Source organism: Mesocricetus auratus, unplaced genomic scaffold (assembly GCF_017639785.1).
Source record: "Mesocricetus auratus isolate SY011 unplaced genomic scaffold, BCM_Maur_2.0 Super-Scaffold_100019, whole genome shotgun sequence".
In the NCBI taxonomy this organism is placed as follows: Eukaryota; Metazoa; Chordata; class Mammalia; order Rodentia; family Cricetidae; genus Mesocricetus; species Mesocricetus auratus.
Window position 1 is genome coordinate 14,849,769 of NW_024429200.1, and position 72,089 is coordinate 14,921,857.

Genomic DNA, 72,089 nt, shown 5'->3' on the forward strand with positions numbered 1-72,089 from the left:
ACCTTGGGGTAATGCTAACCAAACTAGTGAAAGACCTGTATTGCAAGAACTTTGAATCATTAAAGAAAGAAATTAAAGAAGCCCTCAGAAAATGGAAAGATCTCCCCTGCTCTTGGATAGGTAGGATCAATGTAGTAAAAATGGCAATCCTGTCAAAAGTAATCTACAGATTCAATGCAATCCCCATTAAAATCCCAGCACAATTCTTCACAGACCTTGAAAGAACAATAATCAATTTTGTATAGAAAAACAAAAGACCTAGGATAGCCAAAACAACCCTCTACAACAAGGCAATGTCCAGAGGCATCACCATCCCTGACTTCAAGCTCTATTATAGTGCTATAGTCCTGAAAACAGCTTGGTATTGGCACAAAAATTGACAGGTAGACCAACGGAATCGAATTAAAAACCCTGATATTAACGCACACATGTATGAACATCTGGTCTTTGACAAAGAAGCTAAAAATATACAATGGAAAAAAGAAAGCCTCTTCAACAAATGGTGCTGGCATAACTGGATGCTAGCATGTAGAAGAATGCAGATCTATCCATGTCTATCACCATGCACAAAACTTAAGTCCAAATGGATCAAAGACCTCAACATAAATCCAGCCACACTGAACCTCTTAAAAGAGAAAGTTGGTGGTAACCTTGAATGAATTGGTACAGGAGACAGCTTCCTGAACATAACACCAGTAGCACAGACAGTGAGATTAACAATTAATAAATGGGACCTCCTGAAATTGAGAAGCTTCTATAAGGCAAAGTACACAGTCAGCAAGACAAAAAGGCAGCCCACAGAATGGGAAAGACATTCACTAACCCCACATCTGGCAGAGAGCTGATCTCCAAAATTTACAAAGAATTCAAGAAGCAAGTCTTGAAAACACCAAAGGATCCAATTAAAAAGTGGGCTACAGAACTAAATAGAGAATTTTCAATAGAGGAGTCTAAAATGGCTGAGAGGCACTGGAGAATGTGCTCAACATCCTTAGCCATCTGGGAAATGGAAATCAAAACAACTTTGAGATACCATCTTACTCCTGTCAGAATGGCAAAAATAAGAAACACCAAACACAATTTATGCTGGAGAGGATGTGGTGAATGGAGAACACTCCTCCACTGCTGGTGGGAGTGCCAACTTGTTCAGCCACTTTGGAAATCAGTATGGAGATTCCTCAGAAAAATGGGAATAAACATACCACAAGACCCAGCAACTCCACTCTTAGGCATATATCCAAAAATGCCCATTCATACAACAAGGATGTCTGTTCCACTATGTTCATAGCAGCATTATTTGTAATAGCCAGAACTTGGAGGCAACCTCTATGCCCCTCAACCGAAGAATGGATAGAGAAAATGTGGTACATTTACACTTGGAGTACTATTCAGCAGAAAAAACAATGGAATCCTGAAATTTGCAGGCAAATGGATGGCACTAGAAGAAACCATCCTGAGCGAGGTAACCCAGTCATAAAAAGAGAAACGTGGCATGTACTCTCTCATATATGGATTTTAGACATAGATCTGGGGAGTTCCATTCTACAATGCCATGGCCAGAGAGTCTGGGAAACAGAACCTTCATTCAGTGGCTGATGGAAGAAGAGGTAGACTCCCATGACTAAGTACTGAACTGAACTCGAGAAAGCCAGTGACAGAGAGGGAGGACAGATGACCAAAGGCATTAAGACTGGCCTGGTTTAACCCCCTGCAACAGCTGACCTGACAAGGGTTACGTCTTGAATCCCAGGCTAATGCCTTGGATTCCAGCATGGGACTGATCAAGATACCCTGAATGTGGGTGTCAGTGAGGAGGCCTAGGCAATCTATTGAGCCTTGGGAAATAGATCAGTATTTATTCTGGGTATATAAATTGACTTTGGACTCCCATCTAACAATGAGAGATGCACTCTCACCCTGAACTCTTGGGGGAGGGTCCAGGCCCTGCCCTGGTTGAAATGACAGACTATGGACACCCCCATGGAGGGCCTCCCCCTCCCTGGGGAAATAAGGGGATATTGGGAGGGCTGGTGGGAGGGCATGGGAGGAAGGGAGGGAAACGGAGAGGGACCTGGAATTGACATGTGAAGCAACCTTTTTCTAATTTAAATTTAAAAATAGAAAGAAAGAAAGAAAGAAAGAAAGAAAGAAAGAAAGAAAGAAAGAAAGAAAGAAAGACATATACTTCCAGGGCTTGCTTCTGGCAATTAATTTCCTTCAACTAGCTCATGCTTTCAAGTTGATCACTAACAATGAATCCATAGATTTATTTTTCTATTCATGAGGGGTTTGATCCCTCATGATGAAATGATCACCTGAGTTATCTAATTCTGAGGAGTTGGGACAGGAACTTTTGGAAGACATTTACGATAGAGTCCATTACACATCATATGTGTAGCATATGAGATGAGAATGCTGCTAATCTGCTAAATATCTATAAAGCCATATTTTATAATAACATTTATAATTAAAGATGTATAGTTTTATTGAATACTAACGTGATTTTTCATATTAGTTAACAATCCACTGTGTATTAAAACATCTAGGAAAGATGATTTTTAGTGTTTCAACATGAAGAATTTTGAGATGATTAATATATGTATTCAAACACATACAATTTTATTTTGCCCCACAATTTTTATCGTTACTATGCCAATTAAAAAATTAATGTTTTGAGGAAAGAGATCAGCTCCTCCAAGACCCCAACCCAGCGAGCCCAGCTTCAGGTGAGATTGGGTCCCCGGCTGGGACCACCCGCCCATCACCCATCCCCCTCCATCTTCGGGGCCGCTCCCGGCTTCCAGAAGAGCCGCCCACACAGGAAAGAGATCAGCTCCTCCAAGACCCCAACCCAGCAAGCCCAGCTTCAGGTGAGATTGGGTCCCCGGCTGGGACCACCCGCCCATCACCCATCCCCCTCCATCTTCGGGGCCGCTCCGGGCTTCCAGAAGAGCCGCCCACACAGGAAAGAGATCAGCTCCCCAAGACCCCAACCCAGCGAGTCCAGCTTCAGGTGAGATTGGGTCTCTGGCTGGGACCACCCGCCCACCACCCATCCCCCTCCATCTTCGGGGCCGCTCCCGGCTTCCAGAAGAGCCGCCCACACAGGAAAGAGATCAGCTCCTCCAAGACCCCAACCCAGCGAGCCCAGCTTCAGGTGAGATTGGGTCCCCGGCTGGGACCACCCGCCCATCACCCATCCCCCTCCATCTTCGGGGCCGCTCCCGGCTTCCAGAAGAGCCGCCCACACAGGAAAGAGATCAGCTCCTCCAAGACCCCAACCCAGCGAGCCCAGCTTCAGGTGAGATTGGGTCTCTGGCTGGGACCACCCGCCCATCACCCATCCCCCTCCATCTTCGGGGCCGCTCCCGGCTTCCAGAAGAGCCGCCCACACAGGAAAGAGATCAGCTCCTCCAAGACCCCAACCCAGCGAGCCCAGCTTCAGGTGAGATTGGGTCTCTGGCTGGGACCACCCGCCCATCACCCATCCCCCTCCATCTTCGGGGCCGCTCCCGGCTTCCAGAAGAGCCGCCCACACAGGAAAGAGATCAGCTCCTCCAAGACCCCAACCCAGCGAGCCCAGCTTCAGAAGAGCCACCCACACAGGAAAGAGATCAGCCCCTCCAAGACCCCAACCCCAGCGAGGCCAGCTTCAGCTTCAGCTGCAGTAAAGAAGGAGACCAGTGGAGACAGAAAGCCCCCACCAGCACCCACTGGAAGAAGAGATGGGAAGAAGACAGAATAAGAGATCACTCAGCAATAGAAACACCAACACGACCCCACCAGAATCCAGGGATCCAACACCAGCAAGACCTGAAAAGCACTACATAGATGAAGAAGAGGAGACAGACCTTAAAAATTATTTCATGAAGATGATGGAGAGCCTCAAGGAAGAAACGAGGAAATCCCTTAAAGAAATAGAAGAAAAAACAAACAAAAAAATCCATGAAATGGGGGGAAAAATTCAAGAAATAAACAAATCTCTCAAAGAATCTAAAGAGCACCAAGAAAAAACAACCAAGAAAATTAAGGAAACAGCTCAAACAGTTGAAGGATTGAAAGCTGAAATAGAAACGATAAAGAAAACACAGAATGAAGGGATGCTGGAAATAGAAAAGCTCGGTAAACGGTCTGGAATCACAGATGCAAGCATCACCAATAGAATACAAGAGATAGAAGAGAGAATCTCAGGTGTTGAAGACTCATTAGAGGACATAGCATCGTCAACCAAAGAAAATCTCAAAACCAACAAATCCTTAACACAAAATATCCAGGAAATATGGGACACCGTGAAGAAGCCAAACCTGAGAATAATAGGTATAGAAGAAGGTGAAGAACTTCAACTTAAAGGTACAGAAAACATATTCAACAAAATCATAGAAGAAAACTTCCCTAACCTAAAGAAAGATATGCCTATGAAAGTACAAGAATCTTACAGAACACCAAATAGGCTTGACCAGAAAAAGAAGTCACCTCGCCATATAATAATCAAAACATCAAACCTACAGAGCAAAGAGAAAATATTAAGAGCAGCTAAAGAAAAAGGCCAAGTAACATACAAAGGCAGACCTATCCGAATTACACCTGACTTCTCAATGGAAACGATGAAAGCCAGAAGATCCTGGTCAGATGTCCTACAAACGCTAAGGGAACAAGGATGCCAGCCCAGACTACTATATCCAGCAAAGCTCTCAATTACCATAGATGGAGAAAACAAAATATTCCATGACAAAGCCAGATTTAAACAATACGTATCCATGAATCCAGCTCTACAGAAAATGCTAGAAGGAAAACCTAGAGCCAAGGAAGATAACTACATTCACAAAGACACAGGCAATATAGAATCATACTTTACAAAACACTAAAAGAAAAAGGGAGGAGAAACTACACAAAATAACTTCACTAACAATAAATCAAGCGCAAACAAGGATCACCAATCAATGGTCATTAATATCCCTCAATGTCAATGGCCTCAACTTACCTATAAAAAGACACAGACTAGCAGAATGGATACGAAGACAGAACCCTTCCTTCTGCTGCATACAAGAAACACATCTCAACACCAAAGACAGACGTTATCTCAGAGTAAAGGGCTGGGAAAAGATCTTCCAATCAAACGGCCCCAAGAAACAAGCGGGCGTAGCAATCCTAATATCTAACAAATTAGACTTCAAATTAAAATCAATCAAAAGAGATGAAGAAGGGCACTTCATATTCATCAAAGGAAAAATACATCAAGACGAAGTCTCGATTTTAAATATCTACGCCCCAAATACAAAGGCACCTACATTCGTGAAAGAAACATTACTAAAGCTCAAAATGCACATAAAATCTCACACACTAATAGTAGGAGACTTCAACACTCCGCTCTCACCGCTAGATAGGACCTCCAGACAGAAACTTAACAAAGAAACAAAAGAATTAATAGAAGTTATGACCCAACTGGGTTTAACAGACATCTATAGAACATTCCACCCAAATACAAAGGGATATACCTTCTTCTCGGCACCACATGGAACCTTCTCTAAAATTGACCACATAATAGGAAACATAGCAAATCTCCACAGATACAAAAAAATTGGAATAACCCCCTGCATCTTATCAGACCACCATGCATTAACATTAGAATTCAACAATAACACAAATCGCAGAAACCCTACAAACTCATGGAGATTGAACAATGCACAATTGCACCATCCCTGGGTAAAGGAACAAATAAAAAAAGAAATTAAAGACTTCCTCGATTTCAATGAGAATGAAGACACAACATACACAAACTTATGGGACACTTTGAAAGCAGTGCTGAGAGGAAAGTTTATAGCACTAAGTGCCCACATGAAAAAACTGGAGAACAGTCATACTAGAGAATTAATAGCACAGCTGAATGTTCTAGAACAAAAAGAAGCAAACTCCCCCAGGAGGAGCAGACGCCAGGAAATAATCAAATTGAGGGCTGAAATCAATCAAGTAGAAACCAGGAAAACATTGAGAAGAATCAATGAAACAAAGAGTTGGTTCTTTGAGAAAATCAACAAAATAGACAAACCTCTGTCCAAACTAACCAAAAGACAGAGAGAGAACATGCTAATTAACAAAATCAGGGATGAGAAAGGGGACATAACAACGGACTCTGAGGAAATCAAGAGAATCATCAGGGCATACTTTGAAAATCTGTACTCCACAAAATTTGAAAATTTAAAGGAAATGGACAATTTCCTGGATAGATATCACTTGCCAAAACTAAATCAAGAACAGATAAATAATCTAAACAGACCTATAACCCCTAATGAAATAGAAGCAGTCATCAAAAGTCTCCCAAACAAAAAAAGCCCAGGCCCAGATGGCTTCAGTGCAGAATTCTACCAGAAATTCAAAGAAGAGCTCATTCCAATACTCGTCAAAGTATTCCACACTATAGAAGCAGGAGGCTCACTGCCAAACTCTTTCTATGAGGCTACAATTACCTTGATACCCAAGCCACACAAAGACACAACTAAGAAAGAGAACTATAGACCAATTTCCCTCATGAACATTGATGCAAAAATACTCAATAAAATACTTGCAAACCGGATTCAAGAACACATCAGAAAAATCATCCACCATGATCAAGTAGGCTTCATTCCAGGAATGCAGGGATGGTTCAACATTAGAAAATCTATCAATGTAATCCACCATATTAACAATCTGCGAAAGAAAAACCACATGATTATCTCACTAGATGCTGAAAAAGCCTTTGACAAAATCCAGCACCCCTTCATGATAAAGGTCCTAGAGAGATCAGGGATAACAGGAACGTACCTGAACATAATAAAAGCAATATACAGTAAACCAACAGCTAACATCAAACTAAATGGAGAGAAACTCAAAGCAATTCCTCTAAAATCAGGAACAAGACAAGGCTGTCCACTCTCTCCATATCTCTTCAATATTGTACTTGAAGTTCTAGCTACAGCAATAAGACAACAAAAGGAGATAAAGGGGATACAAATAGGAAAAGAAGAAGTCAAGCTTTCATTATTTGCAGATGATATGATAGTTTACATATGTGACCCAAAAAACTCCGCAAGGTTACTCCTAGAGCTGATAAACAGCTTCAGCAAAGTGGCAGGATACAAGGTAAACTCAAAAAAATCAGTGGCCCTATTATATACAGATGATGAAGTGACTGAGAAAGAAATCAGAGAAACATCACCTTTTACAATAGCCAAAAACAGCATCAAATATCTGGGGATAATGTTAACCAAGGAAGTGAAAGACCTGTATATCAAAAACTTTGTGTCTTTGAAGAAAGAAATCAAAGAAGATACCAGAAAATGGAAAGATCTCCCATGCTCTTGGATTGGTAGGATCAACATAATAAAAATGGCAATCTTGCCAAAAGCAGTCTATAGATTCAATGCAATCCCTATCAAAATTCCATCACAATTCTTCAAGGACCTGGAAAGATCATTAATCAACTTTATATGGAAAAACAAAAGGCCCAGGATAGCCAAAACATCCCTATACAATAAAGGAACTTCAGGAGGCATCACCATACCTGATTTCAAGCTCTATTATAGAGCTATAGTCCTGAAAACAGCTTGGTATTGGCACAAAAATAGGCAGGTAGACCAATGGAACCGAATCGAAAGCCCTAATTTTAACCCACACACCTATGAACACCTGATTTTTGACAAAGAAGCTAAAACTGTACAGTGGAAAAAGAAAGCATCTTCAACAAATGGTGCTGGCATAACTGGGTAATGGTATGCAGAAGACTGCAGATAGATCCATGTTTATCGCCTTGTACAAAACTTAAGTCCAAATGGATCAAAGATCTCAACATACATCCAGCCACACTGAAACTTTTAGAAGAGAAAGTGGGAGATACTCTTCAACGAGTTGGTACAGGAGACCACTTCCTAAACATAACACCAGTGGCACAGGCACTGAGATCAACAATTAACAAATGGGACCTTCTGAAACTAAAAAGCTTTTGTAAGGCAAAGGACACAATCAAAAAGACAAAAAGGCAGGCCACAGAATGGGAAAAGATATTCACTAACCCTACATCTGACAGAGGGCTAATCTCCAAAATTTACAAAGAACTCAAGAAACAAGTCTCCAAAACACCAAAGGATCCACTTGAAAGGTGGGGTACAGAGCTAAATAGAGAATTCTCAGTAGAGGAGGCTAAAATGGCCAAGAGACACTTAAGAAAGTGCTCAACATCCTTAGCCATCAGGGAAATGCAAATCAAAACAACTCTGAGATACCATCTTACTCCTGTCAGAATGGCTAGAATCAAAAACACCGAAGACAATTTATGCTGGAGAGGATGTGGAGAGAGAGGATCACTCCTCCATTGCTGGTGGGAATGCCGACTCATACAGCCTCTTTGGAAATCAGTATGGAGATTCCTCAGGAAAATGGGAATCAATCTACCACTAGACCCAGCAATTCCACTCTTAGGCATTTATCCAAATGAGGCAGGTTCATACAACAAGGGCATCTGCTCCACTATGTTCATAGCAGCATTGTTTGTAATAGCCAGAACCTGGAAGCAACCTAGATGCCCCTCAACTGAAGAGTGGATAGAGAAAATGTGGTACATTTACACAATGGAGTATTACTCAGCAGAAAAAAACAATGGAATCTTGAAATTCGCAGGGAAATGGATAGCACTGGAAGAAACCATCCTGAGTGAGGTAACCCAGTCGCAAAAAGACAAACATGGTATGTACTCACTCATATATGGATTTTAAATATGGATCAGGATAGTGCCAGTCTGCACTTCCACAGATAGAGAGTCTGGGAAACAGGAAAGAACCTAAAAGATATGCATATATGCATAGTACCCAAGAGAAGAGGATGGAGACAAGATCCTCTGAATGGATGGGGAACAGGGCGAGGGGGGTAGTGGGACCTGGGAAGAGTAGAGGGGGTAAAGAGGAAGGGAGTTGGTCATGGGGGAACAGGAAGTTGAGGGGGTGGGGGTAAAATAGGGGGAAGAGGGAATCATAGGATCGAAGACAGATCAGGCACCAGAGTGACCTCGAGTGATCTAAAGGTATAACATCAATTGGCAAGCTAAGCAATAGTGGAAGGACCACCTCGAATGCCCATTCCTGATAATGAACTTGATGTCTATAACTATCCGGGAGCCTTCATCCTGGGACTGATGGAAGCAGAGGCAAACACACAACTAAGCACTGAACTGAACCCAAGGAACCCAGTGACAGAGAGAGAGGAGTGATGAGCAAATTGGCAAGGAATGGGCTGGCAAAACCAGCAGAGACGGCTGATCTGAACAGGGGAGTGCTCTTGGACCCCAGACCGACAGTGGGGAGGCCAGAATGGGACTGATCTGGACCCCCCAAATGTGAGTGTCAGTGAGAAGGCCTGGGCAACCTATGGGGCTCTGAGCTGTGGATCAGTGTCTATCCCTGGTATACAATCTGTCTTCATGTGCCTATGGCACAAAGAGAGATGCTCTCTCAGCCTGGACTCTTAGGGGAGTGCCTTGACCCTACCAAGAGTGAAATGATAGACTCTAGACATCCCCTATGTGGAGGGATTTGGCAATAGGGTGGGAGGGAGGGTGGAAGGGGAGTGCGGGAGGAGGGGAGGGAGAGGGAACTGGGATTGACATGTGAAACAAGCTATTTAAAATTAAAATAAAAAATGATTAAAAAAAAAAAAAAAAAAAAAAAAAAAAAAAACAAAAAAAAAATTAATGTTTTATGTTGTATTATACTTTATATAATTTTAAATCATAGTTAGTAAGATTATGAATAACATACTTGTATATATTATAATTAATACTATAATCTACAAATATTTTGAAGTAAAGTAGGTGAATATGTATGAAAGAAAAATATACATAACATATCACCATCCATGTTCCTTTTACTTTCAATAAAAAACAATTTTGTCACTATTTTTATTAAAATCATCAAAGTCTTCAAATCTCCATAAAGTTAGAAACCAAACATCACACCTTGGTATAAATAACAACTTTTTAATATGGCAAAGCAATTTATCTTGACTCCAATTTGGAGGCAAATCTTCCTTGACTTTGTTAAGTCAGAAAAATGATTGACTGTTCAAAGGTCATTTCATGTGCAATGCTTCTTAACATTGATGGTATCTCCTGTGACCTTCTAAACTTCTTCCATTTCATTGTTTTATAACAGCAGCTAATATTCATTCAAGATTTAAGATAAATATTCCCTAATCTGTAAAACAATTTTCCCCTAGTACACAAAGGAAGCACATGTTTCAAAAATGTTTGGTTTAGGGTATCACACTGTTTGGGAGAGGTAGTAGAATCTTTGGAATTTGGTGTACCACTAAATCACATAGAGGGATCCATCACAGGTCTCCTTTCTTTCTTTTCTGATCCTAACTTTGATATGAATGCAGTTACTTCACCATCTGCCCTTACCATGACTTGCAGCCAGAATCCCATAACAATGAGCCAACCGATTTTTGGGAGTGAGGATTAACTTTTCTCTTTATAAGCTAATTGTAGGTGTTTGTTACAATGATGAGATGATTAATAATGATGCGAAACCCAGCTGTGGCATGTCCTACCTACAGAATGATAAGAGGACTGTTTTTAACTGTAGTAGCTAATGAAAGAATGAGTGGAAAATGTCTGTTTATTTATTAGTCTCTTAGAAGTTGGAAACTAATTTTAAATGAAGATATTGCATCTAATTATACATCAACCCTGTTAATGACAGGATATTCCACATCATAGACCTCAGTTAAATTTTAGGCAAAAACAGAAATATAGTAATAGTATTTCTTTCTTGAAATTAACAATTATCAGGAATTTAAGTGAATTAAAATGACCATAAATGAATAGGTTTCTCAAACCTATGACTGGGTACATTTCAAACCAGAATATCCTATTCTTCAAACTTCTGAGTATAAGGAACATTTTGTTGTCCTTGGATAGGACATTCTTGCTGCATATGCATGTACTTTAACATCTGTGCAATTTTATTTTTGAATGTTTGACAGAGAAATTATTCAACAGGTTCCAGGGCTGTCAAAGCCTATCATTTGTGATGCTTCACTAGGCAGCACAGACCATGTTGCACCTGACTATAGAGAACTTCAGCTGGAAACTGATGCCTTGACTGTTTCAAAGCATGTACAGGACACTTACACTTTTCAAGGTGAGGTCATCTACCCTTTTTTCCAAAACTGGTCTCCATGACAGCAACATGATTGATGCTGTTTACCAGTTTCCCAGCAGGGCTTTAAGTACTCTCTTGTCCATGATATCTTACTTATCTCTGGTGCTTTACTTGTTTCATACCCCAAGTGTTAATTGCTCCTGATTTAATCGTAACCTTCTTTTGAGGACCAAACACTTGACATATTTTTCCAATATTGTGGAAATAGCTTAATAGATAGGAGAGAATATTTGACACTGTTTTGAAGCAAACTAAAACTACCTTTGGGAAATATCCTTCACATCCTTGCTTAAGGACACTGCTTTGTATAAGGCATCTCATATATTATTTTGTTAAAATACCACTGAAAATTGTTGCACCATTTAAGATAACTGACAAGGAAGCAGAACTTATTTTCTAATTTTCCAAACTCATTGTTCCCTAGAGAGCTAGCTTACTTGTCTGTCGATGAGTACTTATACTCCTCCAGACCATAACAACAACAACAAAAAACCCTCAAGATCACCTTCTTATGTCTGCACATTCATCAAATCCTACAGAATTCATTGTATTTACTCATTCAGACAATGCTTATTAATCCCTAAGCACAATCTACAGACGTTGATATATGGTGAGATGGAAGGATAAGCTGAATCTGCATAATCCCAGGCATTACAGATCTAATGGACTATTAGAGAGCCAATAATTAATCAAATAATCTCATCAGCAACTGCAGTAATGTTACAGTAGTAGAACAGTGAGATCCCTGGTATTCCTGGCGTATATAATAAAATTTGCTTAGGAAATACAGCATGTTAATTACTTTGAAAAAATTAATATAAACTGAGCCATTTCATAAAGCATGCATAGATAAATTCTCACCTTGTACCTTAAATTTTTAATTTTCAGTTTTTTAAATAAAAAAGAACAGAGCTTGCAAAAACAAATACCAGTATTAGAAGGTTTAACGCACATAGAATAATATCTGTAGTGGATTTGCTGTCAAAGATGAGTGATGCACTTAGGACACTAACAGGAGGCAGAGTGGTAGAGGTATGAATGGAAAGATTAAAAACTGCAGCAAAATGAGTCTGCATTAGTAGGCACAGGCGTGTCAAACCTTATAAGAGATGAGAGAATCTGATTCCTGGTATAGAACCTATTTGAAGCTAATGATATATTTAAAGCCAAAGATGGAAAATGAAGTATTGATTTGATCGGGTTTGTAGTTTGAAAGTTTATTAGTCAAGTGTGTGGAAGACCGGTTGCAGACAACAGTGGTAGCTGTATTTTAGATGCTACTAAGGAAAACTAACTTATATACAGCATAATCACACAAATGGAGTAGTGCTAAAGTAGCATTTTAATGTCTGTGAAGAAAGCCCATTTGGTAGAATGTTTGCCTTATATATATGAGGACTTGAATTCAGTCACCAGAAGCCATGCCCATAAGCAAGCTGTAGTGACACACCCTTGTAACTCCAATCTGGAGGGAAAGGTGGAGACAGGATGAAATTTGGGGCTACATGGTCAGCCATTCTAAATGAATCTGTAAGTTTCTAGGACAATGTTAGACCCTGTTTCAAAAAAATAAAGGTAGACAGCACACGAGGAATGAAATCCAAGGTTACCTCTGGCCTCAGTATGCATATAATATGTATATATGTATTTGCACATATAGATACACCTGCACACATGAACATATACATGTATACTTATATAGGTGCTCAAAAATAGGTACTCTAAATTTTTATACCATGAAGAAGCATGGGAAATAATTTTGCTGAAAGGGGTGCTGAAAGTTGAGTTTTCTAGACATGTTTAGAAGATGCCTAGGAAAGAGCCAGTAAGTATTTTAAGTGGATGGTGAGATATCCGTGTTTCATTCTAGACTGCAGACATACCACTAATTATCACAGATGTAATAACCAAACGGGGTAAAGATGCAATACTTATGTGAACGCACAAGACATAATATCAGGATGTGATGAAGATAAGGACATAGACTCTAAAGAAAGAATGATGATAATGCAAAAAGTTCAAAAAGAGAAAAACTGGAAGACAGGGAGAGACAGAGAGAGACTATGGAGACTGACATCATACAAGGCAAAGATTATTGATTGCTAAACACTTCTGGCTCACTAAAAATAATGAAAGAGTTCAAAGAAACCCAACTCTAAAGTATTATTGTAGGAGTTAAGATTATGCTGCTAAGTGCTACGATAATTTTTCATTCTGTCTTGAGCTTTCATTACACCTCTTTTGTGTTTTTGTGAATACTTAAAACTGTCAAGAGTGGGCTATTGACAGACATTTCCTGTGTGCTTGGTGGCCTTGACTATGGAACTTTAAAAGAGTAATCACTTTGCTGGCTACCAGCTTACTGTTCTTGTGGCCACCCAGCTGTATGTTATACTTCATGATCACCCTAAGGACGCCCTAATGCCTACAGAGGACACCTCTGATATTGCTAAAGATATGACAAAATTATGATCACTTCAGCTATCTGAAAACAGTATTGGAAAGCAGTAATCTAAGAAAGACCATCATTAGTGGTCTTTTGACAACATTGCGTTCACAATAGAAGGACTTCTGGGAGCCCAGCACAGGGCTTATGATTAGAGTAAACACAAATCTTCATAGTTGATACAATTATATCTGCTAAAATTTCTTCCCTTGCTATATAAACAGGCTATCCAGATCACTTTTTGAGTCAGTTTGCAGAACTCCCATGTGTTACTTCATAGTTAAAAGATTTCCCTAAAGCAGAGTTTGACTACCAATTTTTTATCAGTAGAGTAAGCTGAGCTGGTGACATAACCAGGAGATGTTGGGATTAGCAGTGAAGCAAGTGCAAAAAGGGAGTAGTTAAGGATTTCCTGAATGGCTGTGAAAGAAATGAGAAGGAGCAGAGGATTACTAGAACTTCAGATTCCAAAGCCAAAAGAGCTATGATTCTAACCTATCAAGTGCTAAGAGTCCTACTACCCTATGGTTGATGGTCAATGTATAAGCATTACACCAGTGCAAGCAACTATCTCCATAAGTCTCTAGCTTCTAAGTTCTGGGACAACAGTCCCTTGTTCTTACAGTTGAGGCTGACTGCTTCTAGAACTGCCATTTCTCCCCCTAGGTTTTGGACACAGAACTTGGGAATGCCAAGACTAGAAGAGCTTTTCCTTGATTTCTCACGGTTTTTGTTTCTCAGCCATCTGTTTCGTAACAAAATTCCTGCCAACTGTTGCATTATTAAACACATTATGTCACATTATTAAGCAATGAGAACTGGTTGATTCATAATACATGCAGCAGTGTGGTTAAAATAGCACCCTTTTACAAATGAGAGGTAAAATATAGAGTTTGTTTTTTATTGAATTCTACAAACAGATAAAACGTTAATGAAACAAATATCATGTGTATCAGTAGCACCAAAAGGAACAGATGACATCGCATACAAGTGTAAGAGCTTGTGGATGGTAAGGGCTATAAAGTGCTGTATTCTAATCAAGACATGGTCATTGTACTCACAAACTCACTACAACTATATTTATCTGCACAAGATCAAGTCAAGGAGATCAGTAAACATTCCTATAGGCATCACTAATTGGATCTAGTTGTTTATTAAGGAAATAAAAGAGGGTATGGATAATGTGTGATAGAATAAGAAACAGATACTGATCACATAACATTTACATTATATACTCTAGTTATATTAGTCTCTGAGTTTTACACATCCACACATATATATGTACAAAGATAAGTTTTAGAATATAATTAGGGATTATATTGGTCTAGTAAAGTCACAGTAGTAGGTTCTCATTTAAGATCCCTGATGTAGTGTAGTGATGTTGTCTAGGATTCTTATAGTAATCATGCTTTCCCTCCTGTTGAGTGGATATTAAACTCAAGTGAACATTATTGCTTACCACCAAAATAAAAGGGCAGCTATTGCATGTTTAGGGTTGTCTAGTCAAGCTTGTCCGTGTTGTGCTTCTTAGGCATCACAACTAGTTAAGGCTATTGATTGCCACCTCTCAAGAAAGCTTTTACAGTACTGTCTGGTAATTCAAAGGCAAGACCTCAGAAAGGTAGCTTTCAAATTGATCCATCTTAAATCATCTGAGTTCTGTGTGCAGTGCCTTCAGCAATAGAAACCATCCATCTCTGGAGGCCAACCAGGGACAACATTAATACTCTATATTACATTGTGAGCACCCATACACACACACACACACACACACACACTCATTTGAATACACCCAGATCATATGTGCTTATAGAAGGTAGAATGAAGAAAGAGACTTACTTACCTTGGTTTTTTTTCTATTTAATAGACAATTTAAAAAGAACTTGGACATAGATTTTCACACTTTCAAAACTAAATAATGAAAATTAAAAGTTGTATCAGTTTGTACTAAGATATACTCATGACATGTTTTAAACAAGGATTTCTTTATGACACAGGAAGTATTGCTCTCTATTCTTTTTGACTTGGATGAGCTTTTGTAATAAAATTAGTCACTCCAATGAAGAGTATTGATAATACCTATGGCATAGAGTAATTGTTAGGCAAAGGGGTTCCAGGTGTAGCTGTAGTTGATACTTTCTCTTTGCCTTTATGTAGGACAGTGGTGCAAAAGGCTATGACAACACGTGTAGTTATACTGAACTTTCACTTCCTGTTATTTACTCATTGTATTTTTCCTGTGTGCTTACTGGATACTGAGCCCTAAGGTACATGTAGGAGATCCAGATCAAACTATGACGGAGATTCAATTAACTAACCCTGGATAGGTGAGCAGAGAATTGTACCCTGGACTTTTCTTTTTTCTAACATTGTTTTATGACAGTGACTACCTGATTATCTCGACTTTCAAAATACACAAATAACTCTAAACCAAATTCATTAAAGTGAGTTGCTTTACTCCCTTTTATTTAAAATAGGTTGTTTTCTCATATAATATATCCTAATTATGGTTTTGCCTCCCTCTACTTCTTCTAATCCTCCCCAAATGCCCTCCCATTCAGTACTACCTCATTTTGGTTTTCCATTATAAAACAAGCAGGCTTCTAAGGGATTAAAATATAATATAACTGATATATCATAATATAATATGATAAAACAAAAACTAGAACACCTCAGAGTTGGATAAGAGAAAGAAAACAAGAGGAAAGAGACAAAAATGGCACAAGAATCAGAGGCCCACTCATTTACACATTTGGAGCCTATAAAAATATTAGACTGGAAGTCATAATATGTATATGCAGAGGAACTGGTACAACATATGGAGGACCACAGTATACCTGGAAGTGTTTTAAGTGTGCATAGTACTTTCCTATACCGAAGATGCTAGAACATTGTAATGAAGTTTCAATATATGCACCAGCTCAACTGCTATATGTATGATGAATTGTGTTGTTCTTGTCTTCAGCAATGAGACCCTTCTGTCAGCGTGTCCTGAATAAACTAGTCTTGCCAACAGCTTGGATTATTTGTATATTCCATGGGACACTTTGATCAACAATTGAATTGGGTGTAACCAAAACTAGAAATGGCCAGTTGATGCTCTATTTCCCCCATTATTTCATGATTGCACTTAGATTGCCTCCATATATGTATATATATTAGGAAGCGTCTACTGTATTAGGTTTCCATACTAACCCTCAAACGGTTCTCAATTACAAGTGTCTCTTCCTTTGTTCTCTTTCCCTCTCCCTCCATACTTGATCATCTCCTTTCAGCATCCCTTCTGACCCACAATCTATCAATGATTGTATACTATATTTTTTCTTTCCTAAGAATTTCTATAGCTATCTCCACATCCCTCATTATAGGAAGATTATACAGACTATAGCTTGGTTATCATTGACTTAACTGCTTATATCCTCATATAAGGCAATAAATATCATATTTGTAAAAGGAGACATTCAAGTTAGACTATATATATATATATATATATATAGTCTTTATATATATATGGAAAGAGACAGAATTAGCTGGTTGTTTTTCAGATTATTCATGAGAACCAGAAAATAAAGTTTAAAATCAAAGGACAAATATTATTAAAGAAATTAACCAGCAAAATCAATAAAGCCGTTGGTAATAACTCAAACGTTGCACACATCACCATGCAAACACTGCCTGTGGTGGTTTGAAGAGTAATTGCCCCCACAGACTCATGTGTTTGAATGTTTGACCCTCCACGAGTAGCACTATTGAGAGGAGTAGCCTTACTGTAGTAGGTGTGGCCTTGTTAGAGGAAGTGTGTCACCCTGGTGGTGGGCTTTGAGGTATCATAAGGTTAAGCTAGGCCTGGTGTGGCAGTCTTATTCTGCTGCCTGCAGATCAAGATGTAGAACTGTCAGCTCATTCTAAGCACCACATCTGACATGTTTCCCTTGATGACAGTACTATACTAAACTTCTGAACTGTAAGCCAGACTACATTAAATATATCCTTTGTAAGAATTTCCATGGTCATGTTGTCTCTTAATAGCAATAAAATCCCAACTAAGACAATACCAAAGTATTACAGTGGAATTTGAAAGCTGGAAGAGCTTCCATATTCTTAAAATAACTGTTGCATGGTTCAGCCTCATTCCTGTTCCCAGATTCATCTTTACTACCAAAACAAGTTCATATGTGTAATCTAATGATCATGATAGAGCTTCTGAGAAAATGGCAAAAGACACAATGTAAATTTCAGCTTCAACACTAAGAAGAAAACTGTCCTCACAAAGATATGATAAGTCCATGGATTTGAGAGAGCAGGTGGGATGAAATTGAGGAAAGGGGAGGAAACTAGTGTAATTATATTTTAATTGCAAAAATAATCATAAAAAATTGGAGGTTTCATTAATGTGTCTTAGGGTTTTAGATGTCCAAGAAAATCATCATGGATGTTAGCAAGAGTTCTAGATGCAAAGAGTATAATATACTCTCCATGTACACTGACATTTACTTCTATTTGTTCAAACATTTTGGTGCAATAGATAAGAATTAATTAATACCCATGGGCTGGAGCCCAGTTGACATTCTTTAATTATGCGGTGGCAACCCATAACTTATGACAGCATTACTTAAAAATTGTGATTGTCTAAATCTTACTAGTGTGGCAGATAAAGGTTCATTACAATGTTTAAAAACATCTACTCTAGTGGTGCAGAATGGAGGAATGCTTGAAAAATTATTTTCTATAAATTCGTTTGAAGTTGAGTTGCTATTTGGATTTTATTCTTTCCATGAGAAAATATAGCTCTATGGAGATTGTGTTCTGTTATGCAAAACACCTAACAATATATACTTTAAAGATTGTGTATTAACAAAACCATGGTCACGCTGGGGGGGGTGTGTGGCATACGCCTTCAATCCCAGCACTCAGGCTGCAGAGGCAGGCAGATTTCTGTGAGTTCAAGACCAGCCTGGTCTTCAAGAGCTATTTCCAGAACAGCCTCCAAAGCCACAGAGAAACACTGTCTCGAAAAACAAAAACAAAAACAAAACAAAACAAAACACAAAACCTTGGTTATCATAAAGACCAAATTGATTAAAACTTCCCTAAAGTAAATAAAGGCTGATCTGGTTAAAACTTCCCAAATGGGCATGTGTATCTGTGTGCATGCGTGTGTGCGTGCATGCGTGTGAGTGTGTGTGGTGTATTTCTGTGCATGCATGCATTTATGTATATATATATATGCAAATTTTTCCTAAATTTCTCTTTCCTCTTAATTTTATTTCCCTTACATCCTCTTTTGGCCTTCTTTCTCAAGTTTACATGCACTAGAAATGCAATGGTATCCAGTACAGACACAGGGTATTGTGGGTAGAAACTACCTATAAGACAGTGTTTCCATCAGGAACAGCATTTCTACTTTTATATTCTAGGGCTAAAATAGAGACCAAGTGACTTCTTAAGTCATGGATATTGACTTATCTGTTAGCAGTATTTCTGTTACAATTGATGCATACATTTTAAGACCCCATTTTCCAAGAGACTCCATGATGCTATATAGGCTATGATCTGTGTAAGATATATCCAGATAGGAAATAATGACTGCTAATACCCACAGATCTTCTCATTAGTGATGTGTAAGCCTTAGTACTTGGCTCTACTCATTCAAATGGATAGCTTTAAAAATTATTTCATAATTCATATACACATGGGTTACCAGTGCATGCATATATTTTTGAATTCTCAGGAGGGTCTTATGTATATGGATAAAGAACCTCTAATTCCTCCTTGTTCCTCTGTTCATTCTGTAAGCACACATCCCAACTTTAGAATGCAGATATCTTCCTACTTCATCCTCTGTAGTGAGAAAAACAGCAGAAAGCAAAATCCATTGTCTCTCTCCTTTGTTAATCTGACTTCATTTTTGCACAGTCTGACTTGCTGCTACATCTTTAACTCATTAATAAATTACACATTAATTAATTGTATGTTAAACTTTCCTAATATGTGTTGTGTTGTCTCCTCCCTTTGTGTCTGTGTTTCTTTGCATGCTAACTGGAAGTCTTCAGGAGCCCTTGGCTCTCTAAGGTTCCCCATTATGTCTCCTGTAGCTCAGCATATATATAGCACGCAATGTTCTCCCATTGACTGAGCTAACATAGCTGGGAATGATCTGAAAAATGATGCAACAGACTCCAGCAAGGAAGACTAAGAGAGATGGAAAGAGAGAGATGTGTGTAACCAGTGGCACTATTTTATAATAGAACACAACAACCATTTATAGTGCAGGTATCCTTTGGAATTGCGCACTAAAATCAATATGCCAACTGTGAAATACAGTTCTGCTGTAGGCATTTTTTAAAGGGAAAAAGGTCTTAACAGATTTAACAGCAAAAAAAAAAAGGAAAGAAAAGAAAGTGTCTGAGTCAATTTACCTGCAGGGACTGAATGCTTCTGAGAAGCAGAATGATCATGAAATCACTGCTGCTTCTGATTTCTGATGTGGTGGTTTAGTCACAAGAGGAAGCATGGTACAGCAGGGTGAGCTGTGAGGGCAGTTTTCTCAGCAGGACAGCAAACCCATGAAGAAGAAGCCCAATGCTTTAGCTCACTAGTCTTCAGTATACTCCCCATAGCCAACATGCACAAGTCCTATATATTGTTACTATTAAAATACTAGATTTTATTTTCATATAATTCTAAAGTGATCAGACACAGTCTTTGCTTTGCATGGGAAGTACTCCTTTGGGGTATGTTCTTTAAAAGATTGACAGTGTGTTTGTATGCCAACATTTTAGATGCTGTTAAGGATGGCATTGCTGTTTACATGCATTTGGATGTACTGGAGAACTGAGAAGAGCCCATACTATGGGCAGAAACAGAAGCAGATGCTCCCTTCCAGACCGTGGACACACGGTGGGGATTAATGTGAGACAGCAGGAAAGACACAGGATAGCAAAGTTCTTTCAGGGTTGAGAACTAACTAAGCATTTCAAAGTGAAGAAACGGAAGGCCTCTGTAATTGTTCACATATTGTGTTTCAGTGAGTAGACTCTGAGATCATGATAATGGTGATAACTGAAAATTTTGCTCTTAAAAAACAGTTCTAGGAATCCTCCAAGCTTTTTAGGCAGCTTATCTTTTAATACATTCAATTTAATTCTTTTTGTTGAATGTCAATATTCTTACATCTCTATGGCTTAGGAAGGAGAGGTATAGTGCTTTATAAAATAAAAGAATGAAATGAGTATTCTATTTTCACAGTGAGAAAACAGTGAATGTGCACTGCACAGGAAAGGGAAGGCAGTCATAAAGACGAGCAAGTAGAATAAAAGTTGAAGGAAACTTGTTAAACAAGTTCCTGCTAACATTGGACATGCAATAAACATTTAAGCTTATTTTACTGAGATGAGAAGTACAAAGAGAACTTATCTGAGAGATGGGTCCATCAGATTAAACAAAATCATTTTATTAACATTATTCTCATTACATATTGATCACAGTTTCCCCTGCCACCCCTCCTCCCAATCTCTCTTCCAACCCCTAACCTTAAATCTGCCCCCAACAATTTCTCTTCCAAAAAGGGCATATCTCCCAGGGATTTCAATAAAATGTGACATATCAAGATGAGGCACCTCCCCTCAAAGTAAGGCTGGTTGAGGCAACCCAGTCTGAGGAATAGGGTTCCAAAAGCAGGTAAGAGTCTGAGATAGCCTCTGCTCCATTGATAGGATTCCCACAAGAATACCTGTAGTTGTCATTTTCTTTGGGCCACCAATCAGTTCCCAAATAAAGAAGACACTGAGACTTTTTATTAATTATGAATGCTTGGCCTTAGATTAGGCTTATCCCATTAGTTCTTTTAACTTAATTTAGCCTGTTTCTATTCATCTACATTTTGTTTTGGGGCGTTTTACCGTTTCACTTTTTTTCATTCTGCATGTTCTACTTTTCTGCTTCCTCCTTGTCTGTCTGGCCACTGGCATCTCCCTAGTGTCCCTTGTTCTTTCTTCCTTTGAGCCTTAATTTTTCCTCCTCCTTCTTCTCCCTGCCCATAAGTTCCACCTATACCTCCTCCCTTGCTATTGACAATTCATCTTTTTATTAGACCCATCAGGTGTCTAAGGTAGGCAAGACACAACAACAACACATCTTTACATAATTAAACAAATGCAACACATCCTTTTATAGTTAAGCAAATATTCCCCAACAAATACCAACCTACACGACTGTGACATATATGCACAGGACCTAGGTCTGTCCTATGCAGGTTGTCTTGTGTCTGTTGTTTCTTTTTGAGCACCTATAAACCCAGGTTAATTGATTCTATAGGCTATGTTCTTCTAGTGTCTTCAATCCCTCTGGCTCCTCAATTTTATATATATATATATATATATATATATATATATATAATTTAAATTAGATACAAACTTATTTTACATGACAATCCCAGTTTCCTCAGGGTTCTGGCTTTTCAGGCAGTGTCAGGTCAGGGGTGGGCTTTTTTATATAGCATGGCTCTTAACCTGAACGATTCATTGTCTGTACACTCCCACAATCTCTGCACCACCTTTACCTCAGAACATCTTGTAGGTAAACAATTAAATACTTTTGACCATACATTTTTCATACCTAAACTTATTTAAGAAATGTGAATATTATAACCTCCAATAGCATAATGAGCATTAATACATTTGTGAAGGGATCTTTCAATTGGATTTAATGGATTAACTAATGTGTTCATATTCTACATGTAAAACATTCTCTTTGTAGCTATGTAGAGCAACAGAGGCTGTGACAGATAATCTAGATGTTAAATTGGGACCAAAAGACAGGTCATTATCACTTTTGGATCAAGAGACATGCACTCTAAATTTCACCTGTCAGTATGGGATTACCTATGTGGGTTTAGTTTTATATTTTAGGAATAAATACATCTCCATCGTTTTAATTTTTTTCCTAGCTGAGAACTAATCTCTCTTACTTTGATCAAAATTATCCAGTTGATCCTTTGCTAAAATATAGTGGTTTAAAAACCCTTATTTACTACTTTTATATAAATCTTATCTTAAATCTTATAATTATGAATATTATTACTCATGCTACACATTTTGGTGAATTTTACAGTTGATCTCTTCTTTTACTAGTTATATTTTATTATTTATTTTCATTTATTTTGCAACGCAACCCTATTTTGCCCTCCCACATCTCCTCTTGTTCCCTCCTGACTTTAATTTAATTCCTCCTCTGCTCTTCACTTTGTTTCTGATTGAAGGCCTCCTCTTACGCAGTCATCTCTTGACAAGTGAACTGTTAACTATCAATTGACCTGCCTTTGTGCATGACCCAGGCCTTTATTTTATACAACTAAACATTTCCACATTCTTATAATAAGCTCAGTTTTGATTAATATATACCTTCCATTCACAAAGCTTGCAATTTTATATTTTTGAAAGTAAATTTTAACATTTAATTAGAATAAGCTTTCTTTTTTTTCATTTATGAGATAACCTGTTAATTATTAATGGTGATAACTTACATTTAAAGACAGAACTGTAATATTGAGCATTCTCAGTTTCAAAGGTCATACTGAAGAACCAAAGGTAATTCCAAACCCACTGAAATACAGAAGGACTTGGTTAAACTTGGTTGGTCAGAAAACAAAACAAAAATAATAAGCATGTCTTTCTAAGACATGCATTTGGTAAAGGGATTAGCAGATATGAGGGAATGCTGACAAGTATAGGGTATAACAGTAATCAGAATGTGCTATATACATGAGTAAAATTGTCAACGAACTAATTTAATTAATAAAAATTTCATAAATCAGTGTTGTCAACAAGATATGATAGTTTCTGCCAGTCATTCAGAGAGCTGATACTTAAAACATCTTAGCAGCTGCCAAGATTCACTTGACTTGATAGTTTCTGACATAAGGGATAATTGGCATGTTATTGATGAGTGTAGCTACCCATGACTTTACAAATAATTAAATAGAATGAAATGAAAGCGAAGAATTATTTGAAAAATTTATTTGAAAAACATGAAACCATACTGTGTTAAGGAAAATATGTAGTTCAGGAATCACAAAGTATATTTTCCATAATAAGTAGAGAAATAATGAAGAGAATATTGGTTATCTAAGGGAATGGATACTTGAATAATAAGGATGTATAGTCTTCAGGGAATGCAGGCATGTGTATATATGTAGGTAAATGTACAAACTTGTACCTATCTATGAGAAGAAAATAGTTTTCCCTATACTGCCAGGAACTCACTCCAAGGCTTTCCTCATTATAGACAGGCTCTCTCATTGAGCTACAGTGTGAGTCCACAAAGGTATTCTATAAATAAAAAGGACAATTCAAAACAAAAACAGAGAAAGACACTAGTATCAAAATGTTTTTTCATGAAACAGTGCCATATAGAATGGGTTTTCAATCTGTATACAGTACCTAATTGTAAGACTTTTCTTTGTCTTTGCTAGGAACAAAAATAAACGAATAACCAGTATTTTAGTAAGTCATTTTGTGGTATAAACTATTTCTAATTTATAACAGAATTCAACATTGCTTATACCTGGCAATATCAATTTATTTTTCATGCACAGTGTATCAGGACTCTCACAGATTGAAGACATGCTTACTCTAACACAAAAATAAGATTCCTGGTTCATGGTAACATGATGTTTGGGTGTATGCAATATCTGGGGCCATTTTATTTGCTTGTGTCTTTCTTACGGAGAAGAATTCCTTTTCACATGCATCTTCAAAAACATGGGAGCATGTCTTCTACCCAAGAGAAATTCACTTTATCGTATTACCTAGATCTACTTTTGAATTTACCCTTAGGGCATTTCTTTAGATTTTACTAGAACAGGGAGAATTACAACAAAATAGAGATGAGATAAATACTAGAAATGTCTGCATTGAGAATGAGAAGAAAAGTGCTCTCTTGTCTATTTTTGCTTGTTTTTTTTTTAATTTTTTGTTTTTGCTAGGTTGATGCCCTCGTCCTAACACTGTGAACCTTGCCTGTGCCTTGCTAGCACAGGGGATAGCATATTTGTCTAATATACATTTTTAAATGGGAACTCCTCAGTGTGTATAATGCTACATGTATGTATGTTTTCAGAGTTGACCTTTTAGCAAAGGAAAACTAATTGGTGTGCTCTACTCTGAGGATGACCACCACAGTCTTTCTATGTCCAGCTTTCTCAGTTGGATATATTGATTTATATCGGCTGTAGGCATTCTGGACTTTTTTTCCATGAAGTTTGGCATTTTTATTAATGTCATCCTTGTTTAGAACACATTTAGGCAGTCATATTTGTAAGACCTTTTGGGTGTATCTTCTGATATTACTAGGAAACAAAAATTTTTAGTAGGTTTCTGTATCCTCTGTCTCTTAGAATCTTTCTTCATCTTTTCTGCAATGATCCCCAAACCTTACAGTATTTTGTAGATGTCTCCAATGAGACTGGGCTCCACAAGTCTGAATTTTAATTGGCTGTGGTTTTCTGTAGTGGTCTCCACTTATCTGTGGGTACAAGTACAAATGTTTATAGACTTAGGGATTTTGCTGGCTTGGTACAGTAGGGGTTTTAGATTTTCCTGCAATAACCATGACTTTGCCAACATTGTGTGGTTAACTAGGTTTCCAGTACTAGACATGGTCTCCTGCTTATTGATCAGGTGTAGTGACATCTTGCCTTGCAGATTTGTTTGCATCAGTGTAGAATGTAGGGACTCCATAGATTGGTGATGCCACTACAATCAGGTTATTTATAGAGCAAGGGTTACCCCAAGTTAGATTTATTGTGCCATTTTGAACATTTATGTGGTCCATAGGAATCATAGCTATTGGTTGGTCTGCAGATTGTGGTTTCCTCCATCTTCAGCAAGCTTGAATGGTTCCTTCTTGTACATGAAAACTAGTCTCTAGGTAGGGGCCATTCAGTATAGTTCAAGCTCAGGAATCTTTGGGGCATGTTCCTAAAGTGCATAGTGTCTTCAGTAATATGTATTTATCTTCCAACTCTGCTGACTTTTATGTACATTAGTTCTTAGCATTCTGTCTTTTTCCTTTTCCATCAGTACACATTTTGAGGTAGTTGATGATTCTTGTAAAACATCTTAACTTTAAAACATTAGCAAGTTGAGAATTTTTCTTTTCATAATATAGAAATTGTCAGTTTTTCTCTGCATAAAGGAGCACCTTGTGTAATATGGGAGATGGGAAAGAGTATGTGTATCCAAGTTATTTTATTTCAAAAGAAGACCCAAGCTTACTTTGTTTTATGTTATTGGCTGTAGTTGGATTTCTGACTCACATTTCTGCCTTATTTCAGGTTTTTTTTACATTGATTTATTGCTTCTTTTTCAAACTGTATGCTTTGTATTGTTCATATTTCCAAACATTTATGCTCTTTGTTCTGTTTTTATGAAGTATCTTATTGTGTCTGTGGCATCCATGTAGGAGTTATTCAGCATTATGAGTGAATATATTTGTTTGGGTTTGGGGAGGATGCCTCATGAAGAATTTTTACTTCGTCATTGTAGTTATTACTGAATAACATAGCATACATTCACATAAAATGTTCTTTAAATATTTTTTCTTTTTTTTTTGGAATTTCATTCGACCATCTCTCATGGCTGCAATAAAGGAGGACCCAAACTATGAGGTGATATTTATGTTTAGTGTCACATTGGTTATGAGGTTCAAAACAAATGACAGGTAAATTTCTAGAAACAATACTCTTCTATGTAATAGAATATTATTCTATGAAGCATGAATTTGGAGTAATAAAGCCATTATATATTGGCATATGTTAATATGGACTTCTTTAAGATTGAATACCTACAACTTCTACAATTGTGAATATGAAATAAGATTCATTAACAGATATAGTAACTAGTATCTGTATTCTGAGTATGTGAGATGTTGAGGCAGCAGATTTTCATGAATTCAAGGCTAACCTCAGTTCCATAGTAAAACTGCATCTCAAGAATCATTAAAAATCAGAAGTTTTCCACAAAAATGTTGACTTGAAATAACATGTAAGCATACTTGGTATTTCATTGTATATGACTCTGCAATTACACATTTTTGAATCACAATTCCTAAAATGTGTGATGTCATAAGGATATTAAACTGACACAAGGGTTTTTATCATTATATAAGATTATAGTAGAAATATTCAAACAAATTTTCAATGGTAATGCCAGAAAATAGATTAGAGAAGTATTCACTGCAGATGCATCTCATAATTACAAAACAGAAATATTACAATAGGACTATGTAGCCAAGGTGAGGCACCATGTCATAAGTAAATAGCTACACTTTTATTTTTTCTCTTATTACAAAAATTATTTATTTGTGACATCTCTATTCTGGTTAGCTTTTACTGTCATCTCAGTACAATGTAAAGTCATTTGGACAGAGAATAGTCTCGATCCAGGAATGACTTTAATCACGTTGGCCCTTGAGCAGGTCTGTGGGAAATTGTCTTGATTGTTGATTGACATGACAGTTCTCAGCCAATGTGAATAGGCTACATCCTGAAGTATGTAGGGCTGGAGTAAGAGAGATGAGAAGTAGCAGCAAGGATCTATTTGTTTTCTCTGCTCTGAACTGTATGTGGGTTATGCCTAGCAGTATTTTTCTCTCAGTGGTGGACCAGAACCTGAGGCTCCTTTGTCCTCTGTGCTATTTTTTCTCGTGATGTTTGACCTCAACTGCAGGGATGAAGCTAGAATAACTACCAGAATTATATTCTTATTGGCTTTTGCATGCAAATAACAATGTATCTAATATGAACTATATTTCTACTTAAGGTTTCATGGTGCAGCAAATAGAGATTTTTTTTCTGTAGTGGATTCATATGTACCATCCTCTGACATGATTAAAGTGATTCTTTCTTAGCATGTGAGAGACATGAGGCTTTATAAATCTGAGAAAAGAAAGATATAGTTTGATGCATATATATGAAATGAGGGAGGGAGGAAAGAAGTGGATAAAATGTGAGGGAGACTGAGAAAGATCTATGATATAGTTTACTCAAGGCTGGCTTCAAAATAATTTTAATCTTATAATGAGTGCAACTGATGAAAAGTAATGTTGTGACTAGAATGAAGCAGGCCATTTTATACCTGTTAGACCTGAGAGACTCACATGCTGGTTTTAGCTGCCTCTCTCTTACTATCTTCAATAGCAATAAATGTACAGGGAGAAGCAAGAATCAAAGTGTGTGAAGCGAGAACGCTTTCAGTCAAGTTGAGATTCCATGTCAACGATGCATAGAAATCCAGAAAGAGATCTTTCCTATGTGACAAAATCTCTGGTCACCTTTTGAATCTAAATATGGTGGCTCTAGTGAATATTTTCACATTTTCCCTCAACCTATTAGTAGGCACAATCACCACTCATGGTCTCAATATTTTTATAATCCTCTACTAAAGATAAGTTGAGTAAAATTCACTTATTTTCATGTATAGTTCTACAAATTCTTTACAAATGCATTGTCCTGTTATCTGTAACTAACATCAAGGTACATGAATGCTCTCACATTGTTCCCTTGAAGTTACTCTGCCACCTCTATGTCTAGCAAACACTGTCTGTTTTCTGTCCCTACAGTTTTGGATTTTACAGGAGAGACTATGAATTCTAATTTAGCAGCTTTCATCCTGCAGAGATTATCACTCTTTTATAAGATGAAACAGTGTTTTCCACAAGCTTTAAGTTGCCTTTGGAGCAGAAAATTTCCTTTGTAGATCATTCCAGCTGTGATTCTTTTAGGTTGGGTTTAAAACAAAAACTTTGTTGAAGATTATCTTTTAAGATAAAAGAATCATCTAACTATGGTACACATGATCACTGGGGGCTGAAAAGGAACAATGACTGCAGAGAACAACAGCCAGTAAGCTATACCTGCTTCAAACACAGATCATTTACTTGCTTATAATATTTTTTTCTGTCTTCATATGCAATATTGCTATGATATGATATTTTGATACAGGCCTCAGCTCAATTCCAGGAACTTGAATCTCCTATTGTCTTTTAGATGTTGGCTGGTTACCTCCAGATGGCCTGGCCACAGTGGAGAATGATTCTAGATTGCATAACAATAGACCTAGGCCCCACACCCATCATGGGGACTAGTGGGATGTGTCTGGGGACAGTGAAACACATCTGAAGACTGGTGAGTTGTGCCATTGTAATGTCTATGGGATTGTGTATGTGAATTCTAGGGCCATCTCTAGGGATAAAGGAAGTGTTTCCTAGTCAGTCCTATACACATGACAATAGATGTCTTCTGCCAGTTCCTCTGCTTTTGGTAAGCTTTTGGTAAGAGGATGCTTCAATAAACCATAGTCTCCAGTATGGACAGAGAGCCCTCCTGAAATGACAAGATGTCTCTGTCTCATTCTTAAGTTGTTGGGTAGCTAGGAATTCCTGATCCACACTCCTCCACTCCAGATCAGACCGGGAGCTGTTCGGCTTGTTCCAAACACAGCCCCAAAGACATCAGTCCAGGATAGATGACCCCTGTAGCCTAGGACTGATACAGGCCAGACCCTGGCACAAAACCAAAACAGAACTATGCTTTATGTATCTACTCAGGCATCCAATGTTTAGAAACATTAGTTGTGGTACCAAGAATGTTCTGATTGTTGGGGAGAAATCCATGAATCTATAAAGAGACAAACTTTTTTCATATGTATTTTGTCATTTCAGACAAAACGTGAGGCAATAAATATGTGACCAGATGATTTATGTATAATTTTAAGTTACATTATATACTGTTACATAACTTTGGTGTCCTTTGAAATTTTAACTAGACATGTATATGAGGACAACCATGTAAGGATAATTCTAAGGATATCAGTTACTCAGGTGGTCAGTTAGTGAAGGGAGAATTATTAGAAGCTCTGATATCAAGACATTGCTATGCAGGAGCAGCCTGTAACTCCAGAGACCCAAAGCAAAAGACAGGAGGAGTGAAGGTTTGGCACCAACCTTGGCTACATGGAATGACCTGTGGGAACAACAGACCTTGGCCAGAGGTCCACTTCCCTATCAGCCTGGGAGCAGGCAGCTATTAGATAATGTTTACTAAAAACATGTTTACTAAAAACAATACAGTGCCCAGAGCAATAAGTTCCTGATAAGGGCTCACCCACAGGGGAACACCCTGACCTCGACCTTTTCCAATGACTAACCCACCTCTTCCTGACCCCCCCACCGCCACCACCCCTGCCTCTGGTGTCAGGGCATATAACCAGCCAGAGAGCTCTTGTATTTGCATGATTATAGTTAGATACTTTAACACTTTAGTCTTCAGAAAAATAATTTTTCCTGATTATTTTCATGCTCTTTCATTCATTTCTGCCCTCTCAAATGTTCTGTTGAACTTGTTTAGCAAATTTTCATTTGAACTCTAGTATCTAAATTTCCCTTTGTAAATTTTAATTTCTACATTGATACTTCTCAGTGGATATATTTTGTGAACATATTTTGCACATTTTTTTTCAAATTTAACACCATTCAGTACTCTATAGACCATTCATAGTAACTTCTTTCAAAACATCATTTGTCTCAAATTAACACGGGTCTACCCTATGGTGAATTTTGACGGCTTATCTCTCCATGGTACAAATATTTTATTTTATTTTGTTATTTATTTATTTATCGCTATTCAATGAGGAAAATTTGAGCAGATGTGTGATCAAAATCATTAAGTCCTGTGCCAGGTGGTATATTGATTTAGTCCTTAGTTAATATCTGAATTTACCTTGGCTTAGTTTTTACCAGATATTCTGTGTGGGGATTTCTAGATGAGTTGGCAGGCAGGTTTGGAGAGCTGATTCAGTGAGCCATCAGTCCTAGCCTTGGCTTAGTCAACTCTAGCTGGTCCACCACATGGTGAAATTAAATTGAAATTTTAGTCAGAAGAGCTGATTAAACACAACTAGTTCCTATGGGTTAGTAAATTTTTTGATGAAATAATAATTCAAGTTTCTAATTAATATTGAGTTTACCTCTGATAGCAGTAGGATACCTGCTTTCAATCGTCTGGCTCTACCCCTCCCTGGTAGCAGCTCTTTTTGTCCACTTGGAAGAATGCGATTGCTCCTTTTCCAGAAAAGAACAACACAGGATTCCAATATATCCAATTGGTAGAAGGTTTTGTCAATCAAGGCCTTTCAAATTCGAGATGTAAGTTATCTTCCTGAATGAATTTAAATTTGTACTGTCCAAACACACTTGAGAGTATGGTCATTGGAGCATGAACCTACCAGGGGACCTACCCTTAATGAAAACTGGCTCCCCTTTGCCCAGAAGTTATCAGTTGGTAATATCTCATGAGTGAGAGGTACTTAATGATCATCTTTCCATTTTATATTACAACACTTTCCAATGTAATCTTACTCAGATATTGTGCACACTGACACAACTACTGTAAGTTCATAGATATAACTGCCTTGCTGGGTCTAGAAAATACTAAGTCCTTAGAGTCATCCACTATTGCTCACTCTTAAATTTGTTCTGTTCAATCTTCCTAAATGACCCTTGAGTCATGGGGCCTGGTTACAATAGATGTCTTATTTAGGACTGAGTATTGGGCAGTCTTTTGTTCTCTACATGTTGTCTGGTTGTGTTTAATTGCCATCTACTAGAAGAAGCTTCTTTGGTAAAGACAGAGATGCATTATTCTACCGGTGAAGTGACAAATCATTCTGAGTTCATTTTATACTATGTTCATTGACCAAAATAATTTGATTATGTTATACACTTGATTCTACAATATTCTAGCCTCTCCTTCTTGAGGTCTGATAGTTGTGTGAGGTGTAGGTCCCACCTTTTAAATTGTCATTAAATCTAATGAGGAAGTGATTGATCACACTCATATCATTCTTGACATATACATAAATGAGCATATCTTATTTATCCAGTTGTTTATGTAGCTTCCTGAATTCAGATCCAGGTATGACTGACAACTTTTCTCCTCTAGTACCAGGGACAACACTTTCTTGTACTACGAAAAGTAACCAACAGATGTGAAACATCCAGAGTGTACCAGCTTGATTTCCCTGTTTTACAACTGAATTATGTGGTGTCTTCAACAGGGGAGTTTTTGTCTGTGGTATCTATTAGGGAAATTGTTGCCTTTTTATAAGGTAACTTTCATTTAAACACTCTCTCTCTCTCTCTCTCTCTCTCTCTCTCTCTATATATATATATATATATATACATATATATCTGTATATTATCTATCATCTATCTATCTATCTATTTATCTATCTAATCTATCCCAGCTATTATAATAAAAGGCATTGATATAACTTTTGGGAAAGGCTTTTATTGTTAATTGTCACTGATTATACTAATTACTATGCTCTCCTATCTCCAAGCCACATTCAATCCTTCCTATTCCATAATTCCCATTTTACCATTTATATCACTACATACATGTTTTCTACCCTCCTCTGGAAGGCCTTTACCAAATTGCTTTAAGTTTCCTGTCATCTATTAGTTTTCCAAATGAAACACTCATATCTCAAGATTCATAGGTACCTTATAGAAATCATGTGGTATTTGTCTTTTGGGACTGGCTTACGTCACTCACTATTATTGTTACAGTGCCATCCAATTACCTGTGAATTTTATTTTTTCCTAACAGCTTAATAATATTCCACAGTGTAAATGTACAACATTTTCATTATTCATTCATCATTTGGTAGAATCTATGCTGTTACCATTTCATGGGTATTGTTTTTTTTTCCTCCCTTTTCCTTTCTTCTTTTATTTGTCTCATTTTCGTCATTGGTTAGTTTGACTAAGGGTTTTTCAGTTTTATTCATCTTTTTTCATGTACTTATTTATTGTATTAATTTTTTAAAATTTCCATTTTGTTAATTTCTGCTATGATACTAATTATTTCTATCTACTGACTTCTGTTTTGTTTTTATTTTGCCAAGGCACTAAGATATATCATTATGTTATTTATTTGTGACATCTGTGACTTCCTAATGTGAGGCACTTACAGCTATAAACCTCCCTCTGAGAATTGAGTTCTCTGTGTCACAGAGGGTTAGGTGTGTTGTTAAGATCATAAATGAACATAGATGTGTAAGTACCGGGTTGCAAAATTGTTGGTATAGCTAGAGCATGTCCTAGACCTACTTTTAGCTTCCATAGGAAAGTTCATGCTTATTTCCACAGTAGCTACACTATTCTGGACTGCTGCACACAGTGAATACTTTTCCACCTTGTATGCTGATATTTGTTATAATTTTATTTGTTTTTTAATTAAAGCCATTCAATTTTATAAAATGAAATATCAAAGTAGTTTTGATTTTCCCTCCCAAACGTCTAAGAATATTGAACATTTTTACAAATGTTATATATCATTTGCATTTCATCTTTTGTTAATACTCTGCTTAGTGTGCTTCCCCAATTTTTAGTTTGGGGTTTTATTTTCATGATTTTTTTTAGTTTTGCTGTATATTCATGCTGTTAAGTTTGTGTCAGGTACATGGCTATTATACTTTCTGTTCCCATTCTATAGCCTTCCTTTTCACTGAAATAATTATATCCTTTGATGTACAGAATCTTTTTATCTTCATGATGTCCTATTTATTTACTTTTTTCTTTTAATGCCTATACTGTTAGTGTCTTTTTCATAAAGTCCTTTCTTGTGTCTATATATTCAAGAATATCATTTCCTTTCTTCTCTGTCAGGTTCAGGTTATGAAATCTTACTTTGTGACCCTTGATTGATTTGAAATGGAAATTTGTGCAATGAGTCGGGTTTCATCATACTACTTGTATCTATCAAGTTTGAATATCACTATTTGTTGAAAATTCTTTCCTTTGCCCAATGTGTACTTCTTGCCTCATTGTAAAACATCAGTTGACTCTATGATTAAGGATATATATAATTAATTATTTTATTGATGGGCTTATATTTTTGTCAGTGTTCTGTTATTTTATATTACAATAATTCTGGGGCATATCTTAAAATATATCATTGTGATACTTACATTCCTTTCTGTCTGTTCTATAAAGAGTTTCTCTGCAATAGTGGTCATATAAAAGAATATGGTAACTAGGATAAAAAACTTTATTGAGCTTCTCATTTCTCAAGTACATTGTATATGTTTTTTACTACTCCACATTTTTTCTTTTCTCTTTTTCAACTTTTCTTTTCTCATACAACACATCCTGACCCCCAGGCTCCCCTCCCTCCATTTCTCTCAGTAGACACCTTGCTCCTCTATTTCCCTTCAGAATCTCCCAATGATATCTGGAACTATCCGACACTCATATCAAAGAAGGACGGAGAAAAGGGTCACAAGAACAGGCAAAAGAGTCAGAAATTACCCCACTCACACTGATAAGAGTTCCACGAACCCCCAAACTCAATAACCACAGCATGTATGCAGAGAACCTAGCACAGATCCATACTGTGCTGCCTCGGTGTCTGTGAGTCCTTATGATCCCTGCTTAGCTGATTTGGTGGGCCTTGTTTGCCTGTTGTCCTAGACTCCTTTGACCCTCACCATCCTTCTTCCCCATCTTCTGCAAGGAGACCTGAGCTCCACCAAATATTTAGCTGTGGATCTCTATATCTTCTCCCATCAGCTTCTAGAAGAAGACTCTCTTGTGACAATTAAGAATAGGCACTGCTCTGTGAGTAGAGCCAACTATCATTAGGAATATTTTATTTACTTTTATTTTATTTTTTTTGTCAGCTGTGTTAGGTTTTATCCCCAGTTTTGGGGCTTTCCTGCCTTTGGTTCCATTGCTCCAGTGAAAATTGTTTGCTTTTGATGATTTAAAAAAAAATCATGAATTGTTGATAGTGTGAATGGGATAGAACACTTAAAACAACCCAACAAAAACTCATGGAACATACTCATCCCATATTTTTGTTTCCTTATAATTTTATATATAAAACTTTTATTACATGGCATCACTATTACATAATTTTGAAGTAATGCTTTTTTTTAATCAGTGTTACCTCTTTTACCCTGATTGAAAACTTGTAGTATCATATATCATTTTTTAGTTTGACTTTCTGCTAATGCATAACTCTAAAATCTTTTATTTTTAAGTTGTTTCTGAAAGTAAAATATTGTATTCCTTATACAAACCTCTCATTTAAAACTATTCTTATCTATCGAATTTTCTGTGAATCCATCTGCTTTCAAGATGAAAACTTATTGTTCTTCCATAAATTACTTTCATTGACACTGTTTATTCAAATCAAATAATTAGTAGCATATCTTTATATAATAAAGATTATTTGAGGCAATTAAAAATCACCGGAGATTAACAAAAGGGTAATATAATTGTAAATCAAAGCAATCTGTAAAGGTGGATATATTTCAAAGTATCCTGCGGCAAACTAATTAAGCAGGAGCTGCTCATTTCTTCATGATACAATGTTAGCTGTGGGAAAAGTGTATTTGTGTTAGCCTTTATTAGCAAGGTAAGAAAAACAACAACAACAATGTCTTGAATTTTAAAAAAGAAGTTTCCACTAAATGAAACCTGAAATTGAATGTTTGAAGTATTGTGAAGAGGAAAATACAGTGAATCATAAAAACTTAGATAAAGCAGAAAGATACAATGCCATGAGCGATTCGAAACATGGCACTGTATCAATTAGCATCTAAACAGGGTACTCTAGTGCAGTGCTTTTATAGTCTTTTTACCAAACTGAATTTTCTACTGTTTTCCTAAGCTTCAGTATCAGTTCTGTAAAGATTTTAAACTGAGGTGGAAAAAGTCATTTCTCTTGTTTACTTGCTCCTTGTCCCATTTTAAAATGTTCATCTTTTTCATCTCTTCTGAAATTTACATCAGTATAATACAGTGCTTTTGATTTATCTCTCCAAAATAATAATGGGTGCGATCACTGTTTGTTGACAGTGATGATAGTTTTGATAAGCTCTTAGCAAACTTTCTGTAAGATAGAAGTTAATACAAATGTTAGATTTTCCTGTCAATGAAAAAATTGAGCCTAATCTTTTGTTGTTGCTTTGTTTTTTATTTTGTTTTGTTTCTTCTATTTCAACATTGGTGTAGACTCCATCTCCCCCATCACATTCTCTAATAGTGCCTTTTACAAGGTGTCATATATTTAGAAATTATATTTTATAGTACACATACTCTATCAGACCACACTTTTGTGTACTTTAATCCAGATTTCATTGTACTATGCTATGATAATGGGCAAAGAAGTCCAAACTGGTTGAATACCATTTGTCAGAAATCCTGTTAAATTGTTTTAACAAAGGTCAGAAGGGACCAGAATGAATTATTAAATGGAAATCCATTGCCATGTATGACCGTCCTTTAAGTCCCTAATGATATTCTTCATTTCAGTGTGAGTCCAAGTGTAATTCTTGCTTTAATATGACCGAACAAGAGAGAGTTTTTGTAGTTTTTCAATAATGATAACTTACAAATTAATATCCTCTGAAGGTGCTGTTATAGAAACTAAGTGTAACATCAGTAATCTATTCTTCACTTAATGATGCTGAAGATACCCTGATCTATTAACAATCAACATTGTTTTCATCTAGAAAAAAACCTTTATCACGTAGTGAGAGAAGATACATATCACTTTTTATCCCTCCTTTCCACACATATTACCCAGCAGAACCCATTGGTTCTACATGGAGTTCCTCAGAAACACATGTTGAGCAGATCTGAGCAATATAGTACCTATTTCATCTCATAGTAGTAACATGCTAAAACAGAATTTAACAGAAAACACAAGTAGACTTTCCCTCTCAAGCCGCTATTACAGGTGTCTTACATACTTACATATAGCCTTGAACCACACTTTGGCTTCCCATTTATCAAAATTGTTATTTGGAATCTTAATATATAAACATATTAAATTCATGCCTTTGTAGAGTACTAGCTAGAGATGGCACATTAATAAATTTAAATTGACATTAGATAATTTTCTTTTGTAAGACTTCCAACTTCAGGATCTCCAAGATTTTGATCATTAACACAATTATCCATGTGATAGCATTTTCATTTATCATGCTCTTATTTCATTATTGTTTTTAATAAACACCCACTTCTTTAGTGTAAGAGGACAGCATGATAGAGACCTGTAAAAGCAAAATTGAGGGAATTAAAAAGCACTTTGCAATTTCTCTCGTGGTTACATAAATGTGGTTAAGTTAGATGAGACATCATTCAAGTAAGTTACAAAATCCACTAATATGTAGGGAAGTAAAATACTATTTAAAACTGATGAATCCTTCCTATTACTACTTGCAAGTATAAATACATGATATTAGCCCAAATTTGAATTGTTTTATGAAGCATATGTATGACAGGTTGAAAGAACTCTTCATGATCCAGAGTGTGGAAAGATGCATATTAATAAGGGTTTTACAGAAAATTATTTTCTATTGAGCAATCAAATATATATTACTTCATCTTACTGCAAATTTCCCAAACATTTGTAGTGATTTCAGTTTGTTAGATATCTTTATTTTCACCTACTTATAGATATCTTTATCTTTGTCTGTCCTCCATCTAGAATATTTATGGAAATTCAGTTCATGGTTCACTACACCTTGAAATTACTTAAATTACTTAATTACTTAAATGCCACAAGTGACCTGACAGTATTTAGGTAGCAGACAAAAGAGAAACAGACAAAAAATGTAATCTACATAGAGCAATGTACTGAATGTATGACTACTACATTCTTTATTATTTTCAGAAAATCCTGAGAGAAATAATTTTTATTCCTCTACAGTTTTTGTCACAAAATTAATTGCTATTGAATTAAAATAACCAATTCTTATAATAAACAAAACTAAAATTGTTCATGCATATTCTGATAGACAGGACACATATACATGTAGTTGCACAGCTCCTAAAATCAGACAGCGATTACTATTTCATTACTAAGATGTTCAACTGTGTTAATTTTATTATTTTCATATTCAAAAGTAGAGGTAATATTATAACTAATTAAATGATTGTAATAAAATATAAGAAATTGTATGTGTCTCTTAAAAACTTCCCAAAACAGGGGCTTCAGAGATAGGTCGTTGGTTAAGAGAACAGATAGTTTGTTTAGAATACCCGTATTTGATTATCAGCATCCACACAGCAGCTCACTATCATCTGTAAGCCCAGTTCCAGGAGATCTGACTCCATAGTCTGGTCTACACAGCACCAGGCATGTAAGTGGTGTACAGAAATACATGAAGTCACATTATCAATACACATAAATTTAAATTAAATTTAACACATTTTATGTGCCAAGAATATAAGAGCCATACTGCCTATTGCAGACATCGCAGGCTTCTTTCCCATGAAGCACTATGACTAGTTTGCTTGTGTATATCAAAAGAAAGGTGTACTTTCTGTGATATATGATTACATGGGGCCCACCTGACATGTTGTTAGATTACTCATTTGATCGTTAGTTGGAAGTCTTTGCTGCCATTTACTTATTTAAGTTGAAATAGTTATCAATTATTTGGTATGTTGTTATGCTTGTGATCTAAGAAGAGAAAAATTATGCATAACAGATTGATGAACAATGGTGTTGCAAGGTTTTCTGTTGAATGATGTATAGTTTGTTTTTAATGATTGAAGAAACCAAACTATTTTAAAAGACAAATTTATAGAGAGAAACAGATCTCTTAAAAAATTCAAGGTCCCAGTTATGTCCAATAATTAATTGTTGTGGAATATTGCTTTAACTATGTGAAGATTTCTTACATTTGGTTATGCTGTGGAATGATACTTAAACTGTGCAAAGGTATGTTACATTTGGTTTTGCTGCCCTCATTAATGGTGTAAAGATGTGGTATATTTGTTTATGCATTTGTTTAATTATGTAAAGATGTATTGCATTTGCTTCACCTTGCCTGTCTAAGGCACCTAATTGGTCTACTAAAGAGCTGAACAGACAATAGGTAGGCTGGGAAAGCATAGGCACAGCTGGTGGGCAAAGAAAATAAATTGAGGAAGTCTAGGCTGGAGAAGAATGAGAGGAGAGAGAAAGGAGGAAAAAATGAGGAAGAAGGAAAAGGAGACGCCCAGAGCCAACCAGTCAGGCAGTTCTTAGGCAGGAGCATAGATCATACAGAAAGGTAAAAAGACCCAAGGCAAAACAAAAGGAGAAACTGATTAAAATAAGAGCCAAGATAAGGCTGAACAGTCATAACTAGTACGAAATCACCATGTCATGATTTCAGAGCTAGTCCTGCTACAGTGACATGGACATATCAGTGTTGTATTCCTTTGTAGAATGTATGCATGAAGCAATAATTCTTATCTTGTTGGTGAATACACTCATTACTTTTTTTTTTTTTCGAGACAGGGTTTCTCGGTGGCTTTGGAGGCTGTCCTGGAACTCGCTCTGTAGACCAGGCTGGCCTCGAACTCACAGAGATCCGCCTACCTCTGCCTCCCGAGTGCTGGGATTAAAGGCGCGAGCCACCAACGCCCAGCTCACTCATTACTTTGTAATTTAGCATTTCTTTGAAAAATATAATTTACAAATTTACAGGTATAATGTATACCTTTACAATATTTTAAATTACACGAAACGTGAACCCAGCTCATTATAGTTTGTCAACAATGACTTTTGAAGCCTCTCAGTTATTTTCATGGAAAATAAAATAATTTATGAAATTAACAAAACAATTTCCTATAATAGTCTATCAAAAACCACAAGTAGCTCACATTTGGCTGCCTTCTTCCCTCTGTATGGATGACGAAAGCCATCATTTAAAAGTCTCTTTGTAAATTCATTTAACAGAAAATATCACAGATAGAAAATAAGACTTTCACATTGCCAAACTTTTAAAATGTATGTTTTTGGTAATATAATTTATTATATTAAATGTATCTTAATAACATATAAATTCTGACTAGTTTCATTTCATGTGACTATTGTGGCTATGAGGTATTGACCAACACATATGTCCTATTATATGGTACATAGAATGAAAAATTAACTAATCAAGACTCATATTCAAATATTCAAAAATAGGTAAAAGATCTTAATTTTATCATGTTTGCCATCATTTTTATTGTTATTGATAAGTCACTGAGATGGTTAATGATATAAATAATCTTAAGCAAGTTATTTTTAAACTATTTCAGATGAGGGTGTTTTGCCTGTGTGTATATATCTATGCAGCATTTGGGGTCCTGATGCTTAGAGAGGTTAGAAGAGAACATTAGATCAACCCCCTAGGATTGGATTGCATACGGCTGTGGACATGGGATTTGAAGTCATGTCCTCTGGAAGACAAACCAGTTTTCTTAATTACTGAGTATGTGGCAATATTTTGTTTGTGTTATAACTTAATAAATCTTACATGAAGATCAGAGTGTGGAGCTAACCACAGTAGTTAGCCATAGAGGCCAGGCACTGGTGGCAAGAACCTTTAATGCCAGCACTCAGAGGCCAGAGGCAGAAGTATCTACTAGTTCAAAGTTATGCTGGAATACATGAAATTAATTCAGTCTAAAAGAGAAAACACAGCTAGGCGGTGGTGGCTCACAACTTATTCCCAGTACTTGGGAGACACACCCCTTTAATCCCAGCATTAGGGAGGTAGAGACCTGAATGGATATGACTGGGTATAGAGAGGAATAAAGGGTGGGTGGATATAGGAGCTCAGCATTCAGTGTGAACATTCAGTTTCTGGATTCCTATAGATAGGATTTGCCATTCAGTCTGAGGATTCCATTGAAGTAAGAAGTTCAGTGCTTGCTTCTCTACTTCTCTGATCTTTCAGCTTGTACCCTGTAATACCTGACTCCTAGCTTTTATCTAGGAGTCTAGATACAATTAGAATTCTAGCTACAGAGATATGTGAAGCACATTTTTAATTTTAATATCTTTATTTAAACTAGAGGCAATCATATTTTACATATCAATCCCAGTTCTCTCTCCCCCATCCTCCTATGCCCCCCACCAACATCTCCCCTTTCCATTCCCCCATAAACTCCCCAGGGAGATTGAGGCCATCCATGGGAGATCATCAAAGCCTTTCACAACTTTTGGGGCAGGGCCTAGGTCTTCCCCCAAGTATCTAGACTGAGAGAGTATCACTCCATGGGGGAATGGGCTCCCAAATTCATTCATGTACTAGGTATAAATACTGGTTTCACCACAAGAGGTCCTATAGACTCCCCAAGCCTCCTAACTGTCACCTACATTTAGGGGAATTGATTAGGGCCTATGCTGCTTCCATAGCTGTACAGCTGGGGTCTGTGAGCTCCCACTTTGTCAGGTCAACTGTTTCTGTGGGTTTCACCAGTATGGTCTTGGCCCCTTTGCTCATCAGTCTTCCTCTCTAAAACTGGATTCCAGGAGTTCAACTGAGTGTTTAGTTATAGATCTCTGCTTCTGCTTCCATCACCTACTACATGAAGGCTCTCGGATGGCATTTAAGTTAGTCATCAATCTCATTATAGGGGAAGGGCATTTAAGGTAGCCTGTCAACTATTGCTTAGATTCTCAGTTGGGGTCATCCTTGTGGATTTCTAGACATTTCCTTAATGACAGATTTCTCTTTAAATCTCTAATGACTCCCTGTATTAAGCTATCTCTTTTCTTGCTTTCCTCTACTTACTCCCCAACTCAGTATTCCTGATCATTCATATTCTTCTCCCTCCTCCTATTCCCTCCTCTTTCTCCATCCTCCAACCCCCCTTCCCTAGTGCTCCCAATTTGTTCAGGAGCTCTTGTCCTTTTCCTCTTCTCTGGGGGACCATACGTAGATTTTTAAAAATAAATAACAACAAAAAATGTATCTGATTTCTCAAAGGATTAATTTTTTCTCAGTGTTTCTGACTGTTACTTCTGCATGGCATTTTTTGAAAATATTTGCTTGTATGCCTTTCTTTTTTCCTTTCTTTACTGAAAGAACTTGGCCTTTATTTATTTCAATTTCTACAATTATTTTCAGGATACTCTTCACCACTAGCCAAAAGCCTAATGATCTTGCTCATATTTGTTGTATTTCTAAGTCTGTACTTACCTGTATTTCTGAATCAGAGCTAGGTTACCAAACTGGAATGTTTACATTGCTAATTTCACGCATTTGTTTTTAACTGCCTTAAGAAGGGAATGTCACAGCATGAATAATGTCCTTTAAAACTCACATCATAGATTTTGAACTTGTAAATATATTATCTTATTTTATTCAAATAGGAATTTTGCAGAAATGGTTAAAATAAGAAAATTAAGGATTTGTGAAAGATATTTTAGTATATATATGTATATATATAATATGCAATATAAAAGTTAATTTTAAAATTTTATTTTAAACTTTTTAAAATGTATGTATTTACATGGACTTCATGTATATGTGAGTACTCCTGGAGGCCAAAAGAAGGTGAAAAATTTCCTGAAGCTGTGGTTACAGAAGATTGTAAGCTGCTCTATGTGACTCATAATGCCCTTATCCTCTTGAAGAATAGTAAGTAAACTTCACCACTGAGCAGTTTCTCCAACCCCAACTAAGATACTATTAAAAAGAAGATAGAAGGATCAAAAGGACAGATAGAAAATATAAATATAGAAGCAAAAGTCTAAGAAGAAAGATGATGTTATGGTTCAGGTTGTAAGACAGGGGATGAACCGAGGAATTTTGGTGTCCTCAAACAAGGGAAGTGTAGGAAAGAGACTATTTTGTAGAGCTTCCAGAAATTATACAAAGCTGAAGATACATTTTAGACAACTTACTTTCAAAAATTAGCATAAGTTTGCATGTTTTAAGCTACAGGTTTTTGGCAATGTCAGAACAGGTAGGAAGCCAATATACCCATGATTAATAACATTCACGCTGACTAATTACAGTTGACAGTTAATGATACATGTCAAATTAGCTAAGGTGAGGAATACCCAGAGGTCTGGAAAATTATCATTTCTGTGTGCTTAAAAGAGAGTATTTCTGAAATGAAATGGAATTTGAATGATCAGGCCTGAGTAAAGAAAATCCACCCTCAGCAATATGTGTGCGAATCACTCAGTCCCTTAGGAGACAAAGAATAGACAGTAGAGGAAAAGGAAGCTCCCCCATTTCTAAGTTGGTACATCCAACTTAATTTACTTTCAACACCAGGCATCTATTCTAGTGACTTTAGCTACTGATCTTCAGGTATGGACCAAATGACATTGATACTCTCTTATAAAATTTTCTCTCATGTACAAGCATATACATTAATACATGTACACACACACTCTCTCTCTCTCTCTCTCTCTATATATATATATATATATATATGTAGATAGATATAGATATGGACACATATATGTATGTGTTCTTAAATATGTTTTGGAGTTTTTGTCTTTAATTGAACATTATGAATTGCTCTTCATGAACAGAGGCAGAATAAGTCAATCCTTATACTTGCCTCTTGATGCAATTAAATTTCAGTAATCATAGATGTTTGAAGCTACTAAAAACATATTGTGCCATCCTGCACACAGTAAACTATTTCTATAATTCTAGGAATAACACTCTAAAAATAATGGTAAATGTTTGGATGGCTTAGTGTATTAGAGTGCTACTGCTTTGTTTATAATAATGAGCACTGAGTTCATTTCCCTGCCACCCATGTATGAAGGGTATGGCGGAATGTGCCTATATACCTAACCAGGCCCCCAAAATTTCCTGAAATAAAAGGCAAAGAGGTGGAAGGAGGTAGTAGAAAACACCCGATGTTCTTCTCCTGCTTTCACTGACTAATAATATTTCTGACTTATAAGTTCTCTATATAAGTAGCCACCATTCATTTACTGAATAATGTATTCCAGATTTTTGAAGGCATAATACATATATAGAACTATTTAATAATAATGAAAATATCACTGAACAGTTGTGAATTCTTGTAAAGATTTCTATCAATTGAAAAGAGAAATGTCTTTGATGAGGGGAGATAGATACAATCTTTAATTGTTATAAAGATAGATATTAGAATTTTATGAACTTAGTTTATAAAAGTGATCATTGTAGGTTCTTCTTGAAGATCCATGATGACCCTAACCTTAAGTTAGTTGGGTAGGTTTCTAGTACCAGTCTCTATTATCTTCTTGTTCAGGTGGCCTTAAGTTTAATTAAGGAACAGTTGGTTACCACCAAGCTGTATGTACCCATGAAGTCTCAAAAACACAGGTCCCTTAAAAGAACTGAACAGTCTTAATCCCTTTGGTCATCAGTTCTCCCTCTCTGTTACTGGCTTTCTTGAGTTCAGCTCAGTGCTTAGCCGTGGGAGACTGCCTCTTCTTCCATTCAGCCACTGAATGAACTGGGCTGGTTTAACCCCCAGAAACAGCTGACCTGACAAGGGTTAGCTCTTGAATCCCAGGCATTAGTCTGGGAATCCAGCATGGGACTGATCAAGATCCCTGAATGTGGGTGTCAGTGAGGAGGCCTAGGTAATCTATTGAGCCTTGGGCAGTAGATCAGTATTTATCCCAGGTATACAAATGGACTATGGACTCCCATCCAACAATGTGAGATGCACTCTCACCCTGAACTCTAGGCCCTGCCCTGGATGAAATGAGAGACTATGGCCATCCCCATGGAGGACCTCACCCTCCCTGGGGAAATGAGGGGATATTGGGGGGGTTGGAGGGAGGGCACAGGAGGAGGGGAGGGAAACGGAGAGGGACCTGGAACTGACTTGTGAAGCAACCTTGTTTCTAATTTAATTTTAAAATTAAAAATAAAAAACAAGGGAAAAAAAGAACTGAACAAAGACACACCAGCATACATGTTAAGATGGAAAGAAGAAATATTGCAGAGACTAAGCCTTTCAGATAACTAAGTAAAACTGAAAGTGGAAGAAATAATTTTCCCTAAGAAAGAGACTCCCCAACTGATTATACAATATCAAGTGGTTATCCCTGAAAACCAAGAACACACAAATAATATATGGACTGAGGAGACTATATTTATACAATTAGCAATACATAAATCATAGGCACATATATGTGTATACATTATATATACATATTTATAAATATTGCAGAAAATGAGTCAATGAAATTGTGAGAGAGCGGGTATATAGAAAGAATGGCAGAAAATGGTGTACTTACATTATTTATTGAAAATAAATTATTTGAACAACATCTACACAACTTATTTAATATAGAGTTGTTAAGCAGGTGCTTGCATGGAACATTCACTCCTATATTCTTGTCCCTTTGCAATTCTTCAGTAGACAGAAAGTGAAACCAACCTGGACACCAACGCAGCCACAAAACCTTCCTGCCTGCAAGATATGCTGTGGAAATGGTGGTACAGAACTAGTGGGAGTAGCCAACAAGTATCTAGATGTAATTACATTTTTACTAAAATTAATTACTTAAAAAAGAAAAATGCTGAACATTTTCAGTGGCTTGACATAGTCATTTGCTTCTGTTCAGAATCATCAGATTTCAGTTCCAGGACCCAAGTAGGAACTTTTGCAAATGAAGCAATAGAAATACAGCAATTGACATTGTCATACCTATGTAATTATTAATATACTCACTACATCAATGTTATTTTATTGCAAGTATATGCATAAATGTCTTTAAGGTACTCCTGAAAGACCATAATACTCTTAAGAATAGTAAACTACTGTTAACTAACTACTTATTTAAAAGATAACAAGTTCAGAAGTGTTTAACTTGTTGCAGTAACCACCTGTTGTAACTCTGTTTAATTTCTAGTGAAAAATACTTTCAATCTGACAAATACAGTATGATTCTGATAGCCAACAAATGACATTTAACACTGTGTGGTAAAGAGCAGAATTGGTATATTATAGGGTAGGTAGTTTTGCAAGTGTTCTTCATCCTAAGTAAAACTAAATAAATAAAACAAAATACTTTTATCTCAAGAATTCTTTGCTGTTATAATAGACTGTTATAATTTTATAATTTTATAATTGACTCAGGAAATAATCTATGAAAAAATGTGTACTACATAGGAGATGCACACCTATACACAGTCCAAGGGGATTCTCTCACACGGTTTTTCCTTCAATGCTAGCTTGTTTGATCTTCAACATTATGCACAGTGAATGAAAACAGGAGTATTTCCCCAGGGAACTTGTCATCTGTTTCTGTTAATGCTTCTCTGGCTGCTTTCTTTGGTTGGAAGTCATGCCAGACATTGACTTTCAGTTATATTTTACGAAAACTGGAAAAAATGTTGTAAGCTGTCAGTTCTCTTTTATCACTCTAATTTCATAAACTACCCCAACCATAGACCCTCATTTAGATCATTCCCCAGTCTCCAGGCAGGATTATAGTTTTTAAAAAAGCAGCCCAAGATCTACTGGATATTTACTCTATTTCAAAGGCTCAATTGAAAGATGACTGAGATATTTGGCATTCCTTTGAATGCCATATGGCATCTTGGTTGCTTTTGCTATCCTGTGATGTTAGTAAATATTTATTATTTGTACTGGCTTTTAGTCAACGGTGAATAAAACAGTTAGGATGAGAATCATACATTGCTTCTAAAACAAGCATCTGAGTTAGTTGGCTAAATCATGCAAGCTATTAGATCATGTCTGGGTTGAAGCCAAGTTTTAGGATGACTTAAGAAAGGATTGTACATTTTTGTAGATAGTAGAAAGACAATGTAGCTGGAGTAGAATCGCCAACACCAAAAGTTACATACAATATTAGCTTTAAACACGTATGGGGGAGCCCAACGCAATATAATTTATCTCAAATTTCCTGCAAGACAAATAATATAGTAAAACTGTCAAAAATTTTAAAGTAAAATATCTAGCCAATATCTCAAATTGATTGGCTAGTAAAACCTACTTTACAGAAACACACACACACACACATACACACACACACACACACATGTGCGTGCATGTGCACACACCCATGCAAAGAACAATAACAATGAAAAACTTGTTTGTTTCTTCAGGTACAGAATTCAACTTTCCATAAGAGGGTAAGCATATTATATTATGTGGCCAGTCAGTAGACGTAGTTCTAATTCTCCAAACTTAATTTTGTTCATCTATTTACTCATGGGAATTGTTTATACACACTCATATAATGTGTTCCCAAAAATATTATTTGTATACATTTTGATAATATTCATCCTCCCTACCCCACCTCTTCACAGATCTACACCACTTCCTTATTTACCCAGCTGTAATCCATTATTTCTCAACCCCTCAAGACAAATTTGTGCTGACCAAATACCCGTGGATATGTGATCTTCCACTAAGACTAGTCACTCACTAGGTGGTATATTTTAGAGAAAACTGTCTCCCTCCCTAAGCAACTGAAAAATTTCAATAGTTGTCTCCATGCTGTAATTTGGTGTGGCTTTGATTTGTACTAGTTTTGTGCATGGCATACCTTAGTTATATGATTTTAGTGGTTCTACTGTGTTAAAAACTGTTTCTTTGTAGTCTTCCAATATCTTCAGCTTTTACACTGATTCTATACCCTCGTTTACAAAGTTCTGGAGGATTTGGAAGAAGTGTATGGTATATATGCTGCCCTTGAGGCTGAGTATTCTGCAGTCTCTTAATCTCTGCACCATGGTCAGAAATAACTCACTGTGTCAGTCACCATAGAAGACTCTCATATGAGGGCCAATGAATGCATTGATCCAAAGGAGGTAGACAGACAAAATTCATGTTCAAACTTTTCAAAGTGAGTTTAGTAATGTTGTATGGTATAGGCAATGAGGTATTATCAAATAGCAAATGCATAGTTCTGTAATATAAATTATATTGTTTAACTAGTACGTCCTGGAAGAATTTGTTGAGTGCTGTCTATGTAGACAAGATGAGATTACTTGATTAAAAAGTTGGTTTGTTTCAAGTGTCCATCTTAGTTCTGTAGAACGGCTGATGCAGCTGACCTTCTAACAAGAAAGTAGAGCTGTACACACCTAAGGATGTTAATACATTGTAACCTTCAGAAATGTACACAATAGATCATTTCCAACAGAAGTTACTATTATGTATCCCTTGGTATAAAAATGACAAGAAGGAAAGAAAAGCCAGAAGACCATCCATAGAAAGTGTGCTCCACCCAAACATTGTAAGCACTCAATGTTATAGCATTTTGGTGTCAATGAATATTTATTTTCAATTTACATGACATGCTTAAGAGAATCGTTCACTCAAACCTGAAATTATGCCTATAAAGACCCTTCTACAGACACATTCCTGAAATTAGGAAAAGTCCAACATGTTATTGATATCTTCTGAAGAATACTTGCCTTAGAAGGCTGACATTCACTCCTCAGCAAAGTCAGAGGATTGGGCAACTCCTCAGAGACTATCTGAGTATTAAACCCAGAAGCCTAGCCTGTTATGTAAACCTTTTAGGCATTTTTCCTTGTTTTCACGAACCCACCAACTCATGAACAAATGAAGAAATGGGAGAAAAATTTTATAGTTTGTATCAAATCATTATTGTTATTAGCTGTGTTTGATACATTTTCTTGGTATGGTTTTATTATTTAAGAATCTATTATCTTAGTATATATTTTTTACTTGGTGAATATTTGTTGAATAAATGTTTCATTTAAAATATTTCCTAAATATTTTGGTATGACATTGTGTGTCAGCAGCTGTTTGAGAAAATTTGAAAATTATATCTATCAGTGATGTTGGAACCATATTAAAATACAGTTTGTATGTTCTGGAAAGATTTTTTAAAACATCATAAATACACACACACACAAACACATGAACACACACACACATATATGTATTTGAAAAATTCTGATGAGTACATATAGACAGATAACTTTGTGCTATGTTTACTTGGATTATTATATCCATTTAATTTACAGTTACTTGTACATATTTTTAGATAATTGTTATGGATCTTAAAATCCATTCAGTAGAAACCAAAGACCATGTACCTAGAAAGAGGTATAGAATAAAATATATTTAGGATTTTCAAAATAAATTATTTGTTTCCACTAGAAAGTGGAAACATAGCTTTGTAGTACTCACAGTTAAATATCTGAAAGGTAACACAAGAAGATGGAGAGGCTATAACTGAAAAAATAGAGGAAATATGTCCTTAACTTCATCATGGCAAGTTTGTTTTTTTTCATTTGTGAGATTGAGGAAATAGCTAGCATGATAATATAGACACAAGCAATGAAGATAAAAGCCAACCTGGGAAAAAAAAAGCAACACAGCTGTAAGATGTCACTAACACTTCATGTCATCAGAGAGGCTATCTGTCAAAAGGTTCAGAATGGAGGATGGGAGAATGAAATCCGATTTGGAGGTAAAGTTTGATGGTGAATCTTCGTTTTGTACTTAATTTTAAATATTTGTAATCTGTAATTTTCTTGGCATCTATCCCAATTCCTGTACAGAGTTTCTTTGATGAACTCATTCAGAAGATGTAGGCTGGAACAATGTGCTTAACTGAACAATATTATCTCTGTTTCACAGATGACAGGACTGAGAGAGGAAAGCAAAAGAACATGTCCAATGCCACTGACTGTGTCACTGGAAAATCAGGATTGGAACTCACTGTCCGTGACTTCCAGAAGAGTGTGCTGGCAGAATATGCCAGAAAATTCCTAAGTTTCTTTGGAGGTATTGATTAGCATTGCAAACTTCAATGCAAGCAGAGTTGGCCTTTATATCTTTGCTGTATAAATAAGAATGATCTACAATTTAAAAATAAAAGCATTCATGGATTTTCATTACAACAAATAGATTTGGATGCAATGTGGCATTTAACTGTGTATCCACTTTTGTAAGAAAGTCAAGTGCATTGTAAGAAAATATGCATTATCGTTGAGTACTATGTCAGCCACACAATTAAGTCATAAGAAAGCATCTTCAACAAATGGTGCTGGCATAATTGGAGACTGGCATGTAGAAGAATGCGGATCGATCCATGTTTATCGCCATGCACAAAACTTAAGTCCAAATGGATCAAAGACCTCAACATAAATCCAGCCACACTGAACCTCATAGAAGAGAAAGTGGGTGGTACCCTTGAACGAATTGGTACAGGAGACAGCTTCCTGAACATAACACCAGTAGCACAGACAGTGAGATCAACAATTAATAAATGGGACCTACTGAAACTGAGAAGCTTCTGTAAGGCAAAGGACACAGTCAGCAAGACAAAAAGGCAGCCCACAGAATGGGAAAAATATTCACTAATCCCACATCTGACAGAGGGTTGATCTCCAAAATTTACAAAGAACTCAAGAAGCAAGTCTCCAAAACAGCAAAGGACCCAATTAAAAAGTGGGCTGCAGAACTAAATAGAGAGTTTTCAATAGAGGAGTCTAAAATGGCTGAGAGGCACTTGAGAAAGTGCTCAACATCCTTAGCCATCCGGGAAATGCAAATCAAAACAACTCTGAGATACCATCTCACTCCTGTCAGAATGGCTAAAATCAAAAACACCAATGACAATTTATGCTGGAGAGGATGTGGTGAAAGGGGACACTCCTCCATTGCTGGTGGGAGTGCCAACTGGTTCAGCCACTTTGGAAAGCAGTATGGAGATTCCTCAGAAAAATGGGAATAAACCTACCACAAGACCCAGCAACTCCACTCTTAGGCATATACCCAAAAGATGCCCATTCATACAACAAAGATGTCTGTTCCACTATGTTCATAGCAGCTTTATTTGTAATAGCCAGAACTTGGAAGCAACCTAGATGTCCCTCACCCGAAGAGTGGATAGAGAAAATGTGGTACATCTACACAATGGAGTACTATTCAGCAGAAAAAAATAATGGAATCATGAGATTCGCAGGCAAATGGATGACACTAGAAGAAACCATCCTGAGTGAGGTAACCCAGTCACAAAAAGAGAAACATAGCATGTACTCTCTCATATATGGATTTTAGACATAGATCTGGGGAGTGCCAGCCTACAATCCTATGGCCAGACAGTCTGGGAAACAGAAACTACATTTAGTGGCTGGTTAAGTACTGAGCTGAACTCAAGAAAGCCAGTATCAGAGAGGGAGGACTGATGATCAAAGGGATTAAGACTGGGCTGGTTTAACCCCCAGAAACAGCTGACCAGACAAAGGTTAACTTTTGAACCCCAGGCATCAGCCTGGGAATCCAGCATGGGACTGATCAAGACCCCCTGAATCTGGGTGTCAGTGAGGAGGCCTAGGTAATCTATTGAGCCTTGGGCAGCAGATCAGTACCCATCCCAAGTATACACACGGACTTTGGACTCCCATAGAACAATGTGAGGTGCACTCTCACCCTGAACTCTTGGGGAAGGGTCTAGGCCCTGCCCTATATGAAATGACAGACTATGGACACCCCCATGGAGGGCCTCACCCTCCCTGGGGGAACAAGGGGATAACGGGGGGGATGGGAGGAGGGCACAGGAGGAGAGGAGGGAAAGGGAGAGGGACCTGGAACTGACTTGTGAAACAACCTTGTTTCTTATCTAAATTTAAAAAAAAAGAATAAAAAAAAAGAAAATATGCATTATCGTTGAGTACTATGTCAGCCACACAATTAAGTCATATTATATTCCATGTTCTATTAAATGAACCAAAATTCTAACATAATATTGTTGTTCAAAATTTGTCTGTCATGTGACTTCAATTATATGAATTGATAGGAAAATATAGTGGAAAAACAATGACTTATTTTTTTCTTGAAAGCCACGTTACTGTAGTCAAAACATTTTTTGTATATATTTCTACACAAGCAAGTATATGATCTATAAACAGAAGAGAGTGAGTTTTAATCCTTTATGATCTTTATACTTTTCCCCTTTTATCTCTTATTAAGAGGCTTATACATGTTATTTAGCTGAGCACGGATTGAGGGTCATTCTGTTTACGATCATCATCAGGAATTCCTGAAAAGAAAACAAATAATAAATTAATGCCAATGTTTATTATCAAGTGGTGAAAGTTTGCTTGAGTCCAAGTAATTTTTTATCATGAGGAAATGATGGCCTTGATTTGATCATGCCAAGAATTTTTATCCTGAGGAGGTGATAGATTTTGTACAGTGATTTTCATAGCAATTTAATCTAAGTTTATAGTTGTTTTGTTTTTCAGCCTAGTGTTACATGAATTGGTTATCATAAATTGAATAAGCTCTTCAGAGTTAGAGTGAATAAGAAATTTCCAGGATATTTAAATTGTATGCATTTTGCTATGCTATACTTTTTGTACTTTCGTAAAAATCTTTATATATACATAGATATATAATTTTTATTTAAATTAGAAACATGCTTGCTTTACATGTCAATCCCAACCCCCTCTACCTCCCCTCCTCCCTTGCCCCTACACCAGCCTCTCAGTCCCCCACCCAGTCCCCACATCATTCCCAGGGAGGTTGGCCTCTCAGCCATCAGTCTGGGATGCAAGAGCTTCCCCTTGTCAGGTCGGCTGTCTCTGTAGGTTACATCAGAAGGGTCTTGATGCCTTTGCTCATCACTCCTCCCTCTCTGTCACTGGGTTCCAGGAGTTCAGTTCAGTGTTTAGGTGTGGGTATCTGCCTCTGCTGGATGAAGGTTTGGCAGTAGGATTATAGGCTGGCACTACCCTGATCCATGTCTAAAATCCATATATGAGTGAGTACATACCATGTTTGTCTTTTTGCGACTGGGTCACCTCACTCAGAATGGTTTTTCTAGCGCCATCCAATTGCCTGTGAATTTCAGGATTCCATTGTTTCTTTTTTTTCCTGCTGCGTAGTACTACCTTGTGTAAATGTACTACATTTTCTGTATCCACTCTTCAGTTGTGGGGCATCTAGGTTGCTTCCAGGATCTGACTATTACAAATAATGCTGATATGACATAGTTGTATGAATGTGCATCTTTTGGGTATATGCCTAAGAGTGGAATTGCTGGGTCTTGTGGTAGACTGAGTTCTGTTTTCCTGAGGAATCTCCATACTGATTTCCAAAGTGGCTGTACAAGTTGGCACTCCCACCAGCACCAGCAGTGGATGAGTGTTCCCCTTTCTCTATATCCTGTCCAGCATAAACTGTCATTAGTGTTTTTGATTTTAGCCATTGTGACAGGAATATGATGATATCTCAGAGTTGTTCTGATTTGAATTTCCCTTAATGGCTAAGGAATTTGAACACTTTCTTAAGTGTCTCTCAGCCATTTTAGAATCCTCTATTTAGAATTCTCTATTTAGTTCAGTCTCCCACTTTTTAATTGGATCCTTTGGTGTTTTGGAGATTTGCATCTTGAGTTCTTTGTAAACTTTGAAGACCAGCCCTCTGTCAGATTAAGGGTTAGTGAATAACTTTTACCACTCTGTGGACTGCCTTTTTGTCTTGTTGACTGTGTCCTTTGCCTTGCAGAAGCTTCTCAGTTTCAGGAGGTCTCATTTATTAATTGTCGATCTCAGTGTCTGTGCTACTAGTGTTAGGTTCAGAAAATGGTCTCTGTACCAATTCGTTCAAGGGTATCTCCTATTTTCTCTTCCAAGAGTTTCATTGTGGCTGGATTTATGTTGAGATCTTTGATTAATTTGGACTTAAGTTTTGTGCATAGTGATAGACATATGTCTACCTGCAGTTTTCTACATGCCAGCATAATTTGTTGAAGATGCTTTCTTTTTTTCCATTGATCAGGGGGATACAAATTGGAAAGGAAGAGGTCAAACTTGCAGATGATATGATAGTTTACATAAGTGACCAAAAAAAATTCTTCTAGGGAAATCCTATAGCTTATAAATACCTTCAACAAAGTGGCAGGATACAACATCAACTAAAAAAATCAGTAACCCTCCTATATACAGATGATAAAAGTGCTAAGAAAGAAATCATAGAAATACCACCCTTTACAATTGCCACAAAAACATAAAATACTTGGGATAAAACTAACCAAACAAGTGAGAGACCTGTATCTCAAACACTTTGAGTATTAAAAGAAAGAAATTAAAGAAGACACCAGAAAATAGAAGGATCTCCCATGTCCTTGCATAGGTAGAAACAATGTAGTAAAAATGGCAATCTTTCCAAAAGCAATCTACAGACTCAGTGCAATCACCATCAAATCCCAGCACATTTCTTCACAGACCTTGAATGAGTGCTTCTCAACTTTATATGGAAAAACAAAAGACACAGGATAGCCAAAACAACCGTGCTCAACAAGGCAACATCTGGAGGCATCTCCATCACTGACTTCAAGCTCTATTATAGAGCTATCGTCCAGAAAACAGCTTGGTATTGGCACAAAAATTGACAGGAAGACCAATAGAATCATATTGAACATCTGATATTAATCCATACATGTGTGAACACCTAATCTTTGAAAAAGAAGCTAAAAAAATTTTTTGTTTAATTGATAATTGCATTTAACATGTTTGGATTCTCTCTGAGCCTGCCTATCAACTCAATTCATGTTCCTCCTCAAAACTTAACCCCCCCAAATGAAAATACTAACAAAACAGTAAGACAAATACCAAAACAAAGCTTCCACATAAAACAGAGATCATTTTGTGCTGGCAAATGTATCCTGTGATTTGCCCTGGAGTATGGTTAACTCAGTTGTAGAAAACTGATTTTCTCATTCCTAAGGTACATTACATGCTACTGGAGGAGAGAAGTAATTGTCAATAACCAGTAACTATGAACCCTGCAACCTACAACAGAGACTGCCCAAGATATACTGTTTCAATTATGGCATCAATGTCATGAGAGTAACATCAATTTGATTGGATTTAAGGTAGAGTCCATCAGAGTCCATGAGATGGAACCCATATAGCACATCATTAAATGGTGAAGAACCTTAGTTTAGATAGCTCATGTGTTATTGGGCACCAGGATAAACCCGATATTATTATTCTGCTGAAGGAACATATAAGTGATATGACTCCTACTAACATTTTGCTGTTCCTAAAGGACAGAGCATCATTCAACTGTCATCAGACAAACTTCTTGCAGTAGATGGTAATTAACATAGAGCCACTCACTGGATAATATGAAGGGATTTACTCTTGAACACTGAGCCCTAAATGGGAAACTTTATCAAACTCTTCTCAAGACTTAGAGATCTATGTGGTTGATGTGGTGGAAAGATTCTAAGAGACAAAGTTGGTGGATGACTCCAAGGAGATACTACCTTCCATAAACATCAACTCTGAGGCACATATGAACTCTCAGAGACTGGCACATGCAAGACAGGCCAACTTAAAGCCATACAAAATCCAAACATGGAGAAGAAATGGATAAAAAATTCCTACTCTTAACCAAGAATCTATTTTGCTGAACTTTTGAAAACAATTATGTATTAATAGCTACTTGGTAAAAATTAAGTATTATATTCTTGTTTTTAGGATGAATTTTAATTTATTTTGAATTTTTTCTTCCATATTTTTTATTTAAGCTTTTACACATGTCACTCTCAGTTCCCTCTCCCTCACGTCCTTCCCCACCCTCCAATCATCCCAACCCCTCACCTCCATACCATCCCCACTCTGCTCCCCAGGGAGGGCAAGGGTTTCCATGAGAGATTTTCAGAGTTTGTCACATCATCCTGGGAAGGGCCTAGGTATGTCCCCTTGTGTCCAGGCAGAGAAAGCATCCCTCCATGTGGTATGGGTTCCCAGAGTCCCTCTGTAGGCCAGGAATAAATACTGGTCTACTGTCCAAGGTCCCACAGATTGCCAAGGGCTCCTCTCTGTCACCCAGGTTTGGGGGGAGGGAGTCTGGATCAGTCCCATGCTGTCCCCACAGTCATCAGTCTGGGCTCCATGTGTTTCCCCTTCTTTAGGTCAGCTGCCTCTGTGGGTTTTGCCAGCCTGATCTTGATTCCTTTGGTCATCACTCCTCTTTGCAACTAGATTCCAGGAGTTCAATTTGGTTCCCAGTTGTGGGTGTCTGCCTCTGCCTCCATAAGCCACTAGATGAGAGTTCTAGGATGGTACATAAGGTAGTCATCATTTTCATAATCATGGAACGGCATTTAAGGTAGCCTTAATGCCAGTTGGTGTCATTCTTGTAGATCTGTGAAGATCTCACTAGTGCCAGATCTCTTCGCTAACTTATAATGGGTCCCTCTTTTACGGTATCTCTCATTCTTCTTTCCTCTATTCTTACCCTGGCTCAACCTTCCTGCTCTCCCATGTCCTCCTCTCCCCTCCCCTTTTCTTCTCTCTTTCTCCCATCTCCTTCTACCCTCCCCTTCTTCCCCCTAATCCAATTGGGAGATCTCATCCCATAACCGTTCTCCAGGTTACCATGCATATCTCTCTTAGGGTCCACCCTGTACCCCAGAATCTATGGCGGCAGGATTATGGGCTGGCAATGCCCTGCTTCCTCCATGTCTAAAATTCATATATGAGTAAGTACATATCATTTTCGTCTTTTTGTGACTGGGTTACCTCACTCAGGACGGTTTCTCCTAGTGCCAACCATTTTTCTGCAAATTTCAAGATTCCGTTGGTTTTTTGTTTTTGTTTTTTCTGCTGAGTAGTACTCAATTGTGTAAATGTACCACATTGTCTGTATCCACTCTTCAGTTGAGGGGCATCTAGGTTGTTTCCAGGTTCTGGCTATTACAAATAATGCTGCTATGAGCATAGTTGAGAAGATGTCCTTATTGTATGAGGGTAAATCTTTTGGGTATATGCCTGAGTGGAATTTTTGATTAATACTTCCTATAAATTTATAAATGTGTTTGAAAAATCTGTCCAAACTGGTAAACTACCTAAAGTTATTTTGTGCTTTTCTGTCTATAACTACTGAAAAATTACTAAAATATAAATTCCATAAATTCTATGTGTCTCATCAGTAATAACTTTAGCATTTTTCTCTTGTCTTATTTTATTTACCCATATAATTTTTTTCATATGTTGATCATAAATAGTAATTCTGGGATTTGTTGTATTGTTTATTGTAAAGAAATTGCTATTATTAATACCTAGAATATTAGATGACTCTATTTTCTTGTAATTTCTAATTATGTGAATATTGTATATTCATAATTGACTAAAAAATTAGGGTCAAAATGTGACCAATAAATTGACATATTTCAGAAGAGAAATACAATTTCATCAGTATTTGTCCAAGATTACTCCTAAACAGATTTCCAGTTATTACTGTGGTCATGGGAAAAGAAAGACAGGTATTTTTTTGTTGTTTTAACATGATAAATGACATGTGGATAAATAAAGTTTCCCACAATTCAGAGACAATTAGCTCAATGTACAAAATCCACAAAAATTTTGTTTTCTTCCTTCAGGAATCAGGAAACAGCACGAACTTTAAACGATACTAATTTTGACATTAGATTACTTTATTCATCCCCCAACCTAATCTTCCTGATCACTTATGTTCTCCTCTCCTCTCTTCTCCCACCCCCTTCTCCATTTTCCTCTTTCCCCTCTCTCCCCCCCTCCATGCTCCAAATTGATTCAGGAGTTCTTGTCCATTTCCCCTTCTCCAGAGGACTAAGTATGTCTCTCTTAGGGTCCTCCTTGTTTCTTACCTTCTCTGAAGGCATGGATTGTAAGCTGGTAATCCTTTGCTCTATATCTAATATCCATATATGGGTGAGTACATACCATGTATGTCTTTCTGTGACTGGGTTACCTCACTCAGGATGGTTTATTCTACTTCCATCCATTTGTCCATGAATTTCAAGATTTCATTGTTTTATTTTTTTCCTCTGAGTAGTACTCAATTGTGTAAATGTACCCCATTTTCTTTATCCATTCTTCAGCTTCGGGGCATCTAGGTTTTTTCCAGGTTCTGGCTATTACAAGTAATGCTTCTATGAACATAGTCTTTGTTGTATGAATGTGCGTCCTTTGGGTATATGCCTAAGAGTGGAATTGCTGGATCTTGAGGTAGACTGATTCCCATCTTCCTGCGAAACCACCCTGGTCTTCCAACTAACACCCATGTGAAGGTGTCCTGGTTCAGACCTATTCTGGATCCCTAACTGTCAGACCATCGTCTGAGTGCTCCCTTTTGTTCAGATCAGCTGTCTTAGTGAGTTTTCCCAGCATGGTCTTGACTCCTTTGTTCATCTGTCCTCCCTCTCTACAACTGGATTCCAGGAGTTCAGCTTAGAGTTTAGTTGTAGATCTCTGCTTCTGCTTTAGTCAACTACTGGGTGAAGGCTCTAGGATGGCATTTAAGGTGGTCATCAATCTCATTATAGGGGAAGGTCATTTAAGGTAGCCTCTCCATTATTGCTTAGATTATTAGTTGGGGTCATCCTTGTAGATCCCTGGACATTTCCCTTGTGCCAGATTTCTCTTTAAACATATAGTGGATCTCTCTATTATGTGAAAGAAACAGAGACTGTAAATTCACTGCTCAAAGCCAATTGGTTTTTATGAACTATTCACATTTAAATAATTTTCAGGAAATGATAAAACAAATGCCCAGGTTGAAAGTAAATATATGTAAACATATATAATAGGAGAATGAAATGAATTTAAAATCAAAGTAGAAGAAAATAAATTTATGGACAGATGTCTAGTGAAATATAATGTCAAGCCATGATTACTAGTTACTTTTTGAAATAAAAATATGGATACTCTGTTTAAAAGGCTTTATCTGTCAGGTAGTTGTTAGTGCTCTTCACCCACTATCTCCACCCAGAGTAAAGATGCAGCTCAGTTAGCAGATGAGATGTCACTTTATCCTCTCACTTTTTAGTAGACCCTACAGTATTTGTTTTACCCGTTTTATATCATTTGTTGAGCTCTGTGATTATTTACTTTTGAAATTACTTCAAACATATGAACACAAAAAATGATTGATTTAAAACATGGAATTTGGCAAGTGATTACACATAATATGCTATAATTACTTTCAGTGGAGCTTCTATGAATTTTTCATGAGGATAAGAAGTGCAGAGTGAGTAATTAATTGATGAAGATTTTCTATTTACATAGTGAATATATTTATAACTTATGGATTACAACAATTGTTCTGGTTGACTGAAATTATAATAAATATTCTAATGTTGCATAAATACATCATTAAAGTTATTAGTTATCCTAAGTAAATTATGTGAATTGGTTAAAACAACTATAATTATTTTTACTATAGCTGTTAGAATTCTAGCAAGGCTGAAAATTTTCTCTCCATATTTACATATGAGATATTTTGTTCAATATATGTGTATATATAAAATATTAATGTATATACATATACATCAATAATATATAAATGTATTAGATAAAAAGATACTAAGACCAACATGAAATTTAAAGTACGTATTAGCTGAAAACAAGATTTTCTTTGGTCTAGAAAGAAATCCATTTTTAATCATGCATTAAAAAGATTGTTAACTTACTTCAATTACTGTTTATAAAGTGCCCTCAGATAAATATGCAAGTCCATTACTTACACACTTGATTTGTTTTTACCCACCAAATTTTAGGTCAATCTCATTTGTTGTTGCTTTCTAATTGAGAACTTTCCTGCCTGGTGTTCAGTAGCATATATTCAATCCCTTCATGTATTCATTGCTGCCTATATTTCGACCAACATTTTGTTTATGATACAGTGTGCATCCTGTGAAAGAATAATGCTTTCCCATGTCATATATTTCCTAGTTTACCTGGCCTTGGTTTTTAAGTATGAAACCAACATTTTATACTCTTCTTTTCTGCACCAGTGAATGATGAGAAACATCAGTGTTTTACTTTTCTGTTGTTGTAGAAGATACTCCATGACCTAGGAAACTTACAGAACAAGAGTTTCGTGGGCTCTTGCAGTTTCAGAGGGATAACTCCTTATCGTCATGGTGGATAGCATGACAGAAGACATATAGGCATGACCCTGGAGCAGTAAATGAAAGCATATAGAATGAAGCAACAATCATATAGCAGAGACAGTGCAGACTAGGTAGTATGGACTTTTGAAACTTCAAAGCCTACCCCAGTGACCCACTTCCTCCAGCAAGATTAGACCTCCTAGTGCTTCACCAACAGTTCCAACAATTGGAGACCAACATTCAAACATATCATTCTATGGGGTCTATTCTCATTAAAATCACCTAAACTGGTACGATTGTTTCGTTTTGTTAGGTTACAAGGTTTCACTTCCATATGACTTTTTGTAATTACTTCCATCAGATCAGCCTTCCTTTTTATAAATATTTTTATTTAAATTAAAAACAATCTTATTTTACATACCAATCCCTGTTCTCTATCCCTCACATCCTATTTCTCCCACCAGTCCCCATCCCATTCCCCATCCACTTCCCAAGGAGGGTGAGGCCTCCCATGGGGGATCATAAAAGTCTATCACCTCTTTGGGGGCAGGACCTAGGCTCTCTTTTGTGTATCTGAGCTGAGAAATTATCACTCTTTAGGAGATGGCCTCTGAAAGCCCATCCATGCACTAGGGATAAATACTGGTTCCACTGCCAGAGGCCCCATTGACTACCCTAGCACCCCAAATGACAACCACATTCTGGGGGCCTGACTCAATCTTATTCTGGTTCCCCAATTGTCAGAATGGGTCTCTGAGCTCCCACTTTCTCAGTTCAGGCTTTTTCACAGGGTTCTCCACAATGGTATTGACCCTTTTGCTCATCACTCCTTCCACTCTACAACTATATTCCAGAAGTTCAGCTCAGTACTTAGCTATGAATCTCTGCTTCTGTTTCCATCATCTACTGGATGAATGCTCTATGATGGCATTTAAGGTATTCATCAACTCCTCAATTCCTTTTTTTTTTTTTTTTTGGTTTTTATGAGACAGGGTACTTTCTGTTTGGCTGAATTTTTGGATATGTATTGTTTAAATCTGATTTTATCATAGAATATCTTGTTTTCTCCATCTATAGTTACTGAAAGCTTAGCTGGGTATAGTAGCCAAGGCTGACAGCTGTAGTCTCTTAGTGGTTGTAGAACATTTATCCAGGACCTTCTGGCTTTCAGAGTTTTCATTGAGAAATCAGGTGTAATTCTGAGAAGTCTGCCTTTATATGTTACTTGGCCTTTTTCTATTGCTGGTCTTAATATTCTGTCCTTATTCTGTATGTTTGTTGTTTTGATTATCATGTGGTAAGGGGACTATTTTTGTTCAGTCTATTTGTTGTTATATATGCTTCTTGTGCTTTCATAGGCATGTCCTTATTTATGTTGGGAAAGTCTTATATGATATTTTGAATATATTTTCTGCATCTTTGAACTAGACTTCTTTGTATTCTCCTGTACATATTATTGTTATGTTTGGTCTTTTCACAATATCCTATATTTCCTGGATATTTTGCTTTAAGGATTTGTTGACCTTAACATTTTCTTTGGTTAATGAATCTACATTCCCTAGTGTCTCTTCAACACCTGACATTCTCTCTTCTATGTCTTGTATTCTGTATTCTGTTGGTTATGCTTCTATCTTTAGTACCTTATCATTTACCCAGATTTTCTATTTCCAGATTTCCCTCATTTTGTGTTTTTTTTATTGCCTCCATATTAGTTTTCAAGTCTTGAACTGTTTGATTGTTTCCTTCACCTGTTTGTTTTTTTCTTGGTTTACCTAGTTTATTTAAGAGATTTGTTTATTTCTTACATTTCTTGGTTTGTCTTTTCCTCAATTTCTTCCACATTTTGTCTTTTCCATTTCTTTAAGTGAAATTCTCATTTCCTCTCTAAGGGCCTGCATCATCTTCATAAAGTTATTTTTAAGATCATTTTCTTCTGCTTCATTAGTGTCAGTGTATTCAGGTTTTGCTGGTGTAGAGCCCCTTGACTGTGGTGGTCTCATATTACTCTTTATGATGTTGAATGTGTTCTTATACTGCCATCTACAATGTCTTCCTCCAGTGTGTACAGGTGGGTCTTGTGATTCGGGGGGGGGGACTCTTTTCTTCCAGGGTGTGTAGGTGGGACCTGTGGCTTAGGTGGTTTGTCTTCCTCAACCAGTGGGGGTGGTGCCAAGTTTCCAATGGTGGAGATGCAGTGCTGGATGATTTGGAGTGTGAGGAGGATGCCCTCAGGTCTCCGAGGTTTCTATCCCAGTGCAGGCTATACTAAGTCAAATGGAAGCTGATGCAGTGTGGAAGGCTTGGGGCTGCCCCCATGTCTCTGGGGATTCAGTGGGCATGCTAAATCAGTCTTTCTATTTACCCTCTGAGTTCCCCCATACCCCTTCAATTCCTTAAGACTTTTGCCTCTAGTATTTTAACTTTCTACTTTTGCACATCTATAATGTATTACTTAGTTCATTAAAATAACCATCTAAAATGCTGTGTTTTCCACTTTTCTGATTTCCACTTGTGATCCAAATTAATTACACAACACAAAAGTTTTATAGTGCTGATTTCCATTTCAGAGATAGCACATGGTATTTGTTTCTGCACCTGAATTTGCTCACCCAGAATAATAATTTTAGCTCCATTTATTTCCCTGAAAATATAATTTATTTTTTCTTTAAATCTAAGTAATCTCCTATGAATCATTGTCACCTTTTCCATATTCTTTTATCTATTGATTCCATTTGCTAACTTTTCCAAATAGTGCAGCAACAAACATGGATGTGTTCCTATTTCTGTGGTAAGATGCAGTTCACTGATTTTATGCCCAGGAATGGTGTAGCTGGGAAATATGGCTTTTTTTGTCTAACTTTTTTTTGAAGAACCACTGTTGATTTCTAGTTATTGCACTAGTTGCACTCTCATTAGTGATGTATATTATCTCCCATTACATTATAACCACAATAGCATTTGTTGTGAATTTCTGATGATGGCCATTCTGACTAGAGAGAGATTGAATCATTATTTTCATTTTTACATTTTATTTTACGTTCAAACCAAAGTTATCCCATTTCCCCCTCCTCCCATTTCCCTGCAAGTCCCCCTCATTCCATCCCCCCAACCATTCCTCCCAACATGTTAGGGCCTTCCATAGGGAGTTGACAAAGTCTGGTATATTAAGTTGGGGCAGGACCAAGTCACTTCCCCCTGCTTTTAAGATTAGCATAGCATCCTACCATAGAGAATGGGCAGCAACAAGAGTTCATGAGTTTCCATGAGCTTGGTTCAGCTGTCTATAGATTTCTCCATCATGACCCTGGCCTCCCTTGCTCATATAGTCCTTCTCCCTCTCTTCAACTGGATTTCTGGAGTTCTGCCTGGTCCTTGGATTTGGATCTCTCTGTGTCTGGTTCCATCACTCACTAGATGATGGCTCTATGATGATAGTTGGATATCCAGCAATGTAGTGCTTTAAATTTGCATTTTTCCAGTTACTAAAAATGTATTTCACATTGCTAAAATTTTTCTAACCATTTGATTTTTTTTTGAGAATTTTCTTTTCAGTTCCATAGATCCTATTTTTTAAAATTGGGCTTATTTATTTACTTGTTTGTAGTTCTTTGTATATTCTAGACTCTAATGGTCTGTTGAATGATGTATGGGTTGCTTTTTTAAATTTATACAATATAATTTGATGAAATTCTTTCTTCTTCCCCAACTTTCTTCCCCAACTCTTCCCAGACTTCCCAACTCTTTTTTTCTATCTCTCCTTCCCTCTAACAAAAATACTAAAAATAAAACAAAATATAAATCAAAGAAACAGTAAACAACAATAAGTCACTATATACACCAGAATACGTGGGGTCAAAACACAACCTACAGCCTCCCAGGATCAGTGAATCTCAATTAAAAATGTATACTTTGATTGTTGATTGATGTTTAATTTAAGACCCATGAACAGATGCTTCTGGTTCATATAAGAAAGCTGTATGAGAATAAGCCAGAAGTAGTGAACCAGAATTCCCACATGGTTTTTGACCAAGTTCTTGCCTTGAATTCCTGTCTGGTCTTCCTTCAATCATGCATTGTGCTTGGGATTGTAAAATGAAATAAACCCTCCTGGAGTTCATCACAGTAACCAAAAGAAAACTAGAGTAGATAAACAGCTACCAGAAACTTCCTGCCATTGTGTGAGGAGCTTCTTTACCTTTACTTCAGATATTTTGGTTTTGCTATTTTTGTTTGTTTGTTTGTTTGTTTTGTTTTATGGACAAAAGACTTAGTTTAGTTCCAAAAGAATCTGTTTACTCTTTGGGGTCTTATTTCCTATGCCAATGGAGATGTTTACTTACAAAGTTCTAGCCTATGCCTGTAAGTTGAAGTATATACTCCCTACTTTTTCCTGCAGTAATTTCAGGGTACCAGATCTTATGTTGAATCCTTGATACATTTGGAATCCATCTATATGCACAGAGGGAATATAATTTATTATGCCAAATGTTGAAATCTCCATTGCCCCAAACCATTTTTGGTGACACTGTCTTTTCTGCAGTGTACATTTTTGGAATCACTGTCAAAAATCAGTTAAATTGTTAATAAAAGAAAAATTTGTGTGGATTTATATCTGACCCCTCAGATCTGAACCTTCATTGATCTGTGTGGCTGTTTTCATGCAAGTATCAAGTTGAATGTATTACTATGGAAGTATAGTATAATTTGAAATCACGTGTTGTCATAACCTAAAGCAATATTCTTTTTATCATTTTTAGTTTAAAACAATCTTTTCTCATTTTATATACCCAGCCCCCACTCCCTTCTATCCTCCTGTTCTCCCTTACTTTCCGACCCCACCCACCATCCACTCCTAGGAGAAGGTAAGGATATCCTTGGGGAGTCAATCAAGTCTGGCACATCTTTTTGAGGGAGGACCAAGACACTCCCAACTATCTTGGCTGATCAAGGTATCCCTAGAAAGACAATGGACTCCAAAAAGCCAGTTCAAGCACTAGGGATAAATCGTGGTCCCACTGTCAGTGACTCCACAGACTGCACAAGCAACACAACTGTCACCTCCACTCCGAAGACTTAGTTTGGTCATATGCAGGCTCCCCTGCTCTAGTCCAGAATCAGCAAGCTCCCATTAGCGCAGGTCAGCTGTTTAGGTGGGTATCCCCAGAATGGTCTTGATACCTTATAACTCAACCCTTAAAGGCTAGGGTCACAACCAAAATTACAGCAGTATTTTTTGTTAATCATTTATTTTAGATTTCTTTGACTTTTTATAATTCCAGATACATTTCTGGATTTTCTTTCTATGTCTGTGAAAAATGGTGTTTGAATTTTGATTGATATTGAATTTATTCTGTAAAGGTCTTGTTCATTTCACAGTATTTATTCCATTAACACAGGAAAAGCTAACTGAGGAACATATGGAACCAAGGAAGAGGCTACTAAAATCTAAATATGAGAAATATTTCTGGAACTGTAGTTAGTGAGCTAGTCTAACAATATAGCTTGAGCAGAAGTTGGAATTGAAGTGCCTGTCAAGGTAATGAAAGCCATCCCTAGAGGACATGGTTTATTAAATTAAAAAAGGAGTATATGCCATAGGATACCACCCTGTCATTTATTTCTCATTAGGTCAGAGTGGTCTCCAAAACAACAGACGATCTTGCCACTTTTGCTTGATTACTCACCATGACCATACGATAAGGTCCTATTGCTAGCAATAGCACCTACTTTGGGTGCTGCACACAATGACATTAATCTCAAACAACTGGGAAACTTCATCTTGGTGGCTAGACTATACAGTGTGCTGAAGTACTATGAAGCCAACTAGAAGAAAAGAGGAATCAATGGTTTCAGTCAGTGCTTGACCCTGAAAGGTATAATATAATACACAAGCAAAATATGCTTACTAATGCAGTAGTCAGACTTTTACATGATAACTAACCATTTTATGGTTGAATATAGGGCTAGCTCAGCAGGAGGGAATTTCGTGTACATACTGTTATCCTTGTCCAAATTCCATGGATTCAGTAGGTCACAGATACTAGGGTGTATAAGCTCCTATTGTTATTTTGGTAAATTTGCATGCAATCAAATTGTCTTCCAAATATGTAACTTTATATCCATAAATCTGGGTTACTCCCCACCTTGGAAAGGGAAGCTTCTTTGTGCATTCAACAACAGTCAATGGAAAGACCCAGAACAGATCAATGTCCTGAGAATTATAGACTGAGAATTCAACCTTAAACCTGACATTGCCATACCCCATACCACACCAAGGCTAAGTGTTTATCATAGAAAGGGAGCAGAAAGGATGCAAGAGCAGGGAGATGGAGAGGAATGCTGCAAAATTCTGCCTTCTGGACTGGTCATAGCTGTTGTCACAGCTGTGGTTACCTGCACAAGACCTACACAGATAAGATACCCCAAATCCAGAAATAGACAGAGTAGATGATCTCAAGCTTCTACCCCATACTAAGGACTTATCAACAGCGAGTGTTTGCTGGGGTGTTAAAGAATCATTCTTCACTTAGAAAACTTGAAGGTTACACTCATTCCAATAGATGGCCCCATGCCATGCACACAAGACCAGTAATAACTGGATATCGTGGTTATCAAAAAATTAAAAATAAAATGTTGTAAAGTTGGATGGTAAACAGCCAGGCATTGGTGGTACTTGCCTTTATTCCCAGCACTTGGGAGGTAGAGGAAGGTGGATCTCTGTGAGTTCGAGGCCAGCCTGGTCTAGATAGAGATTTCTAGGTCATCTTCCAAAGCAATACAGAGCCCCCCCCAAAAAAAGTTGGATGGTGAACATGATGTGGAGATATGTGGGAAGATACAGGGAGATATGGAGGTGGATATGAACATATTTCTTTTTATATATACATATATATATAAAACTTTTAAGAATAAAAACTTAAATATATAAAAACATTGAATAACTAAACTATTATAATGTAAGATTAAATTAAAAAACCTAACAAAAAGAGAATAAGAACATGAAACAAACATAAAATCAAGCAGAAATCAAAGTAATAAATAAATAGAGGAGACAGAAAAATCACACTTATTAAAAAACAGATTTAAACCCAAAAGGGAAACAGAAATAGAGTAGAAGATGAGCTAATGAGTTTCAGCAAAATGAATGATAGCACTGCAGAATTGATATCATTTGAAAGCAACGTAAATATAGAGAAAAGTATCACAAATACAAGAAAAAGTAGCAAACAGTTCATAGAACAAGCTGAGAGCTTCCCTGTGGCTCAGTGGTATCTGTACAGTGTAGACCTTAATTTTTGAGTAAATAAGTTGTCTAGGGAGAAGCAGCATGAAATTGTTGGAAGTTTTCTGAAGAGAAACAAAATTTGTAGGTAAAATCAGCAACATATTTGCTTTCCAGAGAAAGGGAGTGAAATTTGGGTGAGTGACAGGGTGGCAAGGATCTAGGAATATTTAAGGTAGAGAAATTGTGATCAAAACATTCTTTGTGGAAATTATCAGAGCATACTTTGTTACTGATAAATATTTGGTATTGAATAGAAGCTCAAAATGACACCTTAATCCTTTAGTATAACATATTAAAATCAAAATGAAGTTGAGGAAATGGCAATGGTTCAGAAAATACAACAGCTCATAACTACTGAGTTAAATTCCCTAGAGGTTATAGGAAGAAAGAACCACTACTAAAATCTGTTCATTACATTTAATCAGTTCAATTTATTCCTATATTACAAATATCTAACATTTATGGTTTCCCAGCTAATAATATACCATCATAATTATCACCACAAGGTAAACATTACATTTAGTAGATTTCTTTCTTTCCCTGTGTGAACTGTATTGAAATAAAATGAGTTTGAGCTGGGGTTGATGGCACATGCCTTTAATCCCAGCACTCAAGAGACAGAGACAGTCTATCTCTGTGAGTTTGAAGCCTTCCTGGTATCTACAGAGCAAGATCAGAGACAGGCTCCAAAGCAACACAGAGAAACCCGGTCTTGAAAAATCCAGAAAAAAAATGAGTTTGATATGTCTGCTTCCTGAAGTATTTATGAATCTAGGAAATCTCAACATGTGCTATAAGTATGAATATTACTTAACAATAAACATTAGGTGAAATAGAGGTGAAGTATATATATTAGCTTGCTTAGGCTCCAGTGAACAATACTGCAGCTGAGTGTCAATATAATGGGCATTTATTTATTTCATCACGCCTGGAATGGACTCTTTCTGGTGGACCTTGATTCTGGAGATTGATACCTGCAGTCTATCTAACTCATTATTTTTTCTTTTCTCTGTGGCACATGCTCCTCCTTGTATGATTATCAGTTTTGTCATAGTATAGCTATACACCCAAGAATTCTTTTAACCTTTATTAGCTTTGTTATAGGATGTGTCTCAAAACACAAGTCCCAATCAGTCATAGGGTTTCCATATATGACTAGGAAAGCATAGCTCAGTGCTTAGCAATTTAAATAGCCTAGGAAAGATAGGGAATGTGCTGTGTGTGATAACTACATTGTTGTTTTAGAAGAAATAACAAAACTCTTTCCATTAGATGCACAATTAGTCTCTTGCTGGCAGTATATATTAAAAGCAAATCTTTCCCCTCAGTAAATAGATTCATTTCCTCTAAAGCCCTCCTGTTAGTCTATGGACTATTAAGCACACCCCCCTCTGTTATGGATAATATAAAATATTCATACAAAGTGAAATTACACTCTATACTCTTTCTGTAAGGAATACTGGCATTTAAATGAACTGATAACTGGAAACCTATTTCTCTGCATATAGAACAAATCTAATAGATTGATTATTTCCTTGTACAAAAGCTGACAAATCTGTTTTGAACTTTTCATAGATATCTTCTAATTAGAATGAGAACTTACATTTACTGTGTTGATAAAATTGTTCACATGCTAAAAAAACATCACAGTGGACGTCTGATAAGATTTGGAGTCATTTATAATGTTTTCTCTTTCATTCTGATAATGCAAAAGTCTTTGGCTCTGCAGACATAACTATGCAAATGGCATTGCATGGCTTCAGTGGGGTTCTTTAATGTCTGCTGGAGTGAAGTTTAGGCCTGAGGCATCCTTCACCTCTGAGGTAAGATCAGATTTGAATGTAGATTCCTGGAAGTGGGATGTCTGGAAGTGCAATTGGGTTATAAATGATTCCAACACAGCGGGAATAAAGAGCTGCTGGATTGCCTTGAGGCTTACTGAGGGCTTTAAGTACTTTCATTTCAGAAGAATATTCTGAAACTAACGCTACCATCAATGCGTTGAAATGATCACATTTTCCTATCTTTTTCTTTCACATTTTAATCTGCAGCAGAGAAGCAATAGTAAATACTTCTTAGAGCCTCAGAGCTCACAAGGAAATCTGCTGGGAACTTGTTTCATGAGCATCTGAGCATTGTTTCTTTGGTATTAAATTAAAAAAATCATCCGGAGATATAAACTATTAAGACTTTGTATATATTTTCATTCTAATGGTGGATCATTTACCACAATATCAAATGTATGTTTTATGTCTGATTTAAATTCTGAAAATTTCCTCTCCATGAGAAGGTGTGCAGAAAAATGAGTAACATATTTTTCAAATCCTTCATTTTCCCTTAAAATATTTGTATAATTCAAGTCTCTGGTTCTCCTGAAAAAAAAATGATACAGAAGTTTTAAAAACAATAATCTAAGAGGTTCATCTTCCATGAGAAAGTGATATTTATGTTTCAAGTCCAAGATGAGAGTTTTCCTATTAATGTGTCCCACTGAGAAATGGTAATATATAATCACAGAGGAGCAATCTTCACAGGCATTACTACTTTTACACCAGAACATATGATAATCTAATACCATGGTTTAAAGACTTACTCCCTCATATTGTGAAAAACACACTAGGTATGTTGAAGAATAAATGCATTTCTGTTTTAGTCCCACATGTTTTCTATTTGCATGATATTGCAATTTGTCTCTATAATTAAGATTCACTTATTAGATATGTCCAAACTAAAGCAGTCTTGGTCTTTAGAGACATTAGGTACTAGTTCTCAGAATGGGGTTATGATGTGAAAGCCACGAGAAACTAAATTATATTTTTACAGAAGAAATATCTGGTAATCAAATGGGAAAATTTTGTAATTCATTTATTCATTCACCTATTTACCCATGTATTTACCTGCTCATAACAATTACTTAGAATTTCCATATGCCACACTATTTTCTAACCACTGAACCCGCAATATGAAAGACAAGCTATGTAACTGTATACCTTAGACTCTATCAAGAAAACTATAACTCATTTGAATTTTAAAAATAGTGGAAATGTAAAACTAAGCACAGAAGCACATTCACAGATATACATAAAAATACATCAAAATAATAAAATATGCAGATGCCATCAAATCAAAACTGTAAAACCTTAAACATAAATAAATGGGAAGGAGAATATATTTTAAAATGTGTAAACTCTTACAAAATGTTATAGTTATTCTGAGTTACATTTTGAGATTCTGTGAAAAAACACATAACAAAATATATAACTGATTGAAAGGGAAAAATAGGAAACCAAAATAATGGATAGATTAGTCAGCTGAAAATTAGTTTGTGAAAATTGTAAAAATAAAAATTAAGGTCACTCTATGCTAATTGAGAGGTCAATTCTAAAAGAGAATATAAAATATGTATGGTAACTCCTACTTGTAATTAAAGTACTAAAGAGGCTGAAACAAGAGGATTATCATACATCTTTTAAGGGCAACCTCGGTTACATAGCGATTTCCAAAAAACCTGATATATACTTTGTGACCCTGTCTCAACAAAAGAGAAAGAAATCATAAAGATACAATCTATACATATTTTTTTATAAAATGCTATATTTGAAACTCTTGATATTGTGAAACAAACAGTTCAGTCTGATGGAAGAACTTCTTTTCACTACAATGATGGGGAGAAACTTCGAGACACTATTTACACCAATGGACAGAAAAAGCAAAAAAAAAAAAAAAAAAAAAAAAGAAGCCAACATAGCAACATCAATTCTATAGATAAAACAGAGATGCTACAACATTTCACCTAACAATTATAGAGCATGCAATATTCTCATATTTCTATGAAACATTCTATATCACGAAGTTAATATTGAACAGCAATCTAATCTTGGAACAGAAAAAAAATAATGTAAACAAACATACAAATTGATGTCCTACAATTAACTTTTATTAAACTTTATTGAACAAAACCAGAAATTGCCAGCAGAAAGACGTTTTAAAAATGTCTGAACTCATATAAACTGAATCACATCACTAAGTAAATTTAAAATCATTTCAAGTTCATGGAAGTAGTATAAATAGAAGCAGAAACTATGATTGTCTACATAATACAGGAAGAGATGATCTTAGAGGGAAAATCCTAGCAATGAGTCCTTAAGTCACAATAATGGGAAGATTTCAAATGAATAGCTTAACTATGCATCTCATCATCTACAAAGCAAGTTTACCCTAAGCCATCACCAGAAGAACCTCAAAAGCAACAAAATAAAGAAGAAATAACAAAAATATACTAAAATTTAAATTTCAGTTAGAACATCTCTGTTGACAGGTGAAATGATTCGTTTTCTACAGGAACTTAGGCAATGCACATATAAGTTGTAAGAAACCAAGTCAGCATGTAATAGCCATTTTAATAAACAAGTAAGGAAGTTGCCTATAAAGAATTCATGAAAGAAATCACATTCAGAATAGTTACAAAAATTTTTCTGGGAAGAAATTTAATTAAGTAAACAGAAGAGCTCCAGTTGAAGCTACAAAATACAATCAGACTCTTCTCACCTAGGAACTGTGCACAGGTGAACTTATCCGTGCTGACCATGATATACAGAGTCTAACTACATTGTGGTGCTAGTACTGCCTCCACCCACGGGGAGGGGTGAGCATGGGCCTGTTGTCTGCTTGTCCTTCTCAGACTCCCCTGGCCTGGAGACTGTGCACAAGTATACATTTCCCAGCAAAACCAACCATCCACAGTCTCCCTACATCATGGTGTTAGTCCTGCCTCCACCCATGGAACGTGGAGAGTCATCAGAGTACTGGACCTGTATGCACCTACCAGAATAGAACCTTGGGCTAGTACCTATCAGAAGAGGGAGAAACCCAACCGGTATACATTGGAAGAAGGAATGGGAAGACATTCAACAAGAGAAAGAGCTCTTTGGGATCTTTCTAGCCTGGGAACTGTAGCTAGATACACTCATCTCCAGAGGATCAAACAAACAGGAGCCTACCGAGAGTGCCAGTCCACTGCAGCCCCCACTCAGGCCAGAGGTGAGCTCTGACTCCCCCCAGTCCTAACTTTCTTCCCCCTCGCCTTCTCTGGGATCTCCTGGCCTGGGGACTGCAGCCAGGTTGACTCACCCCCAGAGGAGGTAGCAACATTGAGTCTGCTGATAGCACTGTGCTAATCCAGCTCCTACCCACTGGGAGAAGGTGTGCCTCAGACCCACCATCACCCACCATGAGACCCATCAGAGTATTGTACCTGCTTGTACCCACTGGAAGAGAACGTTGAACCGATACCCTCCAGGAAAGGAAGAGACCCCACCTGTACCCACTGGAACAAGGGATGGGAAGATTACAATATAAGATCACATTCAACAACAGGAATCCCAATGCGATGCCACCAGAGTCTAGAGATTATATGCCAGGGAGACCTGAACATTCCCAACACAGATGAAGTAAAAG